We start from the raw sequence: 72,089 nt of genomic DNA, 5'->3' as shown, positions 1-72,089 counted from the left end.
GAAAATTGGCATGCGTTCTAACTCTCGAAAAATGCTGTTTCAAATAAAATTCAACTAGTAACCAATTATTTGGGGGTGAAGTAGTTATGCAGACATAAAGCCGTGGAGGGTTTAGAAGAACCCAGCATCGACAAACTTCATATTTTCTTCTACAGTAAATGAATAACACGCTAATTACCCAGAACCTATGTGTTTGTTTTACACGTGGAGGTACAGGGATAATTATACGGAAACAAAAAAAATTTCCTCTGTGTTTAATTTACAGTGCCTTAATTTCATGTCCTTGCAGGAAAGGAGGCCTCAGAGGATTTTGGATGTATAAACTATCCTCCAAAAACAGTTGATTTAGCATGCCCGTGATACAGAGGCTTTGAAAGGTTAACGCGGGAAAGAAATTGCCGTCTAGAGATTAGCCACGTTGTGAAGTGAAGGGTCGTTAAAATGTATTCATTGATAACTGACAGAATTCCAGCCCTCCTCCCCTCCTGCCCACTAGTCTTTGGCTTGGCTTCTTGCCTCTGGTCCTGCTCCTTTCTCTACTGCTCCTAAGTAGGAGTTTAATCTGGTTCGGATGCGTTTTTTAATCGACTTGTAAAAATAGTACCCCCTTAAGGGAGACCATGTGATATATTCGCATGGGCCCATGATAGGATGCCCAACTCAGAATAACCAAATGTGTTGCATAATACTTTTCGTTTTTTCACAGTCAAGTCCTTCCAAAGGCTTCTTGTCCACCTCAGTTTCGCCTGGTACTGACCTGCATTGGTTGTGCACATCAGTAGGGCTTGGTGTGGTGAGTGCAGGGTGCACCAATCAAAGCAGGATAATTTGAATTTCTCCTCATGCTTAGAGTGTGTGAGCATCTATCTTCCACTCGGAAAGAAAAACAATACACATACTCCAATGCAGAAGTGAAGAGAATCTTCTTGAATGCGGAATGATTGTGAGAGATTGAGGAGAAGCATGCAGGGGGGGGCTGGGGCGCGGGGGAAAGGATGGGGGGGACAGGGAGGTGATAGAAATCACCCAAGCACAAAGGGTGCCATCTGCTGTGACATGACCACAGGTCGCCATGGCCTGTTTGGCACTGGAGGAAGTGTCCGTCTCATAGGCTCACTTCCTGTGGATCTCCCCTCTGCTCCCCTGTGTACTCCTTGCCCCGCCCTGTCTAAATTCTAGCCGAGCTCCTTGCTGTTTTCTTGCTCTCCTCCGTCTAAAATCTTCCTGGTTTCCCGTGCCTGCACTTTCCAGCCCTCCTGTCCCATCAATCCCTCTTCCTCAGCTCTCTGCTCACCCTGCTACATCCCCTTCTAACGCCCAGGGCTGCTCCGATAAGGGTATCCACATCCCCAGGGCTGCTCCACTAAGGGCGTCCACACCCCCAGGGCTGCTCCACTAAGGGCGTCCACACCCCCAGGGCTGCTCCACTAAGGGCGTCCACACCTCCAGGGCTGCTCCGCTAAGGGTGTCGACACCTGCGGCTGCATTTTCACTTGGGGATCCATTGTCCTTCCAGCAAGACCCTTCTTCAGGTGGTCCCCACCTCTCATCACCTCCTGTCTTTGCTGGGCTCCCCGGCATGCCTCACTTCTTAAGACCCGTAGTGATTCGTCCCAGTTCTGAAATATAGGAAGCTCTGAAGACTTGCCTACAAATTTAGTCTAAATTAACCAAGGATAACTTAGAATCCTTCTTTATACAGTATTGTGAAAATGCATTAATTTGTGCTATGGAAAATGAATTCAGGTGCCGGGCATGGTGGCGCACGCCTTTTATCCCAGCACTTGGGAGGCAGAGGCGAGCGAATTACTGTGAGTTCAAGGCCAGCCTGGTCTAGGACAGCCAAGGCCACACAAAGAAACCCTGTCTCGAAACCAAAAGAAGAAGGAGGAAGAGGAGGAGGAGGAGAAGAGAAATTTTTGCCTTAATCACCAGGAAATAGCTTTCTAAAATTAATACATAAATTTGTATGTGTGTACATTGGAGCTAGAGAGATGACTCAGCCATTAAGAACACTGACTGACCACATGGCTCACAACCACCTGTTCTAGGAGGATCTGTTCTAGGAGGATCTGATGCCCTCTTCTGGCATTTTCGGGTACTGCATCTGTTTTGCCTGGCGGCAGTGTACTCACAGCACACATGTGTAGTACCCATGGAAGCCAGAAGAGGGCGTCGGGTCACCTGGAACTGGAGTTACAGATGGTTGCAAGCTGCAATGTGGGTGCTGGGAATCAAACTCACAGTATCTGGAAGAGCAGCCAGTACGGTTAACCACCGACCCCAGCCTCTGTTCACTGAGGTTTTTAAGGATTTGGATTTTAAACTACTTCTTAAAGCTGTTTTATTCCCTACTTCTCCAAATAGAAATTCTCCCCGTGCTTGGGCCTGGACTTGTTTGTGAGGGTGAAGACATTTTCTCCCTGCTCTTGGCCCTCGTGGGTGTATCTGCCTAGGCAACCTGGCCTCCAGCTCACTGCAGCACTGCAGGCACGCTGTCTTGTGGGTGACCCAGCCCACCCCATATCGTACTTACAGAGGCTCCCCACTGCTTTCCTGCTGGCTATGAGGAAAGGATTTTTGTTGAGATCACAGCTTTGGGTAGCCAGTCTCCCCTGGCCCACGACACAGCTGCACTCAGCAGTCTCAAGCTATCATTGAATACAACTCTGATCTAAAAGTTTAAACACTGAGGTGGTCTTTTTGGCTTTTTGGGGGGGTGCTGGTTTGGTTTTGTTTGTTTGGAAAAGGGTTTGATATGGAAGCCTAAGTGGGATTGACCCACAGTGGGGTCGAGTGGTTTTCAGAAAACGCCATGTGCATGCAGTGCCCACAGTGGCCAGAAGAGGGCACCAGATCCCCTAGAACTGGAGTTAGAGATGGTTGCGCTCCACCATGTGGGCGTTGGCGATGAACCCAGGACCTCTGTAAGAGCGACCAGTGCTCTTAATTGTGATTGCTAAGTTTGTGCTGTGTCAAGAAGGCAGCATGAGAAGACGCAGAGCTGAAAAGTCACTGAGTAAAGAGCTATACGGTGACAAGAGGCTGGATAGACAAAGTGGCATATTGACAAGGAAGCTGATTTAGGGTCAGAGGATCTGTGTGAAACCGTAGTCCTGACTCTTACTTTGGCTCTTGGTGTAACAAATGATGGCAAATGCTCGGTATCCACAGCACAGGAGTCATCACTAAGGTTCTAACTACCAGTGATGAAATTAAGGGAATAGACCCATGGGCGCCAGACCAGTAGATGCACTAAGTATGGGAAGATCCTCAGATGCTACACAAGGAAGCTCAGTAGGTGGTTCTGCTGCGCGTGTCCCAGAGATCAGCCTTCTGGTGTGTACATGCATATCAAAATATGTTGCTTTCAATTTTCAAATTTATCTATTTAGTTTATTTATGTTAATATTATGTGGGTGTTTTGCCTGAATGTGCACCTCATGCATGCAGTGCCCACAGAAGCCAGAAGATGGCGCCAGGTCTCTTGTGCCTGGAGTTAACAGATTGTTGTGAGGCAGTATGTGGGTGTTGGAAGCCAACCCCAGGTCCTCTGAAGAGCAGCCAACACCTTTAACCACTGAGCCAGCTCTTCATCACGAGCAAAATATGATAATCTTTGTTATACAATCTGTGTGTATCTGGGTGGTTAATTAAATCCATCTGGATCATTGATCACATTAGTTCTACTTGTAAAATTTTTTTATTTTTATTGTTTTAATTTGGAGGAGATAGAACAAATTAAATATTTGGCATATGAATTGCTAACCTCACACTAACAATCAGCGTACAGCCTCTTAATGGGTAGCATAATTTTCCTGTTAGGTTTACCTACCTAACAGTCTTAATCTTAATTATCATCCATCTTATAGAAGAAATGATGAACAAACCAAAGCAAAAAAACAACGGGTGAATTTGGGACCTGAGTCTCCTTGTCATTCACCCGACATTCCATATTTACATTTTGCTTGACTGTAGCTTTGATGGAGAGCATCTGGCTGGTCACTGCTTGTAACTCTGAGTCCTATTTGGGGGGGGGGGGCTGTGTTTGAACCCAGGCTCAGTCCACGTGCTGCCACTGAGCTACATCTCCAACCTGTATCTTCTTCCTGTAGATATTTCTATGCCCAACTCCCTTTTACAAAAGTATGTGAGATATTTTAAAACATGGAAGCCCAGCAGAGGGTGAGATGGGAGAGCGAAGGCGGGAAGACCAGGGTCTCCTCAGAGAGTTTGCTGAAAGCTAGACTTCCTTTTTGAAGCCGTTTCCTTGAGGGCTGCTTCCTCTTTCCTGTAAGAAAAGCTAAAATCATCCCCTGGGAAGGATTAGGCGCACCTCCCCCCCAACATCACAGGGCCTCACTACGCTGGGGTGAGTGGGTCTCCTTGTGCGTGTGAGCTGCGTGTATTTGTTGCTCACTCACTGCAACACCTCTACCTATTCCTGAATATTTCATGTGTTGACGACAGCATCTGAGACATGCACCACGTGCTGGAAAGCGAGAACTTTCCTTGCCACAGGAACAGTTGAGATGAATAATTAATTCCCTTCCGTAAGACAAGGCATAGCACGCTGTGTGAAAAGAAACAAAATCAATTCGATGCTGGAAGGCTTGACACAGAAGGAAGTGCAGGGCGGTTTGTGAGAGAAGCTCACAATCAGGACTGACGGTCTCGAAAGGATGGAGAAGATTTTCCCAGAAATGACTTCAGAAGCGAATGTTAAATAAAGAGGAAGCAGAAAGGGAAAATAAAATGTATTTCCAATGCAAAGGACAGTGCAGGAAATGCTCAGTGCCTTTCTGCCCGGAATGTTTTCCTGACTAGGGACAAGGCAGCCTGACAAAACACAGGAGGCCCATGTTTCTGCTGACGCAGAAACCACTTTGAAACTTTCACTGGTTCCTTTTTCAGATGGTACAGCACGTCACTGAGGAAGCCTATTGCTTTCTGTTACACATCATCTCTTTCAAAGACTTTTAGGTTGTCCCCAGTTTGGGAGTACGGCGGGCAGGAGATGCTTCTGAGAATGTTCTGGCTGTGGGACCGGCGGGTGGGGGTGGGGGTGCCTCTGGGCGCACATTGCATGCAGCTCTGCAGACTCAGAGAGAGCCTGATGACTCACTGAGTTAGTGAAGCTTCAAGCACAGTAGACGGTGAGACGCTGGTGTCCAAAGCGGGTGTTCTCATGAGCGTTCCCAGGAGTGCATTAGAGCTCACATGACTTCATAGCTCCCAAGTTGTGTATGGGTGTTTTTAAAATTCCAAAGAAGGCTGGAAAGAAGGCTAAAGGGCACTTGCCACTTTTCTAGAGGATCTGGGTTTGGTTCCTGGCACCCACATGGTGGCTTACAAGCACCTGTGACCCGATGTCCTTTCCCATGCCTTTTCCTTTTGTCTCACGGGTTAGGATCATAATACACACACACACACACACACACACACACACACACACACACACACACACACACAGAGGAGAGAGGCATACATTCACACATACACACACAGAGGCATACATTCACACACACATACAGGCACATACATAGTACACACACATATACACACACATACAGGTCAGCTCCGTAGCCATGGGTTTGAAAGTATCTGTTAGAGCCTGGTGGGTTCACGTTGGGCACATAGTTGGAAACAGCGACCTTTCCTGCCCCAGAATCTGTGCATAGCCAACATTTCAGCTAGAAGCAGCACCCCAGACAGCGAGTACAGGCTGGGAGATCCTGTTTGCATCATCAGAGTCAAGTCCTGGAGACAGCTTCTGAACAGCATTTGAAACCCTTCTCCCCCCCACACACACCCCCACCCACCTCCCGCTTCCAGCCCTTACACCCTGTCCGCTCACACTCCTGTCATGTTCTGCTATTTGTTTACGTCATTGATTTTTCTCAATGGTAGCACGTACATTACATAAACACCTCATAGGTGTTGATGATGTAAAATATGGTCGGGTTTGCTCATTTTGCTTTCTAATTGTTTGCTGTTTACATACAGCTGCCTGTGCAGGAAAATCTGGCTTTTCTCATTATTAGTTCAGTATTCCCCCACATCCAGGTTGGGTTTACAGTCATCATTCATAGAGAGCAACCGTTGTAACCCCCCTCTTCCGGTATGCATGACACTGTTTCACTCTCTTGCTAGCTCCATCAGCCTAGCCAGGATCATATTGAGCCAGTAGCAGTGAGCATTGCTGCCTCCAGAAACCCACTGTGAAGCAAGCCATGCTTTTATAGATGTAAAGCAAGTCCAAGCCTTTATTCAGTGTTCATAGTTATTTAAATGCCAGAGTCCAGGAGTTCGACCCCAGGGGCTCCTCTTGCGAGCGAAGTCGCAGACAAGTGACAAACGAGGAGCCGATATGCCTGAGTTATAGCGAGAGGCCTGACCTCTCCCGAGAATTCCAGCCACATTTCCAGACTCTTCTTTTCTCACACAGCATTCCCAACAGTGTGTTCCCAAGTGCTGCGGTCAGGGAGGAGCTTCCCACAGGCCCCTGAGCGAGGATGTTAGAGTCTCGGAAGCAGATGCGTCCCTGTGGAAGGGTTAAGTTGTCCTTTCTGGGGAGGGTCTTCCTAATGTTTGATGATAGAACACTGTCCTTCTACTGAATCTACATGAAATGTAAGGTAACAGAATTTGGATCATCCGTTTAAAAGATAAAATATTAAAGATGTCTGCAAGTTCCTGTAAAGTCTTCCATTTGTTGTTCAAAGAAAGGCAGAGAGCCTTAGGAGGCTCTGACCTCATGCCTTCCAGTGACCTGAAGGATGCTGCCCCACCCCACACATATTTTTTCAAGAGAGAGAGAGAGCGCGCGCGCAAATAAATTAAGGAGATTGGAAGGGAACTTGGAAGAGGAACCAGGAAAGTAGCAGAGGACATTAGGAACACATCTTTAATCCCAGCACTTGGGAGGCAGAGGCAGGAGGATATCCATGAGTTCAAAGTCAGCCTGGTCTAAAGAGTGAGTTGAAGGACAGTCAGGGCTACATAGTGAGACTTTGTCTTTAAAAGGAGAAAGAAGGAGCAAGGGCGGTGGAGCAGAGAACAGCAGAGGCTGTGGGTTGGGGACACAAGGACAGGGAGGCAGGGCAGACAGCAGCTTGTGGTTCCTCTGAGAAATGCCTTGTGAAGGGGAGGGGCCATGTGTTGGTCCCACAGGCCACTGGATAGAAGAGCAATCGGACTGGTTTGATAACATGTTTTGAAGATGAGAACTGATTTGTTTTGGGGTGTGTGTGTGTGTGTGTGTGTGTGTGTGTGTGTGAATATGTGTGCATGTGTATGTGTGTGTGCATGTGTATATGTGTGTGTACCTGTTTGTGAGTGTATGTGTGCCTGTGTGTGTGCATATGTGTGCTTGTGTGTGTGCCTGCATGGGTCTGCATGTATGTGTGTCTGTGTGAGTGTGCATCTGTATGTGTGTGTGTACTATGTATGTGCCTGTATGTGTGTGTGAATGTATGCCTCTGTGTGTGTGTGTGTGTGTGTGTGTGTGTGTGTGTGTGTGTGTATTATGATGCTGATGTTTGAACATGGACCTCAGCAGACAAGCACTGGATCACTGAGCTATGTCCAGCCTGTGAGAACTGGCTGAATAAGGCTAATGTGGCAGAGTGTGGAGAGAATGTCATGACAAGGGAAAAATATTGACAATACAGGAAGAAAGGCTATAATTAATGTAGTCTGAAATGCTGGGGTAGAGCTGGGCTTGGGAGATGTTATTGTGAGCAGGCAGGGAGGCCCTCAGCCTTCAGGCAGCACCAGGCATCATCTTCACCCTGGTCCATGACCGTGAGGCCTCACATGGCTCAGCACAGGCAGCCTATGTGAGGGGTCCCCAGGAGTGCCCTATATTTGTGCAAGCTACATCCTGATAAGGAGCCTTGGGTGTGGATGGATTTAGAAATTGATCCCATGGAACAAGATGGAGATTTGATGCACTGGAACACAGCCAGGCAGACATAGAGGCCTGTGATCTCAGCTCTCGGGGCTACGGCAGGAGACGTGTGCGTCTATGGTCAGCCTGACTTCTACACGACACTTTCAGAGATGTTCTGCCTCTTTCCAGAAGCAGGACGCCTTCCAGGAAGTGCATTGATCACATGCAAACTACCCAGGGTGCTGCTGGATCCCACTCAGGTTAGACACCCAGAGGGGACGACAGTGCCTGTCCTGTGGCTCAGTTAACATCTCCTGGGTGTTCCAGGAGTTAGCTCTTAAATGCATGGCTGAGGTTGTGTCTGCTGTATCCCAAAGCTTCATGGTCTCCTGCAGTGACAGTGTCGTCCCCACAGAGGTGAGTGGCACTATATGAGCTACCTAGAAAATGGCCTCCTCAGCCAGTCATCTCTTTGAAGGAGTCCTCTCTGGCACTAGTGTGGAGGGAGAGTGTCAGTCCCAAAGATGGGAGAAGAAAGACCCAAATCATCATGGCCAAATTAATTAAAGCAATCAATTAATTAGAGCAAGCTCTTTTAACCATGTACACAGGCTGCCTTCCCCGAAGGCAGGGTTTCAGAGGTCAGCACTGGATCTGAGGAAGACACGGTTTTATAGTTCAGGGGTAGGAGGTTCCCAAATGGGAGATTGGGGGGGGGGGGGGCAAAAACATGGGGTTGCAGGAGCAGAATGTAAGCATAGCAAGTTAGTCCTTCCTGAAACAAAGACATGGCTGGAGGTGTGCACAACAGGGTAATCATAGTCATAGCAAGGCAGTCATAACACCAGGGTAGTGACAGTCATAGCAAGGTAGTCATAACAACAGGGTAGTCACAGTCATAGGAGGGTAGTCATAACACCAGGGTAGTCACAGTCATAGCAAGGTAGTCATAACAACAGGGTAGTCACAGTCATAGCAAGGTAGTCATAACAACAGGGTAGTCACAGTCATAGGAGGGTAGTCATAACAACAGAGTAGTCGGAGACATAGCAAGGTAGCCATAACAACAGAGTAGTCACAGTCATAGCAAGGTAGTCATAACAACAGAGTAGTCAGAGTCATAGCAAGGTAGCCATAACACCAGGGTAGTCACAGTCATAGCAAGGTAGTCATAACAACAGAGTAGTCATAGTCATAGCAAGGTAGTCATAACACCAGGGTAGTCATAGTCATAGCAAGGTAGTCATAACAACAGGTAGTCATAACAGCCTTTTGAAATAAAGGCATGATTGCCGTTCCTGGAAAAGACAGTACAGAGCCATTTGTAGCTAAAGTTACAGATGGGGCAGGGCCCAATCCTTGAGAAACAGGTTTAATCATAAACAGAATGAACCTAGTTTGTCTTTTCTGTAAGATGGTTTTTAAGCCCAAGATGGAAGTCGTGTGTATGAGAACACGAGGTTTTCCTTCACTCCACATAGCACTACTGTTGTCAGACAAAGGAGTGACTGAGCTGACCAGCGTTAGTGATTCTTATATGGCAAACCTAAAACGTCCATTTCACACATCCCTTGTCAGTAGCCCTGAAAACTGTTGGCTGGCCGCTGAAGGACCCATGGCCACCACTCCAGCTAGCTCCCAGAGGCAGCTGCAGAGCCACTGTGTAACGCCTGTGCACAGCTGCGTCTGGAGTGCTGACTAAAGATAGGAGGGACCCTAACAGCAGTTTCCTTTCAGGAGCCCAGATCTCCCTTCTGCTGTGAGTTTGGCCAAAGGGGCCCCATGGAAGCCTCTGGAAGCTACCAGTTTTATTTTGATGCTGGCAGCCTCCACTTTTATACTCTCCGAGTTTCAATAAAGCTGCCTTGCTCTACTTCCACAGACAGGAATAGCCCCAGACTACCGGACACGCCTCCCATTGACGGCCAGTGGGTCTCCTTCACCATTCACCAAACACAGCACAGTCTCCTAATTATTATTTAAATTTTATGATTATGGGGCAGAATGACAAGCAGGATACATAGAACACTGACTTTCATTTCATCAGCATTGAAACGGGAGCCCACAACTCTAGGAAGGTTAATTTTTGAAAGGATCTCTTTCTTTTTTCAGCCCCAATGGGAATTTATTTTTTAGAAAGTTCATTGAGCACCAAGTAATAGCAGACATGAAGGAGACAGAGGACAGAGAAGAAAAATGTTCAGTTGCTATTTTCTTTTCATATCCCGTTTATGCTTGAAATGTCCCAGGAAGATGCTGCCGTGGAGCAGGAAATGGAGACTCCTGACAGTATGATTGGCAGCTGGAGTCACTTGGGGTCAACCTCTCTCCTCCCTCCCTCCGACACCTGCACCCCACCCCTACCCGACATTCTTGGGTCACACTCTAGGTTGGCCTCCTCCATCAGGGAAGTTCCAGAACATGCATCTGCAAGAGCCTCCAAGAGTTCTCAATGACATCACTGTCCCTGGGGAAGACCAGCTGCCCTGCTTTTAAACACCTGCTCCATCTCCAGAGTCACCGTGACTAACAAGCTAACGCTCACACCGTCCAACTGTCCTCTCCAATGACATCCTTGGCTGCTCAGTGTGCTCTTGTAAGTCAGACAGCCTGAGTGCCCGCGCTCCAACACCTGCCTATTAACAACTGCGTCCTTTGCAAACAAGGAGGACCAGCAAGGAGAGAAGTCTCCCAAAACTCTAGTGGGATGCAATCTGTCTGCTTCCCCAGACCCAGATGAAAACATCTTCACAATGATTACAATAGGAGTAGGCGCCGTCGCCTTTAGCATCCAATGAGAGCATTGGGAAAGATCTAACACACAGTAAGTAGGGGATGACGCCCATGAAGGCAAGTCCAGCTACAGCCTGCTAAAACCATTGCTCTCATCATTTGCCTAAACAGCTTCACGATGTTATGATGTCATGATGTGGTGACATCATCGTCAGGAGCACTGGGCCAACACCTCGCCACATCCAGTGGTAATAAACCATAGCAGTTTCAGAGTCTGCTTGCTATTTAAGTCTGTGACATTTCCAGCATTGGAGTGTTTATGTGTTGGCCTGGAGTGTCTAGTGGGGACACTGTTGCTCTGTTATAGTGTGAACCATTTAAACTCTTGTGCGTGTGTGTGTGTGTGTGTGTGTGTGTGTGTGTGTTTGGGCAGTAGGTTTCTATACGACTTTGTTGAAATGCTTTCAAATCTAGTTATACCTACCTGTACTCCTGCCCTACCCTGCCCTCCCCACCCACACCCCAACTCTACCTAAGCCCTCCCCATTCTTCCCACTTCACCCTTTATGTCATTTCATTCTATCTGTCCTCCCTAGACATTTCCCAAGCGTTCACAGGCAGCACAAGTTGGACTCTATAGCTTTAAACAAAAGAGATAGTACAAAGTTGAGCAAGAAGGGGCATGGAGATCTGGAAGAAGATGGAGGAGGAGGAGTGTGATCAAAACATCTGGTACAAAATTCTCAAAGAACTAGTACTAAAAAAATCTGTGTCATTTCAACTTGACATCAAGACTTTCATGATTTTATTAGTCAGTTTTACAAAAAATATGTCTATTATTATTATTATTATTGTTATTGTTATTATTATTATTGAAAGTATGCTCTTAAATGTGAGTGCATGTTTAGTAGAGCTGATTGCCTGTGATTGCGTTGTAAGCCCCGTTTCCTGGTGTGTGCCTTGAAAGTGGTCACGTGACTTCCTGTCTGCTCCCCTCTGTCTAACCAGACTTGGGTTCTACGTTTGCTCATGTGTTACATCCTCTGCCCGGAAAGATTATTTTTCACTTGTCTTTATAAATAACTTCTACTCTCTGGAAGGCATTCTTCAGAAGGGATGGAGCCCATCCCCCTCCTGGCCCCTGCGCAGTAGGTACTAGCGCCCTCCAGCATCAGAAGGTGCAATCTAACTTCACCCAAGTCATGGGGGTGGCAGCCCCAAGCAAGGTGTTAAGCATGCAGAAAGAGATAATACTGACCACGCTGTAGGGGGCGTGGAGGGGTAAGCAAGATACACACCCAGCAGAGTGTTGGTACTCGGTACCTCTTTGATTTGAGGGCTACTGCTAGGCTTGTCACCCCTATTTTAATGAGGGTTAGGCACTCTCTCAAGCACCCACTTTAATGGTACTTTAGCATGTGTAGTAAACCACCATAATTCCTTCCTAGGAAACCAGTTGACCATGAGGTCGGACTCCGGCCAGTGGGGAAAAGACACAGTCGCCTGTGTGAGAATAAAAACTGGGTCTTCTCCTTCCTCTGTGTGCCTCCTCCTGCAAGTGCCCCTGTTTGCAACGTGTAAAGCTTTTTGCTTTGTTGAGAGTTTTTTTTTTTAAGTTTTCACTACTTGAAAAAACCAAAAAAAAAAAAAAAAAAAGAAAAGAAAAGAAAAATCTAATTAAGAAATGACAAGATTAGTAAGAAATCTAAATGAAACTTCCATCGTCACGTGGCAACAGAGCCCACATGAAGCGCAGAGCACAGTGGTCTTGTGGCATCCCCAAAACTCTAGTCTGTGATACAGCTAGCATCGCTGGCTGGGGTCACTCACAACGTTTCTGAATATTTGTTTTCTAAGAATGACACCAGATGGCGGAGTTCTTTACCACGTCAAGCGGGACAGTGCCAGCAAGGCCTAGGCGCCTTCGCATTTGTTTCGACTTACTTTGTGTCTGCCTTTACCTCATTTTTCATGCAGACTCTGTACTGGCTGACGGCGATATGGTGGCTCCACTGTGCCCAAAAGGGTATTTCCCTTGTGGGAATCTCAGCAAGTGCTTGCCCCGAGCCTTTCACTGCGATGGCGTGGATGACTGTGGGAACAGTGCCGATGAGGATGGTTGTGGTGAGTCCCGCCCCTTCCTGTGCTCCACACACCTACCTCACCTGTGATCCCCCAGTCGGTTGGTCGGCAAGGACAGTGAAATGGGAGGGACGGTCTGATACCCAGTGTCCGTGACATTCAGGCTAGTGACCTGAGTTTTAATGCCTAGAGCATCAGAAGGCCGGGTCCATAAAAACTGAAATGACATTCTAAATTCTACTTTTTAAGGGGCTCCCTGGTGGCCAATAACTTTGTTCAGCCGGAAGAATATCCATGAGCTGTCACTGGGCTCACCGGGAGAATCAATCGATTGTGCGGGATAGCCCAGAGTGTCAGCCATGGGCCGGGGCTTTCCCATCCCCCTGGGACACAGTGGGCTCAAAGAAACAAGGAAGAAATAATGGCCTTGCCCTTGGAGCTCATGGGACAGCATGAACTAAGAAAACACTAATGCTGGACGTAGATAAACCAAGTACACCCAGAGCAGAAAGGACCACAGATTTCAAGTAAATAAAGAGATGAAAAGTGTCCTGGAAAACCATTTAAAGGATAGAATCAAGGAAAACATTTCTTTAATTAAGTTGACTTGCATTGAGAACAAAATGAAAGGGGGGGGGAGGAAGGAAGCAGGTAGAAAAGGAGGGAAGGAGGGAGGGAGGGAGGGAGGGAGGGAGATATTCTGGAGACATAGAATTCTAGGCACAGAAAATTAAAGGCCCCAAGGCTGACAAGAGTAAGGTGAAACAAGGCCAGCCTTGGAAAATCAATGTGACTTGAGCTGAGTGAGTCAGCAAACGAAGCATGCAAGGGTTCGTTACTCGACAATGATCTCCCAGGCCAAGTCGAGGGCTACGCGTCAAGACCGTGTGTCTTGGCTGATCTAACCTGCCTATTTCCCTGTGAGGAGAAACTGATGACAGAGAGGTTGACACAAGAAGTTGGTCATAGTCCACTCTGGGACTCAGATCTTCCTAGCCTGCTGCAGAAGGCCAGCTGTCATCCGTACTGCCCAAGTAGCATCTGAGTGGCGCGGCCGCGTCCTAGCTTGCCACACAGCTATCTGGACCTTGCTGTCTCACCCCTGGGTGCCCGTGCCCTCTCCCCTCGGATGGAAACTGACTCTGGCACCCATCCAGGGATCTCTCCTCCGGCTCTTCCTGCACACTCGGTTTCAGAGGTGTGGGAGAACGCTCGCCTAGCATGCAGGAGGCAGCAGGTGCAATCCCTAACATAAGGCGAAACTCAATGCAGGGGCCCCACTCTTCCAAGAGGGTTTCCGTCCCCTCGGCTGAATCTCCAGCCATGCAGAGCTACGTTTCCACCTCTTCTAATTCTCGGGCACCCTAAGAAAATGCCTGTAGCTCCTTTGCTTTGCCTCCAGAATGTAGGAGAGTGGGGTACACAGCAGGCACTCAGTCTGTGCTCCATTCAGAGGCAGCTGCTCAAAGAGAATTCTTCTGTGCTATGTGAGAATTAAGGGCCAAGCCCTCTTATCTACCTGTCACCGGGACATTCTGAGCCCACACTGAGCAATGCTCACGGAGTAGCTTATGATACAACTAATGACAATACAGCAGTGTCATTGAGGATATGAGAAAGGAATCAAGATAAATTATAGATTTGGAAGATTAAAGGAGCCTGCGAGCGGCTGCATACATTTACTTTTTGATTTGGGCCGGTTTCGATACCATCTATTACAATGTAACACTTACCACTTTTACAGAACACACTCAATTAACGATGCTTCAAAACTGGCCTATTTTTGTAAATACATATTATTCGTATGTGATTTTTATCATGTAAAGGAAGCAGCAAATAAAAATGTTACAGCAGCAAATGACAAATTAAGGCATGACAACCCAAGACACTATGATTTCTCTCAATAGGACTCCATACTCTTATTGAAAGTTATTTTGGTTTCTGCTTTATTTAAAAGTAAACTCTGGCAAGGAGTGGTCTAGCCCATGATGACAGTGTGTGATACCCTGGGTTCAATCCCCAGCACCAAAACAAAAGAAGGGAGGTCCAGTCTCCTCAGATCTCAATATACTTATACAAAGTCTTCCATCGTCACGTGGCAACGGAGCCCACGTGAAACGCAGAGCACAGTGGTCTTGTGACATCCTCAAAACTCTAGCCAAAGACTCAAAATGTCAGGACTAGCAACAGATGCCACTGATCAGGACGTGTATGACTGCATAAGATAATATGGAGGCCTCCACAGGTGTTTGCTTATCTCTCTCTTGCAAGCTTCATATTAAAAAAAAAAAATCAATCATTCCATTGCTTAAGTAGGGGTTTTTTTGTGGTATGATTTCATGAAATTTTTATAGTTTTGTTTTTGTGGTGTCATATCTGATTTCTAGACTAACTGATACGTATCAATCACCATCCCACAGGTGACACTAGTGGATGGACGACCATATTTGGCACAGTCCATGGAAATGTCAGTAAAGTGACATTAACACAGGAGTGCTGTAAGTGGTGTTGGTTCAAAGACGATATCAGCTTTGCAGAAAACGTGATTGTGGCGCATGGACCTTTCTGGGAACAGCAGCCCCCTCTTACCTAAGGTTTTGCCATCAATAGTTTCAACGATCTGCAGTCGACTGCAGTCCCCAAACAGTAAAGGACCGTGCGGAAGAGCTTACAGTGCTGATGGTGCCTTGAGACAGGCCGACCACATGCACACAGCCTGTCTCCCGATGCACTGCTGTAACTTCCTGTTATCAGTTCCTCTTAATAACTGGCCTGACATAGGTGTGAGGGCATAGGGTAATCAGCTAATGTAGGATTTGGTGTCACCTCTGGTTTCACTGGACATCTTGGATAAGCGGGGACTGCTGTAGTGGCTTAGTTACCTCCGGAAGGTTGGGTTCGCTTCAGTGTACTTCAGAGGTAACCATTCTACTGTCTGCCTGTGGGCCGGGGAAAAAGAAAAAAAGGAAGAGAGAAAGAAAGGTTCTGTGTGCATGCTCATTCCGTGTATGGCTGTATGGATCATTAGAGTGCATAGATAATCAATAATTGTGACAAATCGCAAACTTCCATTTTCTTTTATTTTATTTTTCCAATAAGGAGTTCATACTATGCTCCAGATGCAGAAAGCACAGTGCTGAGCAAGGTGTGTTCCCAGCTCACACCCACAGCTCATGTGTCGCTAGAAAGATCTTCTCACTAAGCTGTAGTGGTTCCAGGCTGCACAGCAGAGGCATGGAAGGCCACTTTAAGAAATGTGGGCTCTGCCCACGGTGGGGATATTTTCCCAAGCAATGCATTGAGGTGGCCGTGAAGAGGTAACGGGATGGGCAGGGAAGCAAGGCTAGTAAGGTCTTCAGGTAGCTGTGCAGTGAAGGTTCACAATGCCTCTCCACACGTCTGCTGAGACTCTACAAGCCTGAGCTAGGAGGAGGAGGAGGCTGCAGCACGCCCCTAGAGGGTTTGGGGCACTTACTGTGGAGGTTGGCCTCTGTACCCTTAGTAGACTGCGTCTGTGTACAGTGTGTGTGTGTGTGTGTGTGTGTGTGTACATGTCTAGATGAATGTATAGTTTTATATATGCTAGAATACATGAATTTCCTGTGCATATATGAAATACTACACGCTAACACTGGTCATGCCTGTACAGATCTTTACTCCCAGCACCTGAGAGACAGAAGGAGGCAGTCTGTGTGACTTCCAGGCCAACCAGGGCTACATAGTGAGACCCTGGCTCAAAAGCAAACAAACACATCATCATCAACAACAAAACCCTATACTAACAGTGCACAGTTGGTGCTGTGAGCTGGGGTTGTTACACAGCTGTGTATCCAACCACCTACAAACCCGAGAGAGTCTGACAAAAAAAAAACCACATCCATGCTGAACTTGTGCAGAAACTGTCCTAATCACTAACCCTCAATGTATATCACTTTATATTACATCCGATACTGTTACAGCCACATAACAGTATAAACCACATAGACAGCGTAGCGACTACATCATCAGCGTTTATGCTGTAATCCATGGCAGGAAGCCTCCAGAGGGACACTAAAGGATGCAGGGGTTTGCATGTAGGTTCTATGCAGACTCTGTATCACTTTTAAAGGGGAACTGAGCATCTGTAAATTTGGGTATCTCCAAGAGCCCTGAAAACAACCCCATCTTGTGCCTGCAGGAGACTGCAGTATGCACCTTATAATACTAGCTCATAACACATTTATGTGTTTATACATGGATGCATAATGTAAAAAAAAAAAAAAAAAAAAAAAAGATTAAACCAAGCCAGATACAGTGGCATGCACTTTTAACTTCAACAATCCGGAGTCTGAGGCAGGAGGATCCTGAGTTCAAAGCCAGCCTGAGCTGTGTAGGGAGTCCACATATCAAAACGTGAAAGAAAAGTTGAGGCTGGGGGGGTGGGAGGGGGCATGGCTCAGTGGTTAGAGCACCGGCTGCTCCCGCAGAGGACCTGGGTTTGGTTCCCAGCACCCACGTGGTGTCTCACAACCATGACTAAGGGGATCTGGCGCCCTCTTCTGGCCTCTACAGTGCTACATGCATGTGGTGCACATAAACTCATACACGCACATACACGTAAAATAAAATAACTATTTTAAAGCTGGAGGTAGATGTTGGCTAGGCAGTTTACGGTAAAGACCCCTACAAAAAGTGCCCAGTTTCTTTCTTTGTTAAAAGCCAGAAATGTCTTCAGGACTCACGACAACTTCATCCTTGCCGGAAGCCAAAGATACCAAAAGTGGTTGGGGAGCTCTGGTCGCTGACCTGACTTATTCTGGGGTCCTTAGGAGAGATTTGTAAGGAGGAGTAAATGAGTCTTTTCTACCAGATACTGTTTAAAAAAAACAACTATGTTTATGACAAGTAATTCAAAAAAATTTTTTTCCAGAGCTGAGGACCAAACCCAGGGCCTTGCGCTTGCTAGGCAAACGCTCTACCATTGAGCTAAATCCCCAACTCTGGAATTCAAAACTTTTTATCTGTCCCATCTTGTATGCAAATGTATGAAAACACACACACACACACACACACACACACACACACAGACACACACACACCCTGGAAAACCTTTGTTACACAAAGTCCCTGTTACATTCTTAAGTTAAAGTGGCTGACCTCTCCCCTCTTCATTTTCTTGGGCCAATTCTTTGAAAACTAGACAGTCATGGAGACCATGAGGTCGGACCCCGGCCAGTGGGGAAAAGACACAGTCGCCTGTGTGAGAATGAAAACTGGGTCTTCTCCTTGCCCTGTGTGCCTCCTCCTGCAAGTGCCCCCCTTTACAACGTGTAAATCTTTTTGCTTTGTTGAAAGTTTTTTTTAAGTTTTCCCTACTTGAAAAAAAAACCAAAAAAAACAAAAAAGAAAAATCTAATTAAGAAATGACAAGATTACTAAGAAATATAAATGAAACTTCTAATAGGCCATTCCTAATAACACATCTCGCTCAGGATCTCACTTCACGCATGATGGGAAACCACTCAAGTTACGGCTTTCCTGTGTGTTTGATTGGGCTGAGTCTTTGTCTCTGTTCTTTAGTTTTTAATAGCAGAGAATGAGCGAGCAGAATCGGGGCCAGTTACCTCAAAACGGCCCCTTCAATGCAGGGAACCCCATGCCCGGGTGGGATGGCTAGCTAGCTGCCTGCAGCTCGGTCGCAAAGGCAGGACAGAGACGCCACAGGGCAACAGATCCACAGCCAACGGGGACCCGGGCAGAAATCCTCACTGTGCCTTGTGAGCAGAGGAAACAAAGATGACGTCAACAGCATCGAGCGTAGGCAGAGGCTCCGCACCTGAGCCTGCTGAGCATCAGGCATAGACAGAGGCTCCGCACCTGAGCCCACTGACTTGCGATGAGTAAGGAAGAAGGAGGTGCCTTTCAGCACCAACCATAGAGGAGGGTGATGGCGTGACCGCCTTGCAGAACAGGGGCGATGAAGGAATGCCCACATCTCTGCCTTCTTAAAGATTTTGCTTAGTTTTATTTTTATGTGTGCATTGTGCCCGCATGCATGCATATGCAACGGCATGCGTGCTTTGGGCCCAGGGAGGCCAGAAGAAGGCATCAGATCCCCCTAGAAATGGAGTCAAAAATGGTTGTGAGCCACTGTCTGGGTGCTGGGAACTTAACGCGGTCCTCTGTGAAGGCAGCTGATGCCACCTGCTGCTTGGACTCCTCAGCTCTGCCACGTTTCTGCTTTAAGCAGCACGCTCACTCAGCTTGATCGTATGAAGTCATTTCATTGCCAACTGCACAGTCTTCAATCCAATAATTCACCTGTAACATTCCTGATGTCAATAAACATTAAACAAAACATATTAATGTCATCTTTATAGGGCTGAGCCAGTAATCATGCGGCCCACACAATGTCATCCAAAACATTATATGCTGAAAGAATCTATCGCAGGAAGTGGGGCTCGGTAATGGCTGTGTTGGATTTGCTGCCAAAATGCAGCCAAACCCACTTTATATGTGACACACACACACAAAAAAAGGGCAATTAGAAAAATGTATAATCATAGTTTAGTGACTAATAGCAGACTGGGTCCCACCATGGCACACACATTCAGTACTATTACTCAGGAGGTCAAGGCAGAGGGTAATGTGCAACGTAGCATGACTCTGTACCAAACAGTTCACTAATTAAATATAATAATAATAATAATCAAATTAACTTTTACTTCCTTAACTGCATCAAATCAGGTATCCACAGGGTCAGTGGAGAAATTAGGGGTCTGTAGAAATCCTCTCTGTCTCTTTTTCTGTTCCTCTCTCATGCATTACATGTGACATACGAGCTAGAGCATTTACTTAGCAACTTTTTTCATGGTATTGAATGGAGTTACTGCAGTCATCGCCACGGAGATTTACTCTAATGTCTGATGCTTGTCATTGGACAGAACTTAAGCACCTATCAGCACATAGTCTGGTACCGTTTGCTCAGACCCGTGGTTCCTTCCCGCTCACGAGATGAGAAGAGCTCCTCACTGGTCTGTACTTAACTTGCAAAGAAGTATTATTTGCTTTTGTATGAATCGCTCAGTGAGTGCATTAATAGATATAAATTGTTATGTAGTTCATGGAAAGAGAAAAGTGCCAGGTGCTATCATAAGTAAGCGTATTTTTTTCTGGTACAATTTTTTTTTTTTTTTTGTCATTTCTGCCCAGTTCTCAGCCAGTATCCTCAACGCTGTTACTGCAGAGAAAATGAACTGGAATGTGTAAATGCCAACTTAAAAGCCGTGCCAAAGGTTTCCAGCAACGTGACTTTACTGTGAGTATACACAACGCATCTGTACCAATAGCCTCGCAAGGCCACAGGAACCCCTAGAGTGCTATAATGATAACAAAGTAAGCAAATTCATGAAACCACATTTAAAAGATTTCTCTGCTTGTGTTTTACACCTATGAGCATTGCCTGCATGGATGTATTGCAGCATGTGTGTGCAGTACTCACTGAGGGTGTCAGATCCCCTGGAACTGGAGTTACAGGTGGTTGTGAGCCGCCACGTGGGTGTTGGGCATCTGACCCGGATCCTCTGCAAGGGCAGCCAGTGTTCTTTAGCACTGAGCTGTCTCTGCATCCCCTGGGACTGTTTCTACACCATTCACCAATGAAGTTGGCATGCTTTCTCCCGAGGAAAGTACATTCTAAATATGACCTCCTAGATAAGCCCGGTTACTGCTCACCTAAGGATTCCTGTGTGGTATTTCCCACTACGCTCGCTCTGACTTCCATGCTGTTACCGCTGTGGCTCTGCTTCCGGAGAAAGGGAGCAGGCTTACAGCATCCTGTTTGTAAAGCTGACAATCCGTCTAAGACTGCTAGCATAGACCAACGAAACTAGCTGTTCTAGACCATGCAAACTTTACTGAAAAAAGTAAGTCAGGCTCCTGTCAGCATGGCCAAGATGCTTGGGATCTTATGCTATCCTGGCTTGAGAGACAGAGAGAGAAAGACAGAGAGAGAGAGACAGAGAGAGAGAGAGAGAGAGAGAGAGACGGGGATGGGAGGAGAGAATGAATGAATGAATGAATGAATGAATGAATGAATGAATAACATTCCTTTTCTGGTCATCTATACTAACTGGCTAAAGCGAGAGGGTGGAGATGAAGATAAGCCTGGGTAGCCTGGGCTACATGGTGGGTTACATGAAAGTTTGTCTCCAAGTAACAAAAAACAATGTTTTGATTTTTATTTCAGATCTCTTAAGAAAAACAGAATCCACAGTCTTCCAGCCAAGGTTTTCAGCAAATACACAGAACTCAAAAAGATGTAAGTAACTATAAGCAGCAGATCTGTGGGGACACTCTGGAGCTGTTCTGGGATGCTTTTGATCTGAGAACAAAACTGAGTAGCCTTTACATCTGGTTCTAGACTTACGGTTAGATGGCGAGGCACTGAAAGAGATGCTTTGTTTTCACGCCGTGGTTTAGAGCATGGTTTCACTCGAGCATTTTCAGAGGGTTAACCTGGGCCTGAGATAAGCTATCTCAATACATAGCTTCACATCTTAATGTTACTTGAGGATGACATTGCAGGATCAGAGGAAAAGGAGTGAAAGCACAGGCAAGAATAATCGTTGTGCTTAAAACATGTAATGATGGGATAACAGCCTGAATCCCAGAATAATAAGAACAAAGACATGATGATGATGATGATGATGATGATGGTGATGATGATGGTGGTGGTGATGATGATGATGGTGATGGGGGTGGTGATAGAGATGCTGCTGCTGCTGATGATTATGATGATTATGGTGGTGGTGATGGTGATGATGATGATGGTGATAGTGATAGTGATGGCAATGGTGGGGGTGGCAGCAGTGGTGTGATGATGGTGATGGTGGTGGTGGTGATGATGGAGATGCTGGTGGTGATGATTGTGGTGGTGGTGATTATGATGGTGATGATGGTGATGGTGATGATGATGGTGATGGTGGTGGTGGTGATGGTGGTGGTGGTGATGATGATGGCGATGGTGGTGGTGGCGGTGGTGGATGGTGGTGGTGTGATGATGGTGATGATGATGATTATGATGGTGGTGGGGATGCTGATGGTGATGCTGATGGTGGTGATAAAGGTGATGGTGGTGATGATGGTGATATGGTGATGCTGATGATGATGGTGATGCTGATGGTGGTGATAATGATAATGGTGGTGGTGGTGGTGATGATGACAATATCAGGATATTTAAGGAGAGAATACATCAGTAACTAGTGTGTAAATAAAATATAAATAGTATTTCAGGAGAAAGAAAGAGACCATGTGCTTTTAGCATCCAAGAGAAACAGCAACTGGGCCCTGGAACTTGTGGGTGGTCTCTGTGGGAGCACAGTGATGAGCCCTTCCTCTCCACCCCAGGCTTCACACACTACGACTTTGTATGACCCAACTGCCTCTGCTTCTTTATTCTTCACAATGCAATCCCAAAACCATCACTTTCCCTTTTTAAACGATGTGATTTGCTTTTGGCTTCGTGTATATGAGTCTTGCCTGCCTGTATCTATTGTGCACCATACACATGCAGTGTTCACGGAAGCATCCTAATCTCCTGGAGCTGGAGTTACCTATGGCTGTGAGCTGCCATATGGATGCTGGGAACTGAACCCTGGTCTTCTGGAAGAGCAGCCAGTGCTCTTAACCACTGAGCCATCTCTCCAGCCCCTCTTTAACCTACTTTATAACCTTCATGCTGCCCTGTTTAACGTGTCACATTGGGCAGGGAACAAAAAATGTCCCTATGTGTCAGCGCAATGGTTCTTGCTGATAACTGTGGGTAGAAAACGCTTGGATGATTGTCATTCCTCTAGATCTCTGAAGATGCTGCCAAGGGGACCAGTAGTCTAGGTAACACCAACAAAGGATGCTGAGCATGCCAAATCCTTGGCAGAAATGTTTTCTGTCTTATCCTTCAACACCTAGCATTTTTTTTTAAAGTCTTTGTGAACACGGTCAGCAACTCCATATTTATAGATTAAAGACAGGTCCTCTCAAACACGAAGAGAAGTCCCTGGAGGAAGCCGACCTGGTAGAGCTGTGTATGAATACACATTATCATCTTGTCTGCTTTGGTTCCGACCTATGTAATACCAGACACAGTCGATGCTTTCTGCTTCATCCTAGAGTGTGTGATCATCACACCACCGTAGCTACACATTAGCCCTAGGCTTCAGGAGGCCTCTGGAGAAAAAAGGCCTAACCACGCTGCTTCCAAATCTCAGTAACTCTTAAAGTCGCATGCTCCTTCTGTCAGCCATACTGTTCTCGCACGGCATGCAGGCACCAGAAAAGAAACATAAGGCTGGTCACAGAAAGGGTGGCAAGACTTCTCATTTACAGTCTCTGTTTAAATAATGAGTCAACCTCGTGCGGCTGTGCAAAAATGCATGAGGTGATGGATTTATAACGAGGGAGGGTTTCTTTGATCACAACTTCGGAGGTTTCTGTGCAGGATAGACGGGCCCTGACCTGGAATCATGTGGTGAGATGAAAGGCCTAACCCTCCTTACCAAGGAACGAGAGTGAGGAGGAAGCCGAGTGTGGTGGCGCACACCTGTAATCCCAGCTCTCAGGGAGGCAGAGACAGGCAGGTCTTTGTGAGTTCGAAGCCAGCCTGATCAACAAAGTCAGTCCAGGACAGCTAGGGCTACACAGAGAAACACTGTCTCAAAAATCCAAAAACCAAAAACAGGAGTGAGAAGCTTGGGCACCACTCTTATCTTCTAGGGGGTGCCCTAGTGACCTAGGGGTACCCCTACTGACCTGAAGACCTCCCTTTGGTCCCCAACTCTTAAAATCTGTAGCATCTAACAGCACCCAGATGGGATCCAAGTCTTTAACACATGTGACTTTAGGGACATGAAGGATCTGACCCTAACAAATCTCATCATCGGGTATCACAGACGTCAAAAGACTTCCTGATAAGACTCCCTTAGACATGAACCAGGCAATGAGTGCACAAGTTAAGGGACTCAGTTAAGACCTAGAGTTAGCTAGTGAGAGAATCGCAGCCAGAGGCCAGGGCTTCTTGTGAACCCGGTAGCACGTAATCCATCCCGTGAAAGGCCAGAGGTGGAGAGAAATGTGTCGGTAGCTCCCAGAGTTCCTGCTCAGATGTACAGTCCTGCCCCAGCACGATTCCAACCAACTTTACATCCTGATCTCAGCCCTCCTCCCTCCTAGACTCCCCGTCACACCCTCTCTCCTCTTCTCCAAACCCACCCTAGCTCATCACGTCACATCAGGACTGAGAGTATCCTTTTCCCCTATGGCCTAGCAAGGCAGCCCCGCCAGGCAACAGTGTCCATGTCAGAGACAGCCCTCGACCCCCTTACTAAAGGACCCATATGAAGCCTGTGTAGAGGGCCTAGGTCCAGTCCATGTGTGGTAGCCCTTGCTTGGTGCTTCAGCCCCATCTTGGGCCCTGGTTACTTGGCTCTGTTGGTATTCTTGTAGAGCTCCTGTCACCTCCAGGTCCTGCCACCCTCCTGCCCCCCTCCCCACTTTTCCACAAGACTCCCTAGGCTTTGCCCGATGTTTGGAGCAGAGATTAAGGGAATGACCAACCAATGCCTGGCCCAACCTAACCTGAGACTCACCCCATGGGAGAGAGCCAACCCCTGACACAACTAACGATATTCTGCCGTGCTCCCAGGCAGGAGCCTAGCACAGCTGTCCTCTGAGAGGCTCCACCCACCAGTGGATTGAAATAGATGCTGAGACTCACTGCCATCCTGTGCTTTTGGTCCACTGTCTAGGAAGAAAGATGAGTACTGGGGGAGGCAGGGATGTCATAAGCACATTCAGACAGGAGCTCTAATGCTGGGCTTCCTTAGCCACGTCTTCCCTCATCTCCTGTCCACATCCCTACTTGGGGTGGATGGTATCCATCAGAAGAAAGAATGTGGAAACAGTTACAAAATTGGTACCCAAAGGTTGAGACTAGCCCTCCTTGCTGACAGTGTATCACCCCGAGACAGCATCCAACTTCCTGTCTACTAAGTATCCAGTCTAGACCCCTCTAAACCCCCACAGTACACCTGAGGTCATTCTGACACAGAGAGGAAGAATTCCCACATCAAAATTTAATTTTAATTGCCAGATGAAGGAACAGTGCTCAACGAAAGTAAATTTTCTTTTACTGTGGGTCAATTTTGTTATCTTCATGATCTGTTAAAGCCCCCAGGATTTTCTAGAATCGAAGAAGTAGTTTGAGATGACCTTTCAGAGAAATAAAATACAATTTATGGGGTCAACTCTAACGCTTTGTCATCGCTGTCATGGAAAACCAATGACCATTCTCCTCCTTATTGTAACATGAACTGTCTAAAAGTTAGGTATTTCCTCTTAACCTGAGTTCTTGTTAAGTGCAATCAGTCATTGGCAATAAAACATAATTAAAGGTGCCTGCCTGGCATAAAGTCCATGGTGTCACATTTAAAAATAGCTTATGAACGTGCATGTCATTAAGGTATTTATTTGGTACCTAAGTCCCCAATGTTCCACTTGAAAAGTCTTTGATAGCTGAAAGAGCTGGGGTTTGTGAGCCAGCAAGCGTAGACAAGCCAGCACGACAGACATTTAATGGACTCGTACCTCGGTCTGAAATAGAACAAGGCGCTGCTTGCCAAACTGTCGTGTTTCCATTCTCACATTCTGTAAACGGCTCTTCTGGAAAAAGACAGAAAGTAGACACCAAGGAGCAAGCGTAAGTTCAGCCGTCTATGCCCAAGACTTGAGATCTGAGGCGCAGTCTATCCTCAGAGACACCCGACGCTATCTCAGAAGACGAGAGGCATTCCATTATTTACGGACATGATGTTGGTGAGAGGGGGCCAGCTATAGGCAGCTGAGCAATCAGACAGGCCCTGAGGCTGAACGTCTCTTCCCTTTGACTTCGAATGTGAAAATGCAAGATCAAGTTCACCATGTGCAATTGCACCCGCCTCTTTGCCAAGAGGCATGCCTTGCAGCCTTGGATTAAAAATCATCTCAGATGAAGTGGGGCCAGCCTCGTCGGGTAGTAGGTCTGATGCTTAAGGGAAACTTCAGTGGGCCTTACTAACGTAGTATCTGCTTTTGGCTTTGTTGTTGTTTTTGTTTCTCTCTGTATTGCAGCAGCATAACTCACTTTCTCTTTTGTTACGTCCAGACACTCCTCTGATGTCCTGACAGATAGCGATGTGTGCCTGTCTGTCCAAAGAGGGAATTCTGCTGCCCTGGGAAGTAGCTTCCAGCAGACATAGTGCCAGGAAGAGGGAGGGGCTAGGATACAGGAGTTCATGCTTCCGCTCAAGTTTCCTTTGCAGGGTTGGAACTGGTGCTTTGTGCGCAGGCGCAGGTGCGATGCAGGTGGTGGGGGCACAGGAAGTATGATGGTTTTTGTGCAGAGGAAGGCAGTCTTGGCGTCTTACCCTGCTGCCTTGAGGTGTAAGGGCATTCAAACCTTGTTGGTTTGGAAACAGGCTCATGACCCAAAGGATAGTCTGGGAAGCTCTGACAGGGAACCATCACAGTAGAATGAGATTCAAAACCTAGTTAGACACCAAATGCACACACACGTTCTGCCTGTGGCTTTGCAGTAGACCACCGTAAGGATTAGCACAGCCCTGTGCAAGCATGTAAGCATGGATACAGATGGAAATGAGAGACATCAAAGCTGTAGGTTATGTGGGGTTTGACAGTGTAGCTCAGTAGTAAAGTGCTTGCCTCACCTGCAAACAAGGACCTGGGTTCAATTCTCAGTGTCACACACACATATACATACACATACACACAAACACACATACATACATGCACACATACACACGTGCACACATGCACACAGACACGCACACACATGCACACATACACACACATACATACATGCACACATACACACGTGCACACATGCACACAGACACGCACACACATGCACACATACACACACATACATACATGCACACATACACACATGCACACAGACACACATATACAAATGCGCACAGACACACACACACGCATACACACACATGCACACACATACACATACACACACATACACACACACACATACACACATACACATACATACACCTACACACACACACACACACACACACATACCAGACTTCAGTAGTACAGATCACACATGACCAGTCCTCATTGTATGTTTTGCTTGCTTCATACCTCACTACAACATGTAAATAAAACTTCATGTTTTATAACCCAGCTTCTGCTCATTATCCAGCAAGGTAAGCTTAAAGCCTGACTTTGCTGCCCTGTTCCCGCAGATACCTTCAGCACAATTGCATCACACACATATCCAGGAAAGCATTCTTAGGACTGCAGAATCTACAAATACTGTGAGTAACTCCCTTACCGCTTTATTATGGTCATTGTTTGGAGAAAAGACTGCAAGGGTGGAACCGGGGCCCGGGATGGGACTCCAAGAAATGGAAGGAATCTTGGAAGACTACAGGGTGTTTGCATCGGGGCTGGGGGTGTAGCTCGGAACATTTGCCTAACGTGTGAGATGAGAGGCCCCGCATTCCATCTCCTGTACCACCACCAAAAATAAGCAAACAAACAAAACCAAAAGACCCCTAAGCGAACAATCAGTTATCCAAAGTTTCACTCTTTAACAGTGTCCCCATGCTGTTGGGCCACTTCCACAGCGTTCCCGCGTTTGACTTTTCCCCTACCATTGCTTGCTGAGTATATATTTCTTAAAATAGTTGTGTGCCAAGACTGTAGCCAAAAAAGGACACATGTTAGAACTACTCTACATAGTTCGATGTCTCTCTTTATTCTTGGCCACGTTGCTTGCCCAGGTCACATGACCCAGCCTGTGCTTGTGCTTCTGAGCACCTCCCGGTCTCCCCCATCCTCTGCTCCCCTCCCCCCAGCCCTGGCCTCTGCTTCCACTCACTCAGAACGCGCTTGGAGAAGCAGATATCCAAACTACAGAAACCCACTGGTCTAATTGTGTGTGTGGCTGACCAGAGTGTGGAACTTGCCTAATGAGCACACCCGTATTGCTTGCAGATATCTCAGCCACAATTGCATTACGGATCTCAGGCCCGGAATATTCAAAGACTTGCGTCAGCTCACTTGGCTGTAAGTGTCTTGGCTTCTCTCTCTCCTGCAAATGGTCATGGGCTAATGATTTACCACAAGGCTTGGATAGTTTCCAGGCTGGGATGTCTCTGGTTTCTTATGTTTCTGACTCACACATCACCTGGAGAATTTCATCCAAGTAATGCAGACATGGGTAGGTCAGGGGACCGGTTGTGTGAAAATCTGGCCAACATGGCCTCAACACCCAATGGCAACCTAGCCAAGCCGGGCAGCCATCCAATGTCACCAAGAACAGAAAGTCCTTGACAGCATCATTGACATCCTGACTTCTGCAATTCTTTGCTCCAGAGAAGACAGTGTGCCCCAAGCATCACAGGAGGTCTCTGTTCCCCTTATTCGATGCCAACAGTGCAAAATTTTCCCTGAGAGTTGTGACAAGAGAAAAAAAAATCTCCAGACGTTGCCAGGTGCCCCTGAAAGGGACAAACGCCCTCGGTTAGAAACCTTTGAGATCAGAAGCAAGAGATCTGGGGCTTGCTTAGTCCCCAGGGCAACCAGAGAAAAGTTTGAGAATGTAATACCACGTGGCGTTTTCCTGCTTTCCCGCTGAGCCAGCAGCTCCATCTCCATCTCGTTCATCGAAGGGCTGTGGAGGGCTGTGTTATCTCGCTCATGGTCCACAGCTAGGCCTGGCTCCATCTAGACCTAGTGTGAGCCTGGTCCAGCGCTTCGTGTTCCGGCCAACTTCCTTATCATCCCAGGCCTCTGTCGTAACGACGCCTTCTTTAGCAGGAAACACATAAGAAACACGAACTGCCCAGGGCAGAGCTCCCGTCACACAGTAGACGCTCTTGTAACTCTCTGACCTCATCCTGCGTACCTCAGACTTCTGAGAACACAAGATGGCACCTGCCCTCAGAGGCTGCTAGTTCCCTTTACCTTTTAAGTCTAGTTTCGACTGGTGATTTGGCCGCACAAGATGTTTACTTTTCCTCCCACGAGGCTCCTTACAGTTGTGTTCCCGGCCATTTGTTTGCTTGCACAGGCCTTATCGAATGCAGCATTTAGTTGTGAGATTAAGGGAGTGTTATTTCAGGAGGAGAGGCTCCATGGGTGAGAGCACTGGTTGATCCTGAAGAGGACCTGGGATCCAGTTTTCAGCACCCACATGGCTGCTCACAAATGTCTGTAATTCCAGTTCCGGGGCATTTGACACCCTCTTCCAGCCTCTGTGGGAAGCAGACATGTACATAACGCAGAGAGTATACATCCAGGCAGAACACCCATACACACAAACCAATCAATTGTCTTGTCTTTTCTTGCTTTCTTGCTTTCTTTCTTTCTTTTTTTTTAATAGATGGTTGAGAGCCACCATGTGGTTGCTGGGAATTGAACTCAGAACCTCTGGAAGAGCAGTCAGTGCTCTTAACCTCTAAGCCCATCTCTCCAGCCCCAACAATCAATTTTCTAAGGGTTATACCATCCTTCACTGTTTTTGAAGGGTGCAGGATAGCATCTGTTAAAGGATGGCAGCTGCCGGTGGGTGCTTTCTTCCTCTTGTCACACGTATTCCCCAAAATACATATTCCAGTTGGAAGGAGAAGAGGAAGGAGAGAAACACATGAGGAACAGGAGGGGTAAAATGTGGGCAAGTTCTAGCCAGACAGATACTGGCAGCATGGAGGGGCAGGTGGGCATGAAGTCACACCCCTCACTGAGGGGCTATTAACACCTGATAGCTGTTGGGGGGGCCAGGTTTCTCTAAGGGTGTGGCTATTGGGAGACCCACCATGCTCCACTGGGTGGTCCCACACCAGAGAGTATATGGGCAGCACATACTGGACTCAAGGGACATAAAAATAAAAAAGAACACAAAGTTTGAGTAGGCAGGGAAAGGAGAGGTGGACCTTGGAAGAACTGGAGGAGGGTGATGAACAGAATCAAAGCACATCGCATGAAATTCACAAAAATTTAATACAAATATTTTCAAGTTAAAGAAATCATTGTTTGTTTTTTAGAAATACCAAAATTAGCATGTGAAAAAGATGACCTGTCTAACTAGTCATTAAGGAAGCAACACTTTTAAATTTTTCTAATTGATATATGAAAGCATAAAAATTGTTCATTATGACAGGCAGTGTGGAGTTGCAACATATGTAAACACCGGGTAGCGGTTAAATCTGGCTCCACACATCTGTCTTCTCCGACCACGTGTTATGTCTTCTCTGGGATGAAGATGTCCAGCTCCCCCTAGGGATGCACGGCTGGTAGCTGTTATGTTATTGGGGGGCGAGTGCTCAGCGGTCCTGCAGTTAGCCACCCAGAAGCGCGGGTTATCTATGAAGCCCGTGCCAGCCAGTAAATGCTCGTCAGTGCAGATGCAGAGAGAGAAATCATGGCCAGCATCATAAGTTCTGGCCAAAGGGCTGCAGGAATTTGGGGGAAAGTTGCCCCACCCTAGAGTGAAGGAAAAGACACCTGTGTCCCACGGGGAAGGAACAGGCCAGGTGTTGGGAGTCCGACTTCTCAGGACCGTTGATGTTTTTTTCCTGGGTTTTGCTCAAACATCTCTAACATTGGAAACATTTCCGTGTGTTTTGTCAGAATTTTAGATGACAACCCGATCGCCAGAATCTCACAGAGGTCTTTTACAGGATTGAGCTCGTTGTTTTTCCTGTAAGTACCGTCTCTTTCAGAACGCGTGCCTGGGAAGCAGCAGCCCTTGAGGGAATGCTCTAAGGCAAACACGTCCACACTGAGCTTCAGGCCCTACCTACTGTTGCTAAGTCGAAGGCAGTAGCTGGGCCGGTTACGGCATGGATCTCAGGCTTCCTGGTGGATGACGTTTCCGTCTCCTACCACTTCCTAAAGTACCTATTTGTGGTTTTACTTGCTTTTATTTCCTGAGATCCTCGTTAAACTGAATGTCGTATAATAGGGTCCCATAGGAGCACAATTGCAACTCCATTTTTTAAAAGAGTTGTGTGTGCGTGTGTGTTGTGTGTGTGTGCATGTGTGTACGTGTGCATGCACATGCGCATGCGGACGCACATGGGCAAGCACCTGCCTGTTTGTCTGTGCGCCATAGGCATATAGCTCCCACAGAGGCCAGAAGAGGGAAGAAAATCCCTTGGAACTGGAGGTCCAGGCTGTTGTGAGCAGCCATGTGGGTGCTGGGAACTGAACCTGGGTCCTCTGCAAAAGCAGCCAGTGCTCTAACCACTGAGCCACTCTCCAGCCTCCAGCTCCAATTTCCCTAGAGGAAAATGAGCTCTTGTCCACTGACAACGCATGAAAACTCCAAATCTTGGCTCTACTCTCAGAGCTGTTTTCATAACTGTGCTTCCACTGTTAATATCCTAGCTTGACTGATGGCCAAGGGGTCGCCACGTTCCTGTACAGTGGGTGAGGCAGCACGGTAACTGGCCCGTTTACCAAAGGGACTACAGTACCGTAAATTAAGCATGTATCCTCGCACGCTCATGACCTGTTTGCTTTTGATAATTCCCCTTACTGCCACATCTTAGGTTCAATGTGGTTTCCAGTGTAGATCTTTAAGGCTGTAAGTGATTAATGCACCCCCGAGAAAGAGCTTGCGAACTAGGGGCGCTGAAAATTATTACAAGCTTGGGGTGTGCACGGTCATGAAGTTCACAGTTGTTGCCTTGTGCTTGCTTTAGGTTTACCTCATAAAATTAAACTGAGTAATCTTTGTCTTAGAACGTACACTGTACACACACAGCACAAGCTGGCAGTGCCTGTCCCTTCCTCCTCAGCATACACATGGCTATTTATGGAACAGAGACTTCACCCTGAAATATAAATTATGGCAAACAATTTTCAAAGTTGTAGAAGAGCAGAACTACTCTCTCTAATGGGGCTTAATCATTTTGCATCTAATCACCATTTTCTCTATGTGGAGGTCCATGGTGGGCAACCGGCTGGAGACCCTTCCGGACCGCCTGTGCGCCCAGATGCCTTGGCTCAACTGGATGTGAGTGTTCACTGGGGACTGAACTTGTCATGTGCTAGGTTCAAGGAGGCTAGCCATGAACTTAAGGCAGAATCGTCTTTAAAATCCATCCAGGATGTCTCCCCACAAACTAACACCTAAACATTACCTCCCGTTCTCTTGAAAGATCTTGGGAGGAGAGGAGAGCGTAGCAGGAGATTGGGTGGGGTGGACTCAGAGGACATTATACGCTCATAACCTTGTGAAATTAAGCGATAAAACATCTTTCAAGAACAGCTGGAACACAAACACGGCACTTGGGAAGTTGAGGCAGAAGAATTGAAGCTTTAAACCAAGCCTGAGCTACACAATGATGTCTCAAAAAGAAAACAAAAAATGGGGCGCTGAATAGATAACTTAGTGGTTAGGGGCACTGGATGCTCTTCCAGAGGTCATGGGTTCAAGTCCCAACAGGAATCTGATGCCCTCTTGTGGCCTCTGCAGGCCCTGGACTTCCACTACACAGATGTGAATACAGGCAAGACACTCATACACATTACATAAAAAATAAATAAACCTTTCAGAACTATAATAAAGGGCTGGAGAGAGGATTCAGCAGGTAAGAGCACTGACTCTTCTGCCGGAGGACCTGTGTTCAAATCCCAACACCCACATGACAGCTCACAATTGTCTGTAATTCCAGGGTCTGACACCCCCACACAGACATACATGCAGGCAAAACACCAATGCACATAAAATAAAGATAAATAACTTTTTTTTAAAAAAAGAACTAAAATAAACAAGGAAGTCCTTGGAGTGTCCCCAAAGGTGTAAGGTCCTGCCTAACCTTCTCCCACTAAACTGTACTTACCACGTATCCAGCCAGGGACAGCAGCATGCTTTTAACGCCTGGCGTAGGCCCATGAGTCCGCTTTAACTTGGCTTCTCTTCTTTTGCTCGGGCTAACCAAACTGACTAACAACACATCAATGCCAATGTAAGAAGGGCATTTCAAAGTCACCTTTAAGTGCACGGCACAAAAAGCCTTGCTTTACCAAATAATTCTGTCCTTAACTGTGTCCCCCAGCATTGTCCACCCCTTGCCTAGCTGATCTCTTTTCCCACTGTGCCCCATGTGTTCCTTCTGTCTGGATGCAGGGAGCCGCAGTTCTAAGCCATCTCCAGACTCCTGTGCTTCTCGGCGCTGGGAAGCCCTTCTCCATCGTTGCTTTGGCTTAACTAAGCAATAGCATCCCCGAGCAGAGACGGCCTGCTCTTCGTATCACACAAGACCAGAGTTTGTGTCCTAAGTCTGGTCAACAGCCTGTGCGAGACAACTTTGGGCAGAGTTTTCTCCTCCACCAAGACCCTGACTGACATAGGGCAGAAATCGAGACAGTGGTCCGGATCGCCACAGGACACCTAGGAGTCGGGGAGGGGGCTTTGGATCCAGAAAGATCTGGCTGGGAAAGACTTCCGACACTTGCCACCTGTATGGCGAGCCTCTCAGGTGCCTCACTCAGCTGTCGAATGGGACAGGAGGCTGCTGACCCTGCACAGTTGTTGCTTTAGGAATGCCCAAGGAATCGTACCGTAGTTGATGAAATCTGGCCAATAATATAGTGTCGGTCTTTCACGCCGCTGTGGTAAAACCCGGTGACCAAGGCTACTTGTAGAAGAAAGAACTTACTTCCTGCTTACATTTCCAGAGTGTTAGATGCCAGCCTGTCAGTGCAAGGCAGCAGCTGAGAGCTCACATCTGGAACCCCAAACAGGAAGCAGAGGACACACTCTAAGTGGCAATAGTCTCCTGAAACCTGTGTCCGACCTTCAGTGGCATACTTCCCCAACAAGATCACACCTTCTAAATCCTCCCCAAAGAGCCACCAACTGGTACCAAGTATTCAAACCAGCACACATAGCTAATAGCATGGTGCTCACTCCAAACATTTAGCTACCCTTCTCTTTGGTTTGATATTATTATTATTATTATTATTATTATTATTATTATTATTATTATTATTATTATTGTTATTATTATTTCATTATTATCATTATTATTATTTAGCATAAGTTAGAAATAAAAAGGAAACATAACATAAATTATAGAAATCTCAAGAAAATAAAAAAAGATAGCAAAAAGAAATAGAACAAAGGAAAGATAAAGTTCAGAACTATTTCTATCAACAAAAAACATCCTTAACAGATGATTTATACATAGGTTCTTGAAGTGTTTTCCCTCCATGGCTTTCAGGGATCTGGCAAACAATGAGATAAAGTACTTAAGGACCGCCACCTTCCTAACCTGCGACTCGCTCACGGTTCTGTAAGTACACGTGGACTTCCGTACATGAGGCCTGTAGATTGGGAAAGTCGAGGGAAACGCTGATGGGGAAGTCATCAAGCTGAGTCGGGTCTCTTTCCCAGGAGAAAGTGGGAGCAACCTAGAGCGTTCCGATTGGCTGTGCGTGATCTGGGGGAGGGGAGGGCGGATGACTTGGCCAATCGCCACCTTGGCATTGGTGAACTAAGGAACGCAACTAGTTTGTGCTTCTGATCACCGCAGTGTTCTGGAGCTGGCACGCACCCAGCAATGTTTGTTGATTAAGCGGGGGGGGGGGGGGGGGGGGGGGACTAGAGAGAGAGGAAAAAGAGGGGGGAGGGGACAGAAAATGTGAAGAGAGACAGTTTTAAAAAATGATCAGAAACCAAACAAGATGTAACCTCGCAGACCACCCACGGTGCCTGGACCGCCTCCCTGCGGAGCTCCCTGGGGCGCGAGGGTGCGTCTGCAGGGCCAAAGTCTTGCCTGGCTCTTGTGCCCTCTAAGAAGCCTTGTTAAATGGCACCCGGAGCAGTGGCATCTCCCAGCAGGAACTGATTGTGACAGCAGGCGGAAAAGAAAACAAAAAACCAAAAACAAACAAAACAAAAAAACCCAACCAGCCAAATAAAAACAGCGTTGACTCTCGACATGTTTTGCAGGTTTCTGCCTAGAAATCAAATTGGGTTTGCGCCAGAGAAGACATTTTCTTCATTACAAAATTTACGGGAACTGTAAGTAGCATGGTCTACCAGGATGAATATGTATGATAGCGTTCCTCCACGATTATTACCCTAAGTGACGAGTGAGGCTGTCTTTCCACTCGGAACAATCTAACTTCTGTAGACTATTATTATGATATTTAAAAGCCAATTAAGGAAACCCACCCACGCCATCCTGAAGTCAAGGGTACATTGAAATCACACCCTGGCATACCCTGAGTGTCAGCCTGCCCCTACTTCCTCTACCTATTTCCTTTGGGCCAATTTCGTGTGCATTCTCTGGCCTCTTAAACACGCAGACGATATTTCTGTAAAGGGCGCGCGCTATGGTTAACTCTTCATGGATGAGGGATTGAGAAAGATGTGACTGATGCGTTGTTAGCTGATTCTATGTGGCCAGAGGGATGACTGTCCCCTGAGAGGGTAGCACTTCTGTAGCAGGTGAGGCAAGTGGACATGTCTGCAATGTGGACAGGCTCGTGGAAAAAAAACAAAAACAAAACACTTGGGACAGTTCATGCAACGCTCTCTGTCTGTATACATGCTTTATAGCTTTAAGACTTTGGGAAACTTCTGTTTAGCCATGGATTCATTGCTGCCCACTTAGACGAATATTGGCAGTTAATATTAAATCTTTTGTATGATACATGATGCAAGTGTCCTGCTGATGGGGACTTTAAGGGGGCCATTGATATCTTAAATAATCTTTGGTCCATTCTTTGTTCCTGCCTCTGAGGAGGACTGAGCTAATAACTCAATAAAATATTTTTAAATAATTATAATAATTCCATAAAATGAATGGGAATCATAAATACAATCCAGAAATATTTAAAGTGGCTCACATAGACAATGTTCCATTCTTGAACTAAAAATCGCTTTGTGGCAAACTACTGCAGATGGCTCAGTCAGCAGTGGCTGTCTTGGGGGCTCACTCTCCTTCAGGCTCTGGGGAAGAAATGTGGATGTGGGTCACAGAAACTGGAGGTGTGCCCAGGATGCTGAGAGGCTTATCGTGTGTGTGTGTGTGTGTGTGTGTGTGTGTGTGTGTGCGCGCGCGCGCATACACACATACACATGTACTTTCTGAATTGTCTTACCCAGCAGAACCCCAACCCAAATCCCAAAGGGTTGTGGTAGCTATGTAAGGAATCATTGGAGCTCTGTGCCTCATTTCACTCGTCTGTAATCTCAATACTTTGGAGACAGAAGCAAGAGAATTGGGGATCCAAGGCCAGCCGCAGCTATGGAGACCCTTTCTGAAGAGGAGGGGGTGGGACAGATGGAACATGAACAAAGAGTTTACACAGGAGTCTACTTGTGGAGTGCACAGGTGTTTGTTTACACAGGAGTCTACTTGTGGAGTGCACAGGTGTTTACATATGAGCCTGCTTACAGAGTGAACAGGTGTTTTCACAGGTGTCTACCTGTGGAGTGAATCTGCTGTTCAGGAATGATATCGACTCATCTCAAGGAGGAATAATCACAAGTATATGAGCCCCCTAATGCCTCCCAAAAGGGTAGACTTTATTTTCCTATGTGGCATTTGCAAAGGCAATTTCTCAGAGCATGAGATCCCCCCACCATGCATGAGATCTCCCCACCATGCATGAGATCCCCCCACCATGCATGAGATCCCCCCACCATACATGAGATTTCCCCACCATGCATGAGATCCCCCCACCATGCATGAGATTTCCCCCACCATGCATGAGATAACCCCCACCATGCATGAGATCCCCCAGCATGCATGAGATCCCCCCACCATGCACGAGATAACCCTCACCATGCATGAAATAACCCTCACCATGCATGAGATAACCCCCCACCAAGAATGAGATACCCCCACCATGGATGAGATCCCCCCACCATCCATGAGATCCCCCCACCATGCATGAGATTTCCCCCACCATGCATGAGATAACCCCCACCATGCATGAGATCCCCCAGCATGCATGAGATCCCCCCACCATGCATGAGATTTCCCCACCATGCATGAGATCCCCCCACCATGCATGAGATTTCCCCCACCATGCATGAGATAACCCCCACCATGCATGAGATCCCCCTACCATGCATGAGATCCCCCCACCATACATGAGATTTCCCCCACCATGCATGAGATCCCCCAGCATGCATGAGATCCCCCCACCATGCATGAGATAACCCTCACCATGCATGAGATTTCCCCCCACCAAGAATGAGATACCCCCACCATGGATGAGATCCCCCCACCATCCATGAGATCCCCCCACCATGCATGAGATCCCATGCACTGTGCCTTATGTGGTGCTTTCTCTGGCCCAGGCACACCTGTGGCTTTTTTCCTGGGCCCTGATTCACACACATGCCTTGCACCTGAAGCACTAGAAAAGAGTTCCCTGATAAGCAGAAATTGAGGCTTAGGGACTCAATTGCACCTCTAAACTAGTAGGTTTGGTCTTCAACCTCATGCACTCCTGTCACCTGGATTTGAGTTGCATGTTTTTTTTTTTTTTCAGATAATGTAAATTAGCATTTTATTCCAAGCTGGGACAGAACCAACAACCCCCAAAATGACTCACTCAAATCATTTTTATGCACAAAATAAGTGCTCAGAAGTTAATTTACACACAATGGAGGGCTTTCCAAAACCCACCACTTTCCAGGCACCAGGCTCCTATCTTATAAGGCAGCATCAGTTCTCAACATGTGGACTTTGACGCATGGGGGTATGAAGGACCCTTTCACAGGGGGCACGAGTCAGATATCCTGCACAACAGATAGTTACATCACAACTCATAATAATAGCAAAATTACAGCATGGGGGTATGAAGGACCCTTTCGGGGGGGGCACAAATCAGATATCCTGCACATCAGACTCATAATAATAGCAAAATTACAGCTATGAGGTAAAAACAAAAATAACTTTATGGTTGAGGGTCACCACACACGAGGAATTGTGTAAAAGGGCCGGGGCATTTTGAAGGTTGAGAACCACTGCTCTACGGCTTTAAGTCTGTGCCGGAATTGGCCCTGACCTGGATTCGGGGAGCATTAGAACAGCTGACCTGGGCACAAGCTCAGGCAGCAGAGAGCATTAGAACAGCTGACCTGGGCACAAGCTCAGGAAGCAGCGAGCACAGGCCAAAAGTGAACTCTGGGAAAGTGACGTGTGTGCATTTACACTGTCTTTGTCCTTCCTGGGGATTCTGTGGATCTCAGCAAACACTGTGCTCCCGTGGAGAGCATGGCTTGCTTGGCTGCAGTCCACCATGTGGAACACTAAACAGCAGTTTGCTGCAAAACGTGTTTATTCTAGCTAGAATTTTCCATCTTAATGATAAAAGCTACCACCCTCACCTCCACCCCTGGACCAGCCCCAGCCAGAGAACAAGTCCTGAAGTTGGCTCTCTAGCCCTCTGCTCTGTCCCAGAGCCACGCTTTCTCAGTCCCTGTCTCTGAAGTGCCTCTACCAGCTCTCACCGCCGCCAGGTGCGTGGGGAAACCTCCCTCCTCGCCTCCCTCTTAACTCTGCGAGTGATGGTCATCCGCTCACATTCTCAAATGTCAGAATCATGGAGGAGCTGTTTTCGGGCGGGTTGCCAGCCTCCAGGGGTGGGTGCCTGGAATGTGACATGTCTAGAACCATCCTTGGCAATTCCAATGGTTTGACTGTGCATTGGAAAATGAGCCCTTTAATCTTGTGCATGACCCTCATATCTTGTATTTATGGACTTTCTCTGGTGCATGCCTCTATAACTCCAATAACAATGATGATGATGGTGGTGGTGATGATAAATTATTATTATTATTATTATTATTATTATTATTATTTATCATTATTATTAACATTATTATTGTCTTTCACCCATGCTGAATCACTTTTGGGTTCCTGAAGATGATATCCAAGTTCAAGCATGGGTTTTCCTAGCCATGCTTTACTCTCAACCTGAAAAGTTGCTCTCCTTTTACTAAACCTAAAATGAAATCCTTGGGCTTGGTTCAAGCCCCTCTTGATTTCCATAACCAAGACTGGTCACTTATCTCTTCTTATTGTGTTTCTTCCTTGCCTTCTAATATAGTTGCATTTGTCCATTTTCTGTTCCTGGCGTAACATAGCCGAGGCTGGGTTCTTTATAAGGAAAAGAAGTGTGTTTAGCCTGCAGTTTTAAAGGCTGAAAGCCCAACACCAGCCAGATTTGCCAATTCATCACATGGTGAGACAGGAAGCAAACCAGATAGTCAGGACAGACTCTTTTTTTTTTTTTTTTTTTAATTTACTCTTGCAGGAGTTATCTGGGATTCCACAAAACCACCTCAATATTTTCTGAGGGTATGCACCAGTTGCCTAAACAGTCCTCACTGAGCAATCTTTCCCAGACATAAGGCACCTGGGAACAGACAGAGAGCCAGCTGACAACATCCAAATCGCAACTCTGGCTCTTACTATAAGTGAACTTTCTTAGGAAGAAACTTCTGTAGTTATTTTCTGCTCCCCCATATCCATCACACAATATCAAGAATAGTTAAGATGTTACGGCTCTGGGGGCCAGAGAAGTGGCTCAGCGGGTAAGAGCACCAGCTGCTCTTCCAGAGGACCAGTGTTGAGTTCCCGCTGTAACTCAGGGGATCTGACGCCCTCTTCTGGCAGTCATGAGAACTGCATGCACGTGGTGTGCATACATGCAGACAAAACATCAATACACATTATTGAAAGGTATTTTATTTTACCCTTAATTAAGCGATTGTACCGAGGTTTAATCTTTAATGTTGTCTCTCCTCAGAGAACTGTACCAGACCCCTACCCACCCAGCAGCTTTGTGTCTCCCATAGCAACAGATCTCATTGCCACAGGCTCAGTGTCACTACCCTATAATTCTTTCTAGGTTGGACAGCGGTATCATATTTCATTAGAACAGAACTGTTTAAGAATGTATTTAAACCACTAGGGAATGTAGCTCCTTGAAAGAGCACTTGACCAGCATGCTTGAGGTCCTAAGTTCAATCCCCAGTATGGGAGTGAGGGGCGGAGGCAGGGGAGAAGATGTATTTAAAATATATAAACCTATCCACTCATACTCAGAGGCAAGACTTGACCTTAGAAAGATTAGCTGGCTACAAATGTGTGGGATGAGTGGGAATCGCAGACAGTGGGGGATAGATGTGTACAGAGTGCCCTCCAAACAGGAAATTAGTCAGAGATCTCAGAGCCAGAATGTGTTGGCAAAGGAGTGAGAGGAAATTCCAGGCAGGAGCTGGATGTGCATGATGCCATACGGTCCATATGGTCCTGACATGCCTACGGGGTCTTGACATGTCACCAGTTCGCAACCTGGGTGAACTGGATTCATAGTTTGTCTTGTGTTGATCAAGTGGGAACTGTGGGGAGAGATGCCGTTGCCACTTCATCCCCGGGTAACTGGTTTTGGTTTTCACTGTCGTCAACAGGGACCTGTCCAGCAATATGATAACAACACTCCCAGCTGGCCTTTTCAGTGACCTTCATCTTCTCCAAAAGCTGTAAGCGCCCCGCCCCATCATCAGATTTAACTGGCAACGTCTTAGCCTTCTGAAATAATAATAACAGCCATACTTATCCCCTCCCTTCCTCTAATGGTTAAAAAGGAACCTGTCGTCCAACCCTCTTCTGTATGTCCACAAGAACCAGTTTGGAAGTCTCAAACAACTTCAGTCTCTGTAAGTAAAGCGCCCTGGTTGTGCTTGTTATGGCTGTAGTGAGGCTATCTTGCTTAGCAGCGTATTTAATTCTAAGTGGGTGTTGCTGATGCTGGAGCAAGTGTCCCTGCGAGGCATCCCCAGGAAATCCTGAGCATCACTGTCCGCTGTCAGAGCAAAGTTGCAGTTACGGCCACTCAATTGTATAAGAGCCACTCTGTGTTTGAAGCTGCATAGACATCTCTCCAGAGAACTGGACTTGTAGGGGAATCTAATCCCAGGAGCCTCCCAAAGCATTACATTTGTAATCATTTTGTTTTGGAAAAGAATTGACAAAAAGAAAATCTCTAAATCGTTCCTTCTTTTCCTCTGTCCCCTCTCCCTGGAGAAATTATAAGATAAGAATTGATCTTGACTTTTTAATAAATGAAAACTGTCCTACAAAGGCAAACATTTGAACAATTGGCATTGATTAGTATTTTAGAATTTCAGCCAACTGAGGTTCTGGTGGTACCAAGAATTCTGCCAATTATTCTTTAAATTTTGTGATTCCTTTTTCCTGGGTGACCATCTGCGAGCTCAAGATTATTTGTCTTGACCAACAACCATATTATATTATCTAGTTTATCCTGACTCTAAAGACGGGTGTTCCTGTTTTGTTTTGCTTGTTTGAGATGCAGTGCTTTTGTTTGTTTGCTTGTCTAGAGTCCTAAGACAGGGTCTCCCAGAGCCCAGGCTAGCCTCAAGCTTACTATGGAGCCAAAGGTGGCCTTGAACTTATGATCCTCCCTCCTCCACTTCCAAAGTGCTAAGGTTACTTGCATGTTCCACCACAGCAGGCTTTTTCCAAAGTCTAACCATCAATATCACATGTATTTTGTTAAACAGACTTTTATTAGAACTTTAGCACAAGACTTAGTTGGGGGTTGTAGCTGATATTAATGAGTACCCACTGATGACAGCATGGTCTTTGCTCTTAGAGGGTAAATAACCAAGGTCTAGAAATATATTATTGTGATTTTTTCCTGAAGACTTCTTTTACGATTCATTCATGATGGAGGCAGGTATGGGGACATGCATACCAGTGGTTTGGGAGGCCAGGGGTGGGCGTTGGATCTCTGGAACTGGAGTTGCAGGTGGTTGTGGGTCACCGAGCGGGTGCTGGGAAGTGACCCTGGGTCCTCTGGAAGAACAGTCAGTGCTCTAACCACTGAGCACTCTCCCCAGCCCTAACCTCTTATTAATAACCTTAACATGGCTGTGGCCATGATTTGTATCTAGATAGACAATGCTATCATATTTCATTATGAATACTGTTTCTTATGCAAAGCAGTTCTGAGAATATATTTTGTATACAATGCTCTGCCTGCATGTACACCTGCAGGCCAGAAGAGGGCACCAGATCTCATTAGAGATTGTTGTGAGCCACCATGTGGATGCTGGGAATTGAACTCAAGACCTTTGGAAGAGCAACCAGTGCTCTTAACCACTGAGCCATCTCTCCAGCCCCCATATATTCAAGTTTTCATTCTGATCTAGGAAACAAAGTCAACTCTTAAGTGAAGGAACCACTGGTTCACGGAAAATTCAAAACCCTGTTGCTAAAATCTTTATTTGGATCAGCTGAAAGCATTAGGATTAAAAAAAAAGAGAAAGAAAGAGAGTCTGCTTTTGAAAGGCATCTTCCAAGCACGTGCTGCAAGCAAGAGATTCTCAGTGCTCTCCGCTGCCCTGTCCCTCTTTGCTTCTGGAGAGGTCGGTGGCCCCTCCTTCACACTGTCCTGAAGGGGCCTCTGAGATCCATACCTTTAGAAGCTCCTGGATGAACTCAGACTGTCCAGTGCTCTTACCCACCGAACTGTCTCTTCAACTAACTCAGAATGTCGGTGCAGGTGCCACTGGGGCCCTTTGAAGATGTGTTGTTACAGAGTCAGGAGGGAAAATAACAATGATGCTCCCTCTGAGGTCCTGAATGGCTGTGTGGTCCTCCTCCCACTGCCTCTGTGGTTCCACTTGAAGATGCTCAGGCCAGGGAGCAATGAATATGCAAATCCAAGTTTCCACAAGTCTCTCTTTAATGGTGCTTTCAGATGGGAAGTTCTAGCTGTGGAAGGAACCTCCCAAGCTCCCATGGCACTGCTGATTAAATCAAAGTGTAAACATAACATTAGACTCTCGTCAGAACTGGCTGCCATTGATAGGTCGAGTATTGGTTTTCATTTCTGGCGATGGAAGCCAGAACCCTGTGTTTGCCAGGCAAGCACGCAGCCACTGAGCCATTTCAAAACCAGAGTGTTCTACCAGAACAATTCTGCATTGAAGTGGCAAAGAGCTCCAGCTTACCGGAGATTTCAATATTAGTGATAATTTTCCTCATGATGTCTACCTTGAACGTTTAAATCCATATTTGAATTGGTGACAGAATCTCAAAGCATCACAGTTAAGATATGACAAAAAGGACTGGAGAGATGGCTCAGTGGTTAAGAGTGCCGCCTGCTCTTCCAGAGGTCCTGAGTTCAATTCCCAGCAACCACATGGTGGCTCACAACCATCTATAATGAGATCTGATGCCCTCTTCTGGCCTGCAGGTGTACATGCAGACAGACCACTGTATACATAATAATAAAGAAATCTTTAAAAAAAAAACAAAACAAAACAAAAATGGTTTCAAAGTTTAAACCCTAAAAACCACGAAACCCATTGCATGTATTTTCCAGAGACCTGGAAAGGATAGAGATTCCGCACATAAACACAGCGATGTTCGACCCCATGAGGAACCTCTCTCACATGTATGTATGTCTGAAGGGATGGCGGGGAAAGAAGGCATGATGAACCAATTCGGCCATTCTCATGCCCAACTGTCTGATTATCACTGAACTGTGTTTGCATGCAACAAACGTCTTCTTTTTCTACTGAGAACTTTTTAATCTTGTCACCTTTGGTCCCTGTTCAAATAGAGTTCAATATAATGATGTGCCGACATGAATGACCCTTCTCTCTGGAAACACGATGTTTATCCAATTGAGGCCCAATAAGAGGGCAGGGTACCAGAATGCCACACATTACATCAGATGAAGGCCCTGGCTAAAGGGTACTCAGGAGACCTGGAAACCCTAATTCACTTCACATGAGCAGTCGGCTGCTCTAAGATTTGGGCTATGTAGATTCCAGGTGTTGTTTCTCTTATTAAAAGTGCACTGCAAATGGAGGTAATTCATCTTTATCGTAGTTTCGTTAAGTCACTTGAATATATATGGCTAAAGTGCACTGTGTAAGTTGTGTTCATATATGTGTTTTTTTAACCTGATCATTTCTTTATCAACTGTATATAATCTCTATGTTCCTAATTTCAAAATTAACCATTGTCATCCACAAAAATAGGGAGAAATCGATGTAGGATCCCAAGTTGGGTGCAGCCAGTCGATGAGAGTGTTGATGTGAATTCAGGTGCTTTTGGGGGGGACAACACTTTGGCTGTGTCTGTGCAGTGGGTGTGGTGCCTGAAAGACAGGTGTTCAATGCGTCGCTGAGTGCCGCCGTTCCTTTCTCTTCCTGCGGCACAGTTAGATAAATAAGCAATGAGGCTATACTTTACTTGCTGCAGGCAGAAGGTGAGTTTTTCTCAGAATAGAGAAACCTAGCCTTTTCTGAGCTTGGTGAAGCTGGTTTTCTAAAGGCCAGAGTCGGGGTCGCGGAGGGACCAACAGCACCCCTGCTGAGCGACCTGCCTTCTCCTTCCTTGGTCTTCACTTGTTGAACACCCCCTAACTCCCCAGCCCAGCCCTCCCACCTGCCCCTGGTTACAGTGGGAGAGCCTACATGGCTCTCCCTGAAGACAAATGAGCATTAATGGAATCCTAAAAGAACCAAGGGGGTCAAGTTTGTGCCAGGAGTCCAGGGTAGAAAAAGAAACCGATAAAATCAGGTGTGAAATTCCTTTAATCAGATGCCAACTGTTAACAAGCTGGACTGCAAGCCCGCGGGAGTGGAATCGACCTTGGGTGTCTCTGAGACATTCAGCACTCAGCAATCCATCATCCCTCCGCTCGTCTAAGAAATGCTAGCCATGAGCGTTCAACAGGCACATGGTGATGCTGAGAACATAGCGATGGGAGACAGGAAGAATGTGCCAGGAACCAGTCAGAGTCAGGGAGCCAATGACTATTAAATACCGTGAAGATACGTGAAACAAAAGAAGAACTAGATGACGCATTTGGATGCTCATTATGTGCCTTTTGAGACAGAGTGCATCCAAAGGAAAAGCATATCAAGGTTGTCAGGAAGGGATGGGTCTGGCTTGCGTGGGATTAGAAGGCCACTGTGTTTGGGTGGAAGCAGGCCAGGCAGCTGAGGATGGCCACACACACATGAGCTTGAGAGGACTGCACATAGTGCCATGGCGTCATCTGACTTGCTGGTGCAGAAGCTGAGTTAGGAGATGGTAGGAGTAAATTCAGCTGGGACAGGGATGGGATGGGGGTGGAATAGGGTAATGAGCAGCAAGGCACCGTCAAAGTGTACAAACAGAATGAGCTCTATGGGAGAAAATCTAAACATGCAAGTTTGGGGGGGTGGCCGTCAAGCAGATGAGCTGGCCCTCTCCAACTCTCAAGAGTCCCCATGCCTGGATTACAAGTGCATTGGCCACAAACAAACAAACTTCCCTCTAGAATTTAAGTCCTTCAACGGAACTCTGATACGAACCCTGCATTGAAGGCGACCGCTCCCAGAGGCAGCAAGACTCACTTTTCCTAGCCAAAGACTCTCCCCCTTTGCCAGTACGAGGAGAAAGCTAGATACTCAGTGCAAATTGAGAGTGTTTGTGTGAGCCATAGGCTCCTTACAGTGAACTCCTGGGATATTGGCTAGAGACCTTTTTTTTTTTTTTTTTTTAATAGTGGTCTGCTTTTCAGAACACTCATATCCAACCAGGTCGGGGATGGTGGTAGAGCCGTGAGGCTTTGATCTCTTCAGCCCTCTCCCAGCCCACCCCCTCGACTCTCTCCAGACATAGACATAACCGAACACTTCTGAAGCATTCGTCTCATATGGTGGCGCTCCAGCAGCACCACCTAGACCAGCCAATTACGTAACACCAGTAATGCTTCCCAACAGTTAGCCAGCTAGCCAAGCGCCCGCCCCCCCCCGCCCCCACTGCCAGCCTGTGCCCCGGTAGGAATTCTGGAATCGCTGCTGCCCAATGACTCCTTTCTCTTTCTCCTTTTGACTTCAGTTATCTGAAGAGCTTTCGCTACTGCTCCTATGTCCCCCATGTCCGAATCTGTATGCCCTCCACCGACGGTATTTCTTCATCTGAGGACCTCTTGGCTAACGGTATCCTCAGAGTGTCTGTCTGGGTTATAGCTTTCATTACCAGCGTTGGGAATTTCCTCGTCATTGCTGTGAGATCTCTCATTAAGGCTGAGAACACTATTCATGCTATGTCCATCAAAATCCTCTGCTGTAAGTATGCTTTTCTCTGTAAATAGAATGTCCTCTGTAAGCTGACGTGTGTGTGTGTGTGTGTGTGTGTGTGTGTGTGTGTGTGTGTGTATATATATATATATATATATATATATATATATATATATATATATAATCTGTATGTATGTATACACATTTAATTTTGTATGTATACACATTTAATTTTGTATGTATACCAAATACAGGATTGTATATACAACAAATACCCTCCGATCCCAATTAACTTTGGGGGGCAAGTATTTCCTAGGGCTCTTAACAGGAAACACAGCTGTGTGGATCGTGTCTTCGAAATGAAAACATGAGACAATGAATGAGGGATGGAAGATGAGATAAATTTTGAGATTTGTAAAGTAAACTTAATTTATTATTAATTTCTATTACAAACGCCTACATGCTTGCCAACCTCAGATTCTCCCCCTCCTGCCACTGTCCAAAAAAAAAAAAAAAAAAAAAAAAAGATGGCTAGGTATTCATTGTTTGTCAAGAATATCTTATTGACTATACAAGCAGTACTTTTTTTTTCACCTACGTACTAGCCCTCAGAAAATGTTACCCCTTTCTTTTAACTAGGAAACAAATCAGGTCCCTTGGCTGGTTGGTAGTCTACTAGATAGTTACAACAGATCGTTTAGTACAGGAAAAGGGATCTAGGAAAATGAGGAGGGAGGCTGAGCGCAGTGTCTTGGGCTGCTTGGCTCCCACAGGTGCCGACTGCTTGATGGGGGTGTACCTCTTCTCCGTGGGCGTCTTTGACATCAAGTACCGAGGGCAGTACCAGAAGTATGCGCTGCTGTGGATGGAGAGTGTGCCCTGCCGCCTCCTGGGCTTCCTGGCCACGCTGTCCACGGAAGTCTCCGTGCTGCTGCTGACATTCCTGACCCTGGAGAAGTTCCTGGTGATCGTGTTCCCGTTCAGCAACCTGCGCCTGCGCAAGCGCCAGACAGCGGCGGTCCTGGCCTGCATCTGGGTGGCGGGGTTCATCATAGCAGCCATTCCATTCACCAGCGAGGACTATTTCGGCAACTTTTACGGGAAAAACGGAGTCTGCTTCCCACTTCATTACGACCAAGCAGAGGATTTTGGAAGCCGAGGGTACTCCCTTGGGATTTTCTTAGGTAAATTTCGTTTTTCATTTCGCAGAGACGCCATCGTCCTTCTAGAGACGACACAAACCATCGGGTGTGGATCTGTCCATTCCGGAAAGCAGACAAAAATCATGCTGTGCAGTTTGTACGCTTCTTATTAAGCTTTTTATTGCTGAGGTTTAGTGTGGAAAACAAAGATGCACTCTTGGGACCTTTGGGTGATTTTTTAAAATCACCTCTCTTTCTTTTTGCTTTTTGTTCGCAGTGTGTGTGATCTGGAAAAATCTGAAGCTAGTGCCCACTCCTGAAATCCTACCAAATTACTCAACCCCCTATTAATTTTTTTAACAATGCAGTTATAATTTAAATAAATATTAACAAAAGTCTGGACACTCAGGAGCAGATTACCCTAACACCCACAGCTTCATTGCCTTCTGTGAGCACAGCTCTTGAGGTCACTCAATACAAATTCTTTTCAGCTTTCTTAATTCCATGACTTTTTTTCCTTAGAAATGATGAGTCTATATTTTCTGATATAAATAAATGACAGGCTGAGACCTTGACATTAAATTTATTGCTTGATCCCAGCGCCCTCCCTCCTCTGCTCCAGGTCCCATCCTATGTCCCCTCTCCCGGCTCTCCCCTCTCCTTCTCCTCAGAGAAGAGAGGCCGCCAAGGGGTGTCACCCGCCCTGGCACCTCAAATCACAGCAGGACTAAGCACAGCTTCTCCCACTGAGGCCTGACAGGGCAGCACAGCTAGGGGAAAGGGATCCAGCGGCAGGCAACAGAGTCTGAGACAGCCCTTACTCCCCTTGTTAGGGAACCCACGCTGCACATCTGCCCCACAGCCTTCCTGCACCTAAAACACATAATTTTATTCTCTTCCTGCCCCTCATCCTCCTCAACAACAAGCTCCTTGATGCTGTCTTGGGCATAATTTCCCCAGCCCCATGATTCTGCCTGTCTGGCCCTGCTGTTGCCTTCCTCTGAGACCTTGCCTCTGCAGTGCAGTCCTGCCTGCCCCTGCTGCCCCTGCACTGCAGCCCTGTCCGCCCCTGTTGCCTCTGCACTGCAGCCCTGCCCGCCCCTGTTGCCTCTGCACTGCAGCCCTGCCTGCCCTGCTGCCTTTGACACTGCATTCTCCCCTCCTCACATCTATCTGTTCAGCAGCCTTGCCTGTGAAAACACCTATTTCCCTCTAATCAGAAACCCACCAATGTCCCCAACTACTTTTAAGGTCAAGTTTAAATGGGTCACTTAAAGCCCATCCTGGGGTAACCCTAACCTCTGCTCTCATTTCTCCTTCTCTGAATATGAAATTCTATATTTACGTCATTTTGGTAAGTGTCTTCAGGCACCTGTCTTGTTTGGTAGCCATGTCTTCATAAGTAGTTCCTCCCAGGATAGTGTAGACTGTCTGTGCTTCCTCCAGGCTCATCTCCTCATGGCTCCGAGCACAGGTGCCCTTGATAGAGCTCTCTTTCAGGCATGCACCTATGTTTACCCACTAGAGTCTACTGAGGAGGTCAAGAATTTATTGGGCATCTTCCATGGACTGTACAAATATTAAGAACTGGAGATATAGCAGCCCCCGCCCTCACAAACCCTGCAGAACAGAGATCCGGATGCAGATACTCAGATGCAGGCCAGCGAGCACCATGGGTGACAAGTACAGGGTGTCCTACAGGCCTCACATCTGAGGACTAGAGAAGGCTTCGAAGGAGAAATGAAGCTCCAGGGATGAGGAAGCACAGCCAAGTAAAGAGAGAGGATGGTGGGGAATGGGAGTTGTATCCCAGGAAAAGACAGTGGGTTCAGGGCCAAGGGCCAGGCCCAGTCAAGATGCCCAGGAAGTCAGATGTGGAGGGCTTTTACAGCTGAAGTGTAAGACTCAGCTAAAATGGGTTAAGCACCTACAACAGAACCGTTTTATTTTATGTCAAGCTAAACTTTCTGACACGAGGCCTCAGACAAACCTGGGTTATAAAATTCTATTGTACAGCAATATAGTGACAGTCCATGGAACGTGAAATGCAGCGGATAAAAATAACCTTGAATTTAAACCGTTCTCCCCAGCCATGACCAGTCTTCCACATAGTCTAAATTCAGCTTAAGAATGTTTGTAGCAATTCTGGAAATATATGCAAATTTTATGCTTATTAAAAGAAATTTGATAATCACTATTTTGGATTTTTAAAAATTACACTAAGAATAAAGCAAGCTAAGGGAACAAGAAGTCAATGTTATTATCTGTGAGACCATTTGCTTTTGAAAGAGTGATTCGTTTAGTTGTATTTCTAGTATTTTTATCTCTTTTCTAAATTGTGTTTGAAGTGTTCTGAACCCCAATAGTTTAAATACTGTGAGCATCCTAAGCAAAAGGAAACAAAGATGCGTTTTGGTTTAATGTGTTGTATTTATTAAAGCACTTAAAACATAAAGAATAATGCTTCTGAGGCAGTTATAGTCATGATAAATTCTAAGATTAATTTGTTTATATGTATAAGACAAGGAACTAAGATTATTATCTATTTTTTGAGACATGCATTATAATTACACCATTACCTTAAGGGTTGACTTTCCAGGAACTAAAAAACAAAACAAAAACAACGTGTGTGTGTGTGTGCGTGCGTGTGTGCGTGTAAGAGATAGAAAGTGTGAGTGAATGTGTGTGTGTGAAAGAAAGAGAGAGAAAGAGGGAGGGAGAGAGAGAGAGCATGAGAGTGTGTTTTTCAAGCTCTAGAAAAGCAGTCTTGCCAAGCATGGTGGCACATCCTTTTAATCCCAGCACTCAGGAGGCAAAGACAGAAAGATCTCTGTGAGTTCCAGGCCACCCAGGGCTGCTTAGTGTGATCTTGTCTGGGGGAGGGGAAAAGGGAGAGGGCAAAGAAGGAGAGAGAGAGAGGATGAGGAAGGGAGGGAGGGAGAGGACAGAGGAAGAGGAGAAATGGGGCTGGGGGAGGGGGTAAGGCAGTCTTGCTTTGTGGTATTTGAATTCCCAGGCCTAATTCTTCATAAAGGACTTAAATCCTTTGAAATCCCCCTTTAAGGCTAATCAAAACCCAATTCTTGATCTTACTCTCTAAACTTGGCATGGTTAGCCATGTGGCTCCAAGGAGATAGGGCAGGGGGGCTTCTGGGAAATTTCAGTGCCCAGAGCTGTATTAGCAGCCCCGTGGCTGACGCTTCTGCGCAGAGCGATGTGAGCCAAGTGTGCTTTTCCCGACAGGTGTGAACTTGCTGGCTTTCCTCATCATCGTGTTTTCCTACGTCACCATGTTCTGCTCCATCCAGAAAACGGCCCTCCAGACGGCAGAAGTGAGGAACCATATCGGGAAGGAGGTGGCTGTTGCAAACCGGTTCTTTTTTATCGTGTTCTCCGATGCCATCTGCTGGATTCCCGTGTTTGTCGTTAAAATCCTGTCTCTCCTTCAAGTGGAGATACCAGGTCAGTCCCTTTCCTCATACCTAGGCACACGGTGCCTCCTTAGGCCCTGTGGTTGACAAGGCCATGGTCTAGGCGAGTGCCTTGCACATAGTAAATTCTCTGTAAGTACCTATGGCATCAATACAAAAAATCACTACTCCCACCCCAGGGTCTTATATTAAAATTCTAAGGTAGGCAGTGCTGAATTCCAGTGAAGGAGGAGGAGGAGAAGGAGGAGGAGAAAACTAAAGCAAGAGAGAAAATAAACCAAGTATCTTGCTCCTACCTGAGCTAGCTAGTGGTTCTTAGGCAAGAATATGAAAGATAGATAGATAGATAGACAAATAATGGATGGATAGACAGATAGAACATACATACACACACATACACACATACACACATACATACACACACATACATACACACACATACATGCATAAACACATCCATATACACACATCCATGCATACATACACATGTACACACATACATACATACACATGTACACACAGACATACATACACGCATACACGCATACGCGCATACACACATACACACATACACACATACACACATATATTCTCTAGTTCCACCAGGACTTGTAGATTGGTACCAGGGTCGGGGGCCAAGGCATGCACAGGTCTCCTGCCCAGTCCCCGCCATGTTCACATGCTCACAGCCAGACAGAACCATCAGCCCTGTTCCACAGTCTCCACCATGAAACATCATATCTGGCTTTGAAGTGCTCCTCGACTTGTGGAAACACCCCAACCCAGCACACAGCCTTACTTTACAGGGGAAAAAGTCACATGTCATGGGTTTGCGTTTTTGCCTGATGCCCGTTCTAAGATCACAGCTGCCGGGGGCCACCCAGGGATTTATTCTCACCCTTTTTTTTTTTGGTTTTGGTTTTTCGAGACAGGGTTTCTTCTCTGTGTAGCCTTGGCCATCCTGGACTCACTTTGTAGACCAGGCTGGCCTCGAACTCACAGCGATCCGCCTGCCTCTGCCTCCCGAGTGCTGGGATTAAAGGCGTGCGCCACCACGCCCGGCTATTCTCACTCTTAAACAGAGCTTGGGACATCTGCTGCCTATAACCATGTCCACCTGAAGAACTGATCAGGGCCGGAGTTACGGCTTAGTCGTTGTGACAGCCCCAAGTCCAGCATGTGGAAAGCCTGATGCACACATGATCAACAGCCGTGAGGATCTTTTTTCCTCCTGCCTTGTGCACTCATGAGAGGCCTGGTCAGATGCCCTGGTGCAAAGTGGCCCCTCTTGCTCGATCTTTGCGTCAAGCACGCATACCCATCGAGCCATGTGGAGTTGAAGGCCGCAGAAGGTCAGAGCTGAGCTCTTGGGAGACTTCGCTGGGCTGGGTGGTGAAAACAGGTGACGTGAGAGTTTGCTCTTAGCTCACTGGTGGAGATCCAGCTGTGTGTGAGGCAGATGACCCTTGAGTGTTTCCCGCCCATGACCCCCACCTGGGCAGCTCAACTCTTTCATCAGACCATTTCCAATTCAATGGGACCTAACTGTCTGTTAGCTTCCATTGTTCATGTAATGAGGTCCAAACGGGGGACTATCTCTGTTCTAAGTCTTCCCTCCCACCCAGCCCTTATGTGGTCTGTGATCTGAACCTGTGGCGACTTCTCTTTTGTGCCTCTTCACAAGAGTACAGTCCAGCAAACACACCTCTCCCTGGAGGCTCAGTGCAAGTTCTCTCTCCTCAGCCAACTCAGTTCTTAGCATCTGCAAGGCAGCGTTTCCACCTTGCTCGTTAGCCTCACCTGAGCTGCCCCCCCTGCCAGCCTTCATCTTGAAGTTGCCCGTTGCTCTCCTAAAATTATAAACTTTAGAAAGGTTGGGAACATGTCTCACGCATCTTTGCATTTTCCACAGAGCTTTTCGCATCATGGTGTTAAATAAATGAAAACTTCAGCTGCCATGCTAGGAGTTGAGCTGCCCTGGGGAGGGTCAGGGGTCAGGAGCACACCAGGCTGCTAACCAAGTGAGCTACAGGAGAGACCTTTCACAGTGACGTAAAGAAGCTGGGGCTGACCAGGAGTCGTGGAATAGATGGAGATTTGGCCCCTTTGGCTCCCGACTCTTGTCTTCACACCGGTGATGTACTTCTTTGCCCCAGATACTTCTCCCAGTTGTCGGGGAAGAAAAAGAAGGACCCACCCACATGAGGGAGATGAATGTTTGTTGTTCCTGTGGTGACCCAGCCACTGGTCTGTGTGGCAGCTTTGTGTCGCTGGCACGTCCTTTAGATAGCTCTCGAATGGTTTCCCTGTTCTATGAGTTTAACTCTCTGGAGCTGTATTCTTCCCTAAGGCCAGGATAACAAACTATTCCATAAATTTTTTTTTCATCAGTCAGAGGGACTGGCTAGCCAAGGTCAGAGGGTCTTCGGGTTTGGTTTTACCCAAGGCGTTTCTTGCAGTCCTAAAGATGGCCACCTGAAACAGGCTCCTTTTTGCTGTGTCCGCCACCTGTGCTTTCTTCTGTGCTCTCATCCACGGGATCCTCATGTGTTCAGTTCCTCTTACACAAGCATCGGTCAGCTATAAATAGGAACCCAAATTGCTTACCACAACTGAATCTACTCACTTTTTGAAAGTCTCTGTCTTCAAGCCTAGTCACAGTCATGAACCCTGGCACTTTGGCACATAATTGTTTTGTTTGTTTGTTTTGATGGTGAAAAACTGCATAAAAATATTTTCAGTACTGAAAGTATAACATCCAATGCAAAGTTCCAGAGATCCGGAATTCTAACTATAGCAGTTCAGCTTTGTTAACTGGAATTGGGAGGCATATGGAAGGTGGTGTGGAAACCTAGTGCAATGGAAACATTCTGGAATCTATGAAGATGATCCTAGTGAGGACTCTTAGTAATGAGGGATACGCAGTCTCAACTGGCCAACTCTTGTGGCCAAGCAAGGTTTCCAGTGGCCAGACTGGATTGCATTGAATTGTGCTGTTGGTCAGTGGGGTCCTATGGCTCTCCCAACAACCCAGGCTGTTCTAAGACAATGGGTTGCTCTCCACAAACTGACAGTGGGGCTCCGTTGCCAAGGAAACACAAAGATAACCTGCCTCCCTTAGTGCTAGGATTGCAAGCATAGGCCACCAATCTCAGCTTTACTGAGTATTTTTGTATCTATGTTCACAAGGAAAATTGGTCCATAATTATCTTTCTTTGTTGAGTCTTTGTGTAGTTTGGGTATCAGGGTAACTGTGGCCTCATAAAATGAGTTTGGCAGCGTTCCTTCTATTTCTATGTTGTTGAATAATTTGAAGAGTATTGGTATTAACTCTTCTTTGAAAGTCTGGTAGAATTCTGTGCTAAAACCATCTGGCCCTGGGCTTTTTTTGGTTTGGAGACTTTTAATGGCTGATTTTATTTCACTGGGATGTTCTGGGTCTATTCGAATTGTTTATCTGATCTGGATTTAACTTTGGTAAGTAGTACTTTGAGAAAGTTACCCATTTCTTTTAGATTTTCCAATTTGGTAGAGTACAGGTTTTTAAAGTATGTCCATTATAAGTCTTTGTATTTTTTTTTTGTTATGTCCCCCTTTTATTTTTGATTTTGTTAATTTGGATATTCTTTCTCCACCTACTAGAAAGTTTGGATAAGGGTTTGTCTATCTTATTGACTTTCTCAAAGAACCAATTTTATGTTTCATTGGTTCTTTGTATTGTCCTCTTTGTTTCTATTTTATTGATTTCAGCCCTCAGTTTGGTTATTTCTTGCCATCTACTCATCTTGAGTTCAATTCATTCTTTTTGTTCTAGAGCTTTTAGGCATGCTGTTAAGTTGGTAATACGAGACCTCTCCATTTTTTTAGGTAGGCACTTGGTGCTATGAACTTTCCTCTTAGCACTGCTTTCATTGTGTTCCATAAGTTTGTGTATTCTGTGTATCCATTTTCATTGAATTTTAGGAAGTCTTTAATTTCTTTATTTCCATCTTGGCCCATTTTTCATTCAGTAGAGAGCTGTTCCCATGAGTTTGTAAGCTTTTCTGTTGTTTCTGATATCTAGCTTTAATTCATAGAGGTCTGATAGTATGTGGGGTGTTATTTCAACTTTCTTGTATCTGTTAAGACTAGTTTTGTGTGCAAACATATAGTCAAATTTGGAGAACGTTTCATGAGGTGCTGAAAAGGAGATATTTCAGTGATATTTTCTGTAAAAATCTGAAGTACATTTGGTTTATAATGTTTGTTAGCTCTAATATTAATTTAGTTTCTGTCTGCATGTTCATTGGTGAGAGTGGGGTACTGAAGTCTCCCACTATCAGTGTGTGAGTCAGTATGTCACTTAAGCTCTAGTAGTATTTCTTTTTTTTTTAAGTGGGTACCCTTGTGTTTGGGGCATAGAAGTTAATAACTGAAGTGTCATCTTAGTGGACTTTTCCTTTAATGAGCATGAAGTGTCCTTTCCCATCTCTTTTGATTAGTTTTGGTTTGAAGTCTATCTTGTTAGTTATTAAAATGGCTAAACCAGCTTGCTTTTTAAGTCCATTTCCTTGGAATATCTTTTTCTAACCTTTTACCCTGAGGTAATGTCTGCTGATCTTGGCCTTTTGAGGAATTGAGACAATTGATACTGAGAGATATCAATGAACAATGATTGTTGATTCCTGGTATTTGTTGTTGTTGGTGGTGGTGGTGGTGGTGGTGGTGTGTGTGTATGTGTGTGTGTGCACGCGCGCACACATGCTTCCTTTCTTTTGATTTTGCTAGTGTGAGAATATTTATTTCCTGTATTTTCATGGGTGTGGTTAGTCTCCTTAGGTTGGCGTTTTCCTTCTAGCATCTTCTGTAGAGCTGGATTTGTAGATAGATGTTGTTTGAATTTGACTTTATCATGGAATATATTGTTCTCTTCATCTAATGTGATGCAAAGTTTTGCTGGGTATAGCAGTCTGACTTGGCATCCGTGGTCTCTTAGAGTCTGCAGGACATATGCCCAGGCCCTTCTGGCATTTAGAGTCTCCATTGAGAGGCTGGATGTAATTCTAGTAGGTCTGCCTTTATCTGTTACTTGGTCTTTTTCCCTTGCAGCTTTTAATATTCTTTTTTGTTCTCTATGTGTAGTGTTTTGATTATTATGTGCCAAGGGGAATTTCTTCCATGGTCCAATCTATTTGGTGTTCTGTTTCTTACACCATATAGGCATCTCCTTTAGCTTAAGAAATTTTTTCTATGAATTTGTTCAAAACATTTTTTGGGCCTTTGAGCTGGATTTCTTCTTCTTCCTCCTCTATTCCTATTGTTCTTGAGTTTGGTCTTTTTGTAGTCTCCCTTTGGTAGTATCTTCAATGCCTGAGATTCTCTCTTCCATCTCTTGTATTCTGTTGGTGAAGCCTGCCTCTGCAGTTCCTCTTAGAATTTCTGTTTTTGTTTTTGTTTTTGTTTTTTCAGTTCCAGAATTCCATCAGTTTGGGTTTTCTTTCTTGAGTCTATGTCCAATTTCAGATCTTGAATATTTTAATTTATTTCCTTACACTGTTATGTTTCCCTGGATTTCTTTATGGGATTTATTCATTTCCTCTTTGTGGAAATTCAATCATATTCATCGAGGTTGTTTTTAGGTATTTCTTTTTTTTTTTTTTTGTGCTACTGCTATGTTGGAATATTCAGGGCCTTCTGTGGTAGGCTAGTTAGGCGCTAGTAGAGACATGTTGTACTGGCTGTTGTTATGTTTTTACACTAGCGTTTCAGCATCTGGGTTTGGGACGACTAAAGCTCTAGGCACTGATTTCTGGATGTGTCTTTTGAAGGAGAGACAAACATGTTTTTTGTTTAGATCACAAGTAGAGGATGAGAAAAAGACTTGTGAGAGAGCAGCTGATGTTTATCCTCTTAGAAGTCAAACCACCATGTGGGGGAGATTGGTTGTTAATCAGCTGAAAAACATCCTTGAGCAAATTCTGAGAGGAAGTATAAGTATGATCCAAAAACAAGAGGTGGGGCCTTTGGAGACTTGGGATAGTTTTGGCTGTTCATCGCTCCTAGAGAGAACCGCTCAAGGGAAGGCTTTGGGGCTCCAGGCTCTGGCTGAGGTTCCGGGTTCTGATTGCTCCAGGTTCCAGCAGAAGAAATCCTGCTGGTTATGCCAGGAGAATCGTTCCTCAGAACTGATATCCTTACAGCTTCATTATTGTATTCTTTAATCTCCTTTTCTTATTGTTTAGGTTAGTCAGATTATAAGTGAGGTACTCTCGGTTAATAAGTTCGCAATGAAATATACTTGTTAAGAAAATTGAGCCTACAATCTTTGTTGGGTGGGTGGTTTGGTCCTTGGTTTCTGTTTCCTCTCTGGATTTTTGGAGAGTGTGATGGATGTGTGTTGCCTGTTTTCCTGGCCTTTCAGCTGTCGTGTTTACGGGAAATGCCTGCTGGTGCTGAAGGCTGGAATACTGGGATGATTTGGGAGAAGAAAGGTTGGAGCTTGTTACCCTTGAAGGAGCGGCCCTAGGGTTAGCAGATGCTGGGGTTGGGGTCTGAGACAAAGCAGCAAATGGAGGAAGAAGGGGGAAACCTGGGGCATTCACAGGAGATGAGATCAGGGGGGGCAGGGAAGGGGGTCTAAGATGTTCTTCTGCAGAGCTGTGGAGGAGACTGGGAGTTGGGTCTCCAAGAACAGGGAGAAAGGAGAGAGTCTGTGGGCAGCCTCCTAGTTTTCTGGCATGCTTGGCCTACTGGAGTTGGGGGCTGGGACATGAGTCGGGGTAGGAGGTTAGGTGGGGATGATCTGTGGGGTCCACAGGGGATGTGGTGCGTGGGGTGGGAAGATTGAAGCCAGTGTCCTGTTGCAGCAGTAGGGACAAGACTGGGGGATCGGGTCTAGGGAACAAAGAGAGAGGAGCCACTTTCTACTCTTTTTCAAACCTTAATTTTTTCCCCCACCCAGGCACAATCACTTCCTGGATAGTGGTTTTCTTCCTTCCGGTAAACAGCGCCCTGAACCCCATCCTCTACACTCTCACCACCTCCTTTTTTAAGGACAAGTTGAAACAGTTGCTGCACAAGCATCGGAGGAAATCGATTTTCAAAGTTAAAAGGAAAAGTTTATCCACCTCCATTGTGTGGACAGATGACTCCTCGCTTAAACTTGGAGTCTTGAACAAAATAGCCCTCGGGGACAGTATAATGAAGCCAGCTTCCCCTTAGTGACTCTGGATCACTGGACTTTGAGGGTACTACCCAAAACGAGGTTCAATTTGGGGAACGTGGCATCTTGGCCAGCAGCCACCCTTTCAGCATCAAGGACACGGTGGGTTGGCTGTTGGCCCTGCATTCCGGTCACAGCTCTATGGCCTGTTGACCGCATTGAGAACAGCACCGATAGCCTCTCCTTGACCACGCAGGCCTGGCATACACAAGGGAAGTCAGCACTGCCTGCCTGCTCCCAGGTGCCCACTGTAGCCGCTGCCTCGCCTTCTTTTACATTGAGTGCCACCGTCATTAAGTGTGGGCACCCATGACATCTTGTTCCAGTGTGACTCCCGCGACACAAAATGAACATCATTTTTGTTGCTCTTTCAGTAGCGGATGAAACCATCAACATCTCGCCTATGCTTTTGGTGGTTCTGCATGCTGCTGAAGAGCAGCTTTGACCGTAGTTTCACGCACCAGTTTATTGTGCCTAGTGTGACCAGATATCCAGGAGGCATGCCGTGAGTCCCAGAACCAGCCACATCTTGACTTCTTTTTGAGCCCGGAACAGCTGAGATCGCAGCTGTTTTTCCTCAAGTTCCCCAGGGAGCAAAGGAAAACGGGGCACCCACACTTCCCCAAACAGCTAGAATTTTCAAGTGCTTCAAAATGGTATTTCCATTGCTGGTAAGGTCTCTTCTCATTTAATGCAGAGACAAGGAGAATTAAAAAGAGACTCAAGGAGACGGGTCTGGTCTGGAGCCATTTGCACAAATAAGTTGCACAAACCACCCATTGCTACCCTTCCCCCCTAAAAAAAAAAAAACACCAGAAACTTTGGATTTGTTTTTTTGTTGTTGTTGTTTTTTTGGTTTTTTTTTTTTTTTTTTTTTTTTTGAGTGAAAACTGTTTATGAAGAAAGACCTGGGCATTTTTATACCGAAAGTTTATAAATGGGTGGAAAGAATACTATGAATAAATTTATATTTTGCGTTTGTCTGTGTGTTACTTTTAAGCGGGACAGAGAACGTGGGCGGGTCTGCCGATGGGTGAGCCTGGCTCACAGCATTGCTAGGACGAGCATTGCCGTCTCACAGATACATCTTACACTTCTGTTCTCCTGATGCCAAAACAGAAAACGATGCGTGAATTTCCTCACCTCTCTTCCTTCCTTCCGGGTTCTTTGGAAGGAACAAAATACACGTGACTATCTGAGCACCTTTTCTACAGAGTGAACGGAATATCCTTCTATCCGGTAGCACCCAGAAAACAACCCAAAACTTCGACCTATAAGCGGCACTGACTAAAATCATACACAAGTGCCTCCATTTTAATCAAGAAATTGTTTGTTGTATCCGGGAGCTATTTCCATTGGGGTTCTATGAACAGCCCTCACTACCCATTGCTAGGCAGTCTTCCTCTCTCGAGGGTCCAGCTTTTTCCTCTTTCCTCTGCCTGTTTCCTCACTGGTTATCCAGAGGCACGAGCATCTTGTTAAATCCTTAATCGCTCTTGTGGTTTGGATCTTAAACGTCTTCTAACGGCTCCTGGGGGCTTCATTCCGAAATGCTGGCACTGTTGGGAGCTTATGGCACCTTCTGGAAGTGGGACCTACGCAAGGAGAGTTAAGACGTTCGGGGTGTGGCCTTGAGAGGATCTGGCACCCTGGCCCTTCCTTACTTTGTTTCCAGGCTGCGGTGAGGGAGACGGGTTTTCTCGTCTTTTCCTCCTGCCTTTGTGGACTGTGCCCACACAGGCCGAGCTCCGCTGGCTGACAGCTCTGACACCATGCACCGAATCGCTGCCACCTCCCTCGGATGTCCATCGCAGATCCTCGTCGGCGATGGAAACCCAACAGACAGAGTCGCCGCATGGCTTCTTCCAAATCCATGTTCTAAACCAAGGAGCTTAACACAGACAGACTACACCCTGGGTCTCGAATATCTCGTTTTTGACCCTATATCTTTGTCCATGGCCCATGACCAAGTGTGGTTGGTTTTTATCAACTTGACACACACTAGACACGCCTGAGAAAGGAGTTACCTTCCTTAGATTGGCCCCTGGGCATGTCGGTGGATTTTCCTGATTGATGATTGACGTGGGAGCGCACTGTGGACAGCGTCGCCCTAGGCAAGTGGGCTTGCTCTGCATTTAGAACAGCAGTTAAGCAAGCCACGGAGAGCCGTCAGTAAACAGTGTTCCTCTGAGGTCTCAGCCTCAGCTCCTGCCTTGAGTCCCTGCCCTGGCTTCCTTCCTTGATACAGTGTGACATGCAAGTGTAAAAGGAAATAAACTCCAGAAAGTTGGCGATTTTATGGAAATTAAAAGCTACACGGCATACAGCCAGGCGTGGTAGCCCACGCCTTTAATCCCAGCACTTGGTAGGCAGAGTCAGGAGGATCACTGTGAGTTCGAGGCCAGCCTGATCTACAAAGTGAGTCTAGGACAGCCAAGGATAACATAGAGAGACCCTGAGGGAAAAAAAAGAAAAGAAAAAAAAAGCTACACGGCAGTCAGCAACCTGACACCATAGCTTCAAGTTAAGTCTGACACCTTAGTAATTTACATGGTCACAGGGCTGGAGAGACCATGACAAACATGTCTGCTTTTAGCTGGACAGTCGTGGCGTACCACTTTAGTCCCAGCACTCCGGAGGCAGGGGCAGGCGGGTCTCTGCGAGTTTGAGGTCAGTGTGGTCTCTAGAATAAGTTCCAGTACAACCAAACTGTGTGTGTGTGTGTGTGTGTGTGTGTGTGTGTCTGTCTGTCTGTCTGTCTGTCTGTCTGTGAGAGACAGAGACAAACAGACAGACACACACAAAGAGAGACAGGGACAGAGATAGGCAGACAGAGACAGAGACAGAGGAAAAGAATTCCCTTTCCTCTGAATTGAATGAGACCACTCATTGGTGGAAACCGGTTTTCTAAACCCAGCTTTCTATGCGGCTGTGAAAACGCCATGTAAATTCAGGATTCTTTTTTTTTTTTACAATCTAAACATTAGGGTGATATTAGTTCAGCATCTGAGAGAGGCTATAGGCTGGGCCACCTGTCAGTGGCAGAGGGCCAGTGGAAGCCACTCCACTTACACTGCATCTGTGGGAAAAGCATCTTCTCCTGAGGAGAAGAGCACCCCCAGCCCAACAAAGGTCCAAGAGCCTCAGACGGGAGGCTTAGAAAAGCAGATTTATTTAAATAATTTTTATTTCATTCTCAGGTCTCAACTACTTTTACTAATAAGATTGTTTATGCCCACCACAATTTCTTAAATGTCTTCTTTTTTGGCCACAGGCTATCTAGTTAGTTTTTGTCAACTTGATACAAGCCTAGCTTGGAACACAAGCCAACAAGCCTAGGAGGGGAAAATCTGTTTTGAGGAACTCCCTCCGTCAGATCGGCCTGTGGGCTTGTCTGTGTAGCGTTGTCTTAATTGCTAATTGATGCAGTAGGGCTCAGCCCGCTATGGCCTGTGCCACCCGTACACAGGCAGATCTGGGTTATATAAAAAATGGGGCTGGAGAGATGGCCCAGTGGTTAAGAGCACTGTCTGCTCTTCCAGAGGTCCTGAGTTCTATTCCCAGCAACCGCACGGTGGCTCACAAGCATCTATCATGAGATCTGGTGCCCTCTTCTGGTGTGCAGGTGTACATGCAAGCACAACACTGTATACGTAATAAATAAATCTTTTTTTTTTTTTAAATGTAGCTGAACTAGCCAGGAGGTGGAGGAATGACCAAAGCAATGCGCATCATCCCTCTGTGCCTCCAGGTTCCTGCCAAATTAACCCTCTCCTCCCCAAGTTGCTTTTAGTCACAGTGTTTGTCACAGCAACAGAAAGCAAGCTAGGGCACAGGTTATCAATGAAATTATTTGAGCTTTACCTGCAGGCAGCAACAGCAGGTTACATTTATCATCCCTCTTTATGCCTCTACCTCAGGTCCTTGTATGTGGGCCCCATAGCACGGGAAAGCCACACTGTTTCACTCTCTACAGGGTACTCTGGGGCCAGACTGCATGTGTACTTGCTGACTTTTTGGCCTCCTGTATCATCATTAGTTTAATAAGCAGTGTGGCGAGTTACAGAAAGCACACAACAGACATGGGAAATGAGAGGCTCTGAGCAACTGCACGTAATCGAAATCTCAGCTTCGAGAACCAACCAGAAATACATGTGAGATTCGGAGATATACTGTGTGAGGGCCTTTCAGCCCAGCAGAGATGGACGTATGTTATCGCAGTACCATAGGGAAGGGCTAGGAGATGTGGCCTGGGTGGAAGAGGTGTGCCTCTGGGGACGGGCTTTGAGATTTCAAAAGCCCGCACCATTCCCGGTTAGCTCTCTTTTCTCTTCCTCTTGCTCGTGGCTCAGATGTGAGCTCTTGGCTTCTGCTCCAGCACCACAGTCTGCCCCCTGTGTGGCTACCCACCTGTGTGGCTGCCGCCCACCTGTGTGGCTGCAGCTGCCTGAGTGGCTGCTGCCCCCTGTGTGGATGCTGCTGCCTGTGTGGCTGCCGCCCCCTGTGTTGCTGTTGCCCCCTCGGTGGCTGCTGCTGCTTGTATGGTTGCTGCCCCCTCTGTGGCTGCCACCCACCTGTGTGGCTGCTGCTGTCTGGGTGGCTGCCCCCCCTTTGTGGCTGTAACCCACCTGTGTGGCTGCCGCTGCCTGTGTGGGTGCTGCCCCCTCTGTGACTGCCACCCGCCTATGTGGCTGCTGCCCGCCTGTATGGCTGCCGCTGCCTGTGTGGTTGTTGCTCCCTTGGTGGCTGCTGCCCCCTGGGTGGCTGCTGCCCACCTGTGTGGCTGTCACTCGCCTGTGTGGCTGCTGCCCCCTATGTGACACTTTTGGACTCTAGCCCCTGGAACTGTGAGCCTCCCAATTTCACGCATTTTTTATTTATAAGCTGCCTTGGTCATGATGTTTGCTATGGCAATCGAAGGGGATCTAAGACAGATCTTTGAAGACCAGGCAGGAGGACCACAAATTGAGGACTAGCCTGAACTACTGGTCTGAAGAAAGGAAGGAAGGAAGGAAAGAGGAGAGGGAGGGAGGGAAGAACAGAGGAAGGGAAAAGGGGGGGTTGAAGGGAAAAAAAAGGAAAACAGAATACTAAAGGAGTTTTTACTTTCCTCCTATCTTACTCTAGTGATTAAGACAGTTATGTTTGCATACTTTTTTCTTAAATATAGGTCTGCTGTCAGACATCCTGTTGCTGCAAGGTAAAATGTACATACTTAATGCAGAAGGTGTCTATTTCTAAGACACAAAATGAGGCTATCTTTTTATTTCTTTATTTTAACTTTTTTTTTTTTTACTGAAAATAGATTTTTTTTCATACACTGTATTTTGATTATGGTTCCCCTGCCCCACTTTCTTCCACATCCTCCCTCCTCTCCACCCACATAAATCCACAGTTTTTTGTTTTTTATTTTGTTTTGTTTTGTTTTGGCTCTCTCTCATTAGAAAACAAATGGGCATCTAGAAAAGAAAGACAAAAGCCTAATAAAATAATATAAAAACAAACAAACAAAAAACAACAAAACAAAGAGCCAAAGAAAAAAACACAAGCGACACACAGATGCAGAGACACACACACATTGGCAGACGTAGACATCCCATAAAAAAATGAAACCATAACATATAAGCAAAAGACCTGTAGGGAAAGAGAGAAAAAAAGGCCCAGACAAAGCATTATGAGAAAAACAAACAACAAAACAAAACCTCCAAATGCTATTGTGCTTGCTTCGTGTAGTCCATCTGCTGCAAGGCACGGGGCCTGGACTTAAGAGTGGTTCGTATGCCCAGTAAGACTATGCTGAAGAGAACTAATTTTTCCTTTGCAAGTTATCAATTGAAGATAGCTTCTGGATTAGGGAATCATTCAGTCGTTAGCTTCCTTGAGCTACCTACCACACGCTCTTCAGGAAAAACTAAAGCCCAAGGTGGCACGGCCCTGTGATCACAGCTACGTGCGAAGCAGAGGTGGTTGGTTCATGAGCCCCAGGCAGCCTGGGCAATCGATAAGTTTCTGTGTATCCTTTTGTTTTCTGAGTACGGATCAAACCTGCGGCCCTGAACATGCTAGGTTTCTTAGGCCTTGCTGGGCCTAAGACAAATGTGTGATGACAAATGACATCACTGTTCTGTGCACATTTCTATCCACTCTCTCCCGAGAATCAACTACATTTATATATGTGTGTGATGGCTTGCATGTACAATCCCAGCGCTTGGGAAGCTGAGGCAGGGGCATTGCCATGGATTTGAGTCCAGCTGGGGTACAAAGAAAAACTCTGTCTCAAAAAAATAATGGTGATACACCATTACATATTTTACGAACTTGTTTACGACTGACATAACTATTTTTAACAGGCTAGAACACCTTTTTTAAAAAAGATTTATTATTATGTATACAGTGCTCTGCCTGCATGTACACCTGCTGGCCAGAAGAGGGAGACAGATCATATTATAGATGGTTGTGAGCCACCGTGTGGTTGCTGGGAATTGAACACAGGACCTCTGGAAGAGCAGCCAGTGCTCTTAACCTCTGAGCCATCTCTCCAGCCCCAAACATTCTTAATTTTAAAATAGAAGTCGCAGGCTGGAGACCAGTGATGAAGATGCAGATAGCACTAGATATAAATTCCCTCTCAAAGAACCCCAGGTCAGCGATGCTCAGTCTGGCCTGTCATAGGCCCAGAGTGAGGGGCGCCCTAGGAGTCGGCTGGGGATAGAGAAGCAGACTGCTGGGGAACCAGAGCCTGCGGAGGAGGTGGCTCCACAGGGAAGCACATAGGGAAAGAAGGTACCCCATCCCTGCCGCTTGTCCCTCCATGGCAGTGATCAGATCTCAGCCGAGAACAACCCTGAAGTTTGCTGTCTCTGAGCCTCCGCAGCCATGAAGTGGTCCATGGATGTGGAAATTCTGTGGCCCCAGTAGTGCCATAACGCCTGCCCTTGCCTCCCTCCAACACGGCGATCAATACCGGTTGGCGTGAGGGTCCTGAAAGTACAAAGGCAGCTCTCCACCTCCTGGTGTTGCTGTGCCTCCCACACTTACACGGAGTCGGGGCTTGGGGGGGGGCAGGGGAAGCGGGGAGGGGAGAAGGGGGCGGCGGGGGGGGGGGGTGAGCAGCCCATCTCCAGGCTGCGAACCAGCCTGACACAGACTGCAACGTTACGTGTGGCCAGCAGAGGCCTCTAGTGAGCCGAGGAGAAAAGCGGTCCAGGCGAAGACCAGGCTCCAGTAACCGCAGAAACACACAAGAGCCCCCCAGTTCCGCTGAGTCTCTCCCATGCCCTACGCAGGCTCTGACTGTCCAGACCCCAGCATGTAGCTGTCTTAGGCTCCTCTAGTCTACTCTTTGTGACCCGCTTTGCTCTCTCTACTGCAATTTCAGCAATATTTATACTTTATCGTGCTTTAGATATTTAATGTTTTTCTTATTCCCCTGTATACATCCTTCTAATTCTATTTACTCCTTTATCCATTATTGACTAACATTTCTCCTTTTTATCTTGTTTATTCTGTTCTCCATGAGCTTCCTCCTTTTCCTCCCTCTCTACCTGTCATGGCCTGTTAACACTACCTCTCAGGTTATTACTTATAATTCCCCTTCTTACGTTTTTCCGGTTTTTTAAAAAAAAATATTTTTATTATTGAAAATGTGTATTATTATATATAATTATGATATATATAATTACACAAGAGACACATAGACACACACACACACATATATATATACACAGGATAGAGAGCTCTTAAAAGAGATGAGAGAACTGAGGACTTATGACATCATAGCAGATGGGGACGGTTGGACGGGCAGTCAGCGAGAGAGTCTGGGAAAGGCAGTGGGGAGAGGGGCAGGACAGGACGTGTATAAAACGACATGATCAAATCCTTCGTATGGTGACTCAAAGAAAGAAAAAAAGAGTTTCTTCTCAGTTCGCTTATTTCACTCTCAAGACAACATTACAGTTATTGCTGTTTCTCTCTCTCTCTCTCTCTCTCTCTCTCTCTCTCTCTCTCTCTCTCTCTCTCTCTGTTGTTGTTACTGTTGCTGTTTTGGGTTTGGTTTGGTTTGGTTTGGTTGTTGTTGTTTTGTTTTTTGAGACAGGGTTGCAGCACCTGATCAGAAGGCTTAAATATGACCATTTTAAAAAGTATGAGTCCTGTCAAGTGTAGTGGCTCATGCTTGTAGCCCTTGTCTTGGGGCACTGTAGTTTGACACCCACATGGGCTACAGAGACTTTTCATGCCAGGCTGGGCTGTAGAGTAAGAGCCTGTCTCAAGACATGATAAAGGTGTGAGATCCCCACTGAAGATGTGGCTCTATGGGACCCAGCCTGCCCAGCGCCTGTGCAGCCCTGGGTTCCGCCCCCAGCCTCAGCAAGCAAACAAAGCCACACAGCCCTTCTTTTAGCTGGGCAGGTGCTCATGTCATTCCAGCCTGGGGAGGATGGAGCAGGAGGAGCCTGGACTATGCTTTGATGTCAGGACCATCCGAACTACGCAGTGAAGGTTAGCTAAGGGCTGCAAGGCTAGTCTGCATTACATACACAGCAAGGTCCAGTTAGAAAAAAAAATTTTTTTCCCGAGACAGGGTTTCTCTGTGTAGCCTTGGCTGTCGTGGACTCATTCTGTATACCAGGCTGGCCTCGAACTCACAGTGATCCACCTGCCTCTGCCTCTCTCAATGCTAGTCAAACAATCAACAGGGGCAATGACAAAAAAAAAAAAAAAAAAAAAAAAAAAAAACAAAAAAAACATGAGAATCTTCGGGACTTTGGCAGGTCCCACCAAAAGGTAGGAGGAGGGTTTGCATGCTCAAACCTAGGTTCTGATTGACTCCTTTTGTTTTGTTTTGGTTTTTGTTTTGCTTTGTTTTGTTGCAGGCCTCAGAGACAAATGTTCTGTTCTGTTGTTGCGTTTGAGGCGGGAGTTCTTCCCACCTGCCTTGCACTCTCCTCAGCTTATATTCTTCCTTAAAGTATGTGGCTCTTCGTTTCTCAGGAATTTTGAAAAGATTTTTAAGTGCTTACCTATGAACATCCATGTGAGTAGAGGCCAGAAGAGAGAGTTGGATCCCCTGGGCTGGTGCGGGCAACAGGAAGGAAGAGCAGGAACCGTTCTTAACCAAGGAGCTATTTCTACAGCTCCTCCTCCAATGTGCTCTTTGTCAGCCAGTAAGAAAAAAGCTGGGCAGGGTGAGGTGGCACACAGGCAGATCTCTGTAAGTTCAAGGCCAGCCTGGTCTACAAAGCAAGTCCAGGCCAACCAAGGCTACACAGAGAAACTCTGTCTCGAAAAACCAGAAAAAAAAAAAAAGAAAAAGAAAAAGAAAGAAAGAGAAAAGAAAAGAAAGGAAAGGAAAAGAAAAAAGTTAGACGTAAGATTTGATTTGAGAGTAGTAATATTTTTAAGAACGTGAATTCTTCTATCGGGCTGGAGAGATGGCTCATCAGCAAACACTGCCTGCCAAAGCCCCTGGGTTTGGGTCCCAGAACCCACAGAGGGCAGACCCTAAGTGGCAGTAACTACCTCCAGGGTCCATATTTGACTGTATAGTTCTAAAGGCTTGGGAAATGGAATGTTAAAACTCTGTTCTTCTAGCTGGGTATGGTGGCTCATAGCTCTAAATCCCAGAATTCGGGAAGCTGAGGCAGGAGAATTAATTACAGGCTCACAGCGAACACGGGCTGCTGGCAAAAGCCTGTCTCGAAAAACAACTGCTTACATACGGAGCAGAGCACTCTGTGATCTCGGCCGCTCACATGTAGTGGATCAGATCCTTGACAAGGAAGACAGTGATTAGACGGGGGAGGGGGGGAAGGGGGGCTCCCAGCAGGCGTTGGCATACCGGGCAGTCCGGAGCAGGAGCATGCCACCCCTCACTCGACACAAGCGCAAAAGGTGCAACCCGTTCTTGCATTTAACTTCTCCTTAAGTCAGCTCAGCTACAATACGTTCATTAGGAACCCCTGAAAGCTACGCTCTCTGTTTGACCTCTGACCCCCTCCCTGCACTCCAGGAGCTGCGCTTTGGTTCTCTAGAGTTTCTGAGAGCTGGGCTCCTGCGTTAGATCCCTCATGTTAGCGAGGAATGAACACTTCATTCAATGTTCTCCATGAGGGGAGGGCGGAATAGCTCACAGAGGTGGCTAAGTCAATAGAAAATAGTATTCCAAGAGAAATTTATACTTCTGTCTCTAGAAAACAGAGAAAATTCTGTAACACAAAAATATGGACATTTTTGCAAAAAGGACATAGCACAATATACTTGCATATATGATAAAATCATGATGAAGTGTGTATGTGTGTCCGTGTGTGTCTGTACATACTAAGGTGCAAACATATTACAGCAGTGAAAACAGTTATTAAAACAGTGGGTTTATGGATGTTTTCATTTGTTTAAATTTCTTTCAAAAGTGCTGTAGGTTAGTTTATACAACAATAATTATGTCATAAAAAGAAGGAAGCCACAAGCCTGTAGCTGTCCAAACATCCAGTTGCCTCCAGAGTGATCCTGGAGAGGCCCTGAAGTGAGCTGGGATAAGACTGTTCGGGATAGAACTGCGAAACACATCCTGCCAGGCACCCACGAGTTCCCAGAAAGCCGTGCTCTGTTGACCAACGCACGTTGCATCTGCGAGCACCCAGGAACACCACGCTAAACATTTAGTTGGTTGAACAGTCCACCTCTGACAGCAGTTTAGAAGCTTCTCGTGCGAGCACACTGAGAGTCAGAGGAGAGATCGCTGCAACTTGTGGGAAAGGCAGACCGGTGCCCCGCGGGTGACGTAGTGACACCTGTCCTTGTTGCAAGCCAGGGATTGCCAACAGGCATTCTTAGCTAAAATAGACATCATGCCAGTTTCCTTTTTTTTTTTTTTTTCCTAACAAAGATGCCTTAAGAAAATACATCAGAGAAAAATTTAAAAACCACCTCTTCAACAAATGGTGCTGGAGAAGTAGGACTCCTCATGTAGAACAGTAAAACTAGTAAATGTAGATTTGACTTACTGTTTGTCGTTCGTAAGTATTTTTAAATTTAACCTTACTTTGCTGTGTGTGAGTGGCTTGCCTATACGTGCACCACATGCATGCCTGGTTTCGTGGAGACCACAAAAAGTCGCTGGATCCCTGCAGCTAGACTTACATATGTTTGGGAGCAGCCATGTGGGTTCTGGTAGTCAAACTCTGGTGCTCTGCAAAAGCAGCCAGTGCTCTTCACCACTGAGCCCTCTTTCCAGCCTCTTATTTCACCTCTCCAAACCATGAGTGTAACTGGTGTGCCTCGATGGTGTCTCCCCCAAAAGATTCCTGTCTAAGTTTCAATGGTTGGCGCCTGTAACTGCAACCGTATTGAAAAGAGAGCACCTGTTGGGGCTGGAGAGACAGCTCAGTGGTTTAGAGCACTGGCTGCTCTTCCTGAAGTCCTAAATTCGATTCCCAGCAACCACATGGCAGCTCACAACCATCTATAATGTGATCTAATGCCCTGTTCTGGTGTGCAGGTGTACATGCAGACAGAGCACTGTATACATCAAGAAAGAAGGAAGGAAAGAAGGAGACAGAGAGAGAGAGAGAGAGAGAGAGAGAGAGAGAGAGAGAGAGAGAGAGAGAATAAAGTACCAAAGTCAAGTAAGATCATTAGGTTGAGTGGGCTCAGTGGAGTACACCTGTAATCTCAGCACTCAGGGAGGCAGAAGCCAGTGATCTCTTTGAGTCCGAGGCCAGCCTGGTCTACAGAGCAAGTCCAGGACAGCCAAGGGCTACACACAAAAACCCTGTCTCAAAAAAATAAACAAAAAAATCATTAAGTTGACTACTATGGCCAAGGACTCAAAGAGATGGAACATGGATAGACAGGGCTGTGCAGGAAACTTGGTCATGAGGAGAAGGTGACAGGACTAGAATGTTGCCACCACAATGGCAAGCCAGTGAATGCCCGCGGCTCCTAGAATCCACAAACCTTCTCTCCAACCTATTGCGAAAGAGCTTAGACCATCAACACTGACATTTCAGGACTGTAGCTCCCACCATTTTGGAAGAATAGATTTCTCACCTCTGAGATGGAGAAGGGAGCCGCCATTAAGATACTGAGGCAAAGAAGACCAAGTTGGGATGAAGAATCCGGGATGCCTTGCTCTTGGGAGGCTGGTCAGAGGAGTCCGCAGCATCAGTACTAACTGAGAACACCATGACAGCCAGGATCCCGGGCCCCACCCCAAAGCCCTGGGACATGGTCCTGATGGTGGGCTCCTGCTTTACAAATACAAACACCTGCTCTCTTTTCTCCCTCCCTCCCTCCCTCCCTCTCTCTGTCTCTGTCTCTGTCTCTGTCTCTGTCTCTGTCTCTGTCTCTCTCTCTCTCTCTCTCTCTCTCTCTCTCTCTCTCCGTCTCTCTCTCTTTCTTTCTCTCTCCTAAAACTCCTCTTTTTTCTTTTCAGTGGCTGCCAAGGTATGCCACCCCTCTCCATGAACATACATACATACATACATACAAATACTCATACACATAAAATTAAAAAAATAAATCCTTTTAAAAAAAGACTATTAAACTTGAGTGGCCTACCTGTGGATTTTGCATAGCAACAAGTCTGTGTTTGTAGGCGGCTATGGAAATATTGATTGGCTGCCACGGAAATAAAACAGAAGGTAATGGTATTTCCTTTACTTAAGGATTCTGGGGGGCAGGAGGGGGGAAAGGAGGAGTTTTTATGTTGGACGTGAGCTTAGTATCACAGTCCTATTTGGTACATATATTATCTAGGCTTTTCTGGAGAAGCAGGAAGACAAACAGCAAACAGCGCAAATCCTCTCTCACATACGTCTCTTTGCTTCTAACTCTTTAGCGGGTGCATCTGTGAGACTGTGTGAGAGGGCAGATGCCGGGAGAAGAGAATAGGACCCATGAGAGATAAAAAACTACATTCAGGGTGAAACCTCCTTATAACTAGATCCTGTTGGTGTTGTCTGTGCTGTGTGTAAAGCCTAAAAAATCCTGACTGTTTGGGTTAGTGCCCGATCTCTTATGAGAAACTTTAAATTTCTGATTAGGTTTGTAAAGACTTCAGTTCACATTTACTCCCAGAGGGATCTCCTCTTCACACTGGTCACGCAACCAACGGTGGTGTGGTGTGCCGTCTCCGCACATTTCTACATGCTTGCCCATTCTTGCTGAGCCTCGCCTCCATTTTGACCCTTGTTTCTTTTTTGTTCGTCCTTATTATGTAAATTTAAATCTTCTAAGAAAGTTTTGGGGAAATCACCTCCCCCCCCAACACGCCAAAAAGTCTCATTACTAAAAGATTATAATGGGGCTTGGAGAGGTGGCTCCATGGTTAATATCATGTCCACACCTGCAGATCTGTGCTCTGCTCCCACTTCCCACACTGGAGGACGCACACGTGCTGCTGGTGGCTCCACCTCGGAGGCACCGTCACTCACTGTCGTGTAACTCACACACACACACTTTCACATGATTCTGTTTGTACGTTTTTGAGACAGGGTTTCTCTGTGTAGCTGGGCTGTCCTGGATTCACTGCATTCACATGGTTTTTAAAAGCAATGGCAATATTGTGTGGATAAACGTAGGAGCATTGGTACCACATTAGCACTGGTTTGCCCTTGTAGGCCTTTTGGAAACTCCCTATTTCTCTGGAGCTCCAGCAAACTCTGTAGACCCAAAGTGGGAACCAGATCTGAGCCAGGGTACAGCCCCAGGCTTGTGGAGAGGTCCTGACTCATAGTTAAAGCAGGCAAGAAGTCTAGTTCACATAATGCAACACTTGACTCACAGAATGACTTGAGAGACAGCCTCTGGCCCTAAGTACTAACTCCGCAGAGATAAATGACTCTTCAACCACACTAGAACCAAGACAATGTGCTTTTCCCACAAATCCCACAACAATCGCACCTATTAGAAACAACTTGCAAGAACTACCAGACAAAGAATTCAGGATAAGTGTATTCAAAGCAGGCACAAATATATTCCGAGAGCATAAAAACAAACAGGTGAAGGAAATAGAGAAGTCGATCTAAGATACGAAACTAAAGAAGAAATTGCTAAAGAAGGCTCAAACTAAAATTAGCTGGAAATGTAAAACTTGATAAGCCAAACTGAAAACTTCGGTGAAAATTTTCACAAACAGAGTGGGCCATATGGAGAAAAGATAATCAGGGATGGAAGACAATGAAGAGAAATTGAACCAGTTAGTAAAATGTCAACAATAGATTTTTAAAGATACATGAGCAGAAAATGGGAGAATTCTCAGATTCTAAGAAAGGACCAAGCTTTCAGGTTATGAGTGTGGTAGAAGAAGAGTGTCATAGCGAAGGCACGGAGAATGTTTTCAATAAGACCACTCAAGCCTGGGGGAAGAGATGCTCATCTAGGCACAAGTAACAGAAGTCCAAATATAACCAAAAAGAAGCTCCCCGTGACATATTATTATAGATATACACTAAAAGCA

At 46.3% G+C, this 72,089-nt stretch overlaps 1 protein-coding gene across 1 annotated transcript; it reads left to right on the top strand.

Moving 5' to 3' along the window:
- The first annotated feature begins 12,608 nt into the window (after positions 1 to 12,608).
- On the top strand, positions 12,609 to 57,734 carry Rxfp2 (relaxin family peptide receptor 2). Its single transcript, XM_051162841.1, has 17 exons — positions 12,609 to 12,751; positions 15,130 to 15,207; positions 19,901 to 20,006; positions 20,937 to 21,008; positions 27,007 to 27,078; positions 27,761 to 27,832; positions 30,398 to 30,469; positions 31,716 to 31,787; positions 34,000 to 34,071; positions 34,731 to 34,802; positions 40,218 to 40,289; positions 40,395 to 40,466; positions 43,163 to 43,234; positions 45,679 to 45,908; positions 46,634 to 47,044; positions 50,246 to 50,464; positions 57,374 to 57,734. Exons 1-17 carry the CDS (start codon positions 12,628 to 12,630, stop codon positions 57,631 to 57,633), a joined length of 2,148 nt encoding a protein of 715 aa, XP_051018798.1. The 5' UTR covers positions 12,609 to 12,627; the 3' UTR covers positions 57,634 to 57,734.
- Positions 57,735 to 72,089: the final 14,355 nt, after the last annotated feature.

Source organism: Acomys russatus, chromosome 19 (genome assembly GCF_903995435.1).
Source record: "Acomys russatus chromosome 19, mAcoRus1.1, whole genome shotgun sequence".
NCBI classification, from domain to species: Eukaryota; Metazoa; Chordata; class Mammalia; order Rodentia; family Muridae; genus Acomys; species Acomys russatus.
The sequence above is the reverse complement of the archived record's forward strand: the minus strand, read 5'-3'. Positions and strand labels throughout refer to the sequence as shown.

What these genes read in the sequence shown, in the direction of transcription:
- Rxfp2 (XM_051162841.1), top strand. Translation starts at nt 12,628, where the DNA reads ATGGTGGCTCCACTGTGCCCAAAAGGGTATTTCCCTTGTGGGAATCTC. An exon ending in CTTCATCTTCTCCAAAAGCT is followed by an intron (nt 40,290 to 40,394) that starts GTAAGCGCCCCG and finishes ATGGTTAAAAAG; the next exon opens with GAACCTGTCGTCCAACCCTC. An exon ending in ATGAGGAACCTCTCTCACAT is followed by an intron (nt 43,235 to 45,678) that starts GTATGTATGTCT and finishes TTTTGACTTCAG; the next exon opens with TTATCTGAAGAGCTTTCGCT.